The sequence below is a fragment of the Miscanthus floridulus genome, chromosome 11 (assembly GCF_019320115.1).
Source record: "Miscanthus floridulus cultivar M001 chromosome 11, ASM1932011v1, whole genome shotgun sequence".
Taxonomy (NCBI): domain Eukaryota; kingdom Viridiplantae; phylum Streptophyta; class Magnoliopsida; order Poales; family Poaceae; genus Miscanthus; species Miscanthus floridulus.
This window is the reverse complement of record NC_089590.1, coordinates 78,415,781-78,487,463: the sequence shown is the minus strand read 5'-3', so window position 1 is coordinate 78,487,463 and position 71,683 is coordinate 78,415,781. Positions and strand designations below refer to the sequence as shown.

The following is a 71,683-nucleotide window of genomic DNA, read 5'->3' as shown; positions in this document are numbered from 1 at the left end:
GTACAAGAGGAGTACATATCTTAGTAGTTAAGCATAGAAACGCCTAAGCTTGTCGATGTGCCATGAATTGGGTACGTCTGTACCGTCCAGGTGAGCTAACCTATAAGACGTTGGTCGTGTAACCTCCTTGATCATGAAGGGCCCTTCCCATGGAGTTGCGAGTTTGTGGACACCAGCCTGATTCGTCTTCCACTTCAGGACCAGGTCCCCAACCACGAAGAACCGCTCCTTAATGTTCTTGTTGTAGTACCTACGCAAAACAGCAAGGTATTTGGCTGTACGTACGCAAGAATCGAGCCGCTTCTCTTCTGCACTATTCACTTCTAGCTCCCGCACTTCATTGGCCTTGTCTTCGTCGAAGTTCTCTACCCGTGCTGATCTGAAGGCTATATCTGCTGGGAGCACTGCCTCAGCGCCGTAAACCATAAAGTATGGTGATACGCCGGTATTGCGACTGGGCTGGGTTCTGAGGCCCTAGACCACTGGCTGGTAACTCTTTGAGCCATCTTCTAGGAGCTTTGTCAGTTTTCTCTGTACATCCTCTTCTTAAGTGCGTCCAAGATCATACCATTTGCCCGCTCGACCTGTCCATTAGCTCTAGGGTGCGCCACCGAGACGTATTTTACTACTATGCTCCTTTCATCGCAGAAGTCCCAAAAAGCATTCCCGGTGAACTGAGTACCTAGATCAGTGATGATGCTGTTGGGTATGCCGAAGCGGTGGATGACCTGGTCGATGAACGTCATAGCCTTTTCTGAAGATGCCTGTACCAGAGGCATGTACTCTATCCACTTAGAAAATTTAGTCGATCAGCACAAAGACACATGTAAATTTCCCAGGAGCCGGCTTGAAGGGCCCGATCATATCCAGTCCCCTAGCATGCGAAGGGCCAAGAGGCTGGTATTGTCTGAATCTCGTGTGCTGGTACATGGATTCTCTTGGCGAAGAACTGACAACCCTCACAATGGCGGACTAGCTTCTCTGCATCGGCTACGGCGGACGGCCAATAGAACCCTGCTCGGAAAGCCTTACCAACCAGCGTTCTCGAGGCCACGTGGTTGCCGCAGGAGCCAGAGTGGATTTGGTCCTAGAAGATGTTCGCCATCCTCCTGGGTTATACACTTCATCAAGATTTCCTCCTTTGCGTTCTTGCGCCACAATTTGCCATCAACGAGCAGATACTGCTTACTGCGACGCATCAGGCGTTCGTTTTCTGTCCGATCAGTGTAACCGCTACCATCTGTCAGGTACTTGATGAAAGGTACTCTCTAGTCAGGCTCCTTAGTGGTCGGAGGTGGTTCGATGGTGTTTGACGCCGGAACCATAGCCACCAAAAGCTGGTCTGGAGGCTTGTCGAACCGTGGGATCTTCCTCTTCGATGGAAGGCGTGAGCAGGTCTTGAACGAATACGCCATGTGGGACTTTAGCTCGGGATGATCCTAACTTTGACAGCGCATCTGCTGCTTGATTTTTGTCCCAGACCACATGTGTGTACTCGATGCCATAGAACTTGCCTTCCAGCTTTCTGATCGATTTGCAGTATGCATCCATCTTTTCGCTAGTCGTATCCCAGTCCTTGTTGAGTTGGTTGATGACCAGAGCCGAGTCTCCATAGACATAGAGACGTTTGACACCGAGCTCGACCGCAATGCGCAGACCATGCAGGCATGCTTCGTACTCGGCGGCGTTATTAGACGCCGGGAAATAAATCCTGAGGACGTATCGGAGCTGCTCCTTGGATGGTGACACGAAAAGGACTCCTGCTCCTGCGCCATCAATGTTGAGAGAGCCGTCGAAGTACATCTTCCAATACTCATCGGGCCCCTGAGAGGCAGGTGTGCTTAAGTCTGTCCACTCGACGATGAAATCGACAAGTGCCTGAGACTTGATTGTAGTACGGCTTGCAAATTCCAAGGAGAAAGGGCATAGCTCCATTGCCCATTTGACTGATGCGCCCATTCGCATCCTTGTTGCGAATGATGTCTCCCAGAGGGTACTCGGTCATGACCACCACACGATATCCGTCGAAGTAATGTTTCAACTTTCGGGATGTTATCAATATGGCGTAGATCAGTTTCTGAATCTGTGGGTACCTGGTCTTGGATTCATTGAGTACCTCACTGATGAAATAGATTGGTCGCTGTACCTTGTAGACGTGGCCGGGCTCGTCGCGCTCGACCACCATGGCAGTGGAGACCACTCGATTAGTTGCCGCAATGTAAAGTAGGAGAGTTTCATCTTCTCTGGGAGCAGTGAGGACCGGAGGTGATGTAAGGTATTGTTTCAGCTATGTGAAGGCAGCGTCTGCTTCCTCCGACCACTCAAACTTCTCGAATGCTTTGAGCAGCTTAAAAAATGGTAAGTCCTTTTTCGCCTAATCTTGATATGAAACGACTGAGGGCAGCCATGCATCCGGTAAGCTTCTGAACATCCTTCACCTTTTTGGGTGGCTTCATGTCCAAGACTAGCTTTGACTTTCTCTGGGTTAGGGCGTATGCCATCGTGACTGACGATGTTGCCAAGTAGTATACCAGAAGGAACACCAAAGATGCACTTCTTTGGGTTTAATTTCCATTGGAATGTATTAAGGGCTGCAAAGGTGCGTTCGAGGTTGTCAACAAGGGTATATGCTTCCTTGGTTTTGACAACTACATCATCAACATAAGCCTCGACAAGGTCGTCTTTTATCTCGTCTTTGAGGCAGGCCTGTATGGCGCGTTGGTAGGTAGCCCCGGCGTTCTTGAGCCCGAACGACATGGTCGTGTAGCAGTAGGCGCCGAAAGGCGTGATGAAGGATGTCTTGATCTGGTCAGTCCTTTTTTGAGAGCGATCTGGTGATAACCAGAGTAGCAATCGAGAAAGGAAAGCAGCTCGCAACCGGCAGGTTGAATCTACGACCTCGTCTATGCGAGGTAAGCCGAAGGGGTCTTTAGGGCAGTGTTTGTTGAGATCAGTGTAATCAACGCACATTCTCCATTCATTATTCTTTTTGCGTACAAGAACCGGGTTGGCTAACCACTCCGGATGATACACTTCTTTGATAAATCCGGCTGCCAAAAGCCGTGTAACTTCTACCCTAATCGCCTCCTTTTTGTCGCGAGCGAACCGTCGTAGCTTCTGCTTGATAGGTTTGGCCTTGCCGTTGACATTCAAGGAGTGCTCGATCAAGTTCCGAGGTACACCGGGCATGTCAGCAGGTTTCCATGCGAACACACTCACGTTGCTCCTCAAGAACCTGACGAGCGCGTCTTCCTATTTAGGATCCAGGTTGGCCCCGATAAGGGCCGTTTTGCTGGGATCACCGTCGACCAGCTGGATCGCCTTGTGCTCCTTGGACTTGATGTTCTTGCATGGAGCCTCGAGCTCTGGGATCTCCTAGGTGGTCGGCTGAGGTCTTCTTGGCAGTCGAGCATGGTCTCAGCCATGCGAATAGAGAGGTCGTGAGCCTCTGCTATTTTGAAGCTGTCGTCCTCGCAGGTATAAGCTGCGTATACGTTGCCCCTGAGAGTTAGAACCCCTTTCTCGGTAGGCATCTTGAGCACCAAATACCTGTAGTGAGGTATGGCCATGAATTTGGTGAGCGATGGTCGACCAAGGATAGCATGGTAGGTGCCAGTCGAAGTCAGCGACCACGAAGTTGACGTAGTCGGTGCGGAAGTGGTCCGGGGTACCAAACTGCACAGGTAGCGTGATCTGCCCGAGAGGTGTAGAGCTCTGATCTAGGGAGGACACCCTAGAACTATGCCTCGTATGGTTTGAGATCCGCCTGGGTTATCTTCAGGGCTGGCAGACTAGTTCTTGAACAGTATATCGATGGAACTGCCGCCGTCAATCAGCACTCTGTCGAACTGAACCTTGTTGATACAAGGATCGAGGACCAGGGGAAAACAGTCCTGGCTCAGGTATTGCAGCCCATTGGTCCTTTCTGCTGAAGGAGATCTCACGGTGAGACCAAGGAGGGAGCCGCGGATCGGCGATGAGGTTGTCGGTGTTGGCCACGTTCAAGCAGGCGTGGGCGAGCAGCTTGCGTTCTCGTTTGGTCTCGATGGACACTTTGCCTCCAATGATGGTGTGGACGCGATCGGTTGGCTTGACGTACTTGTGACGGGGATCTGCGTCTTCATCATCGTTGTCTTCGTTGCGCTGTTCCCCTGCGTCGTTAGGCTTGTCGGACGTATCCGGAGCCTGTTGACGCGTGTAGATAGACTTGAGAATGCGGCAATTCTCCATGGTATGGTTTGACTTGGGGTGGAGCTGGCAGGGTCCTTTCAATGCTTTGGCGTAGTCTTCTTCGTAGTTGCGACGTCCGCCACCTTTCTTAACGGTGTTGACCTCGCCGTCGTCTTCCCGAGCACGCTTGCCCCTGTAATCGTCACGGCGATTACGCCGCTGATTACGCTGGTCGCGGTGGTCGCGGGGGTCGTTGCGCTGGTTGCGGCGATCAAAATTGTCGTTCCGACCACGGTTGCCGCGGTAGTCGTCGCGGTGTGGGGGGTGGTCGGAGCGTGGAACCCTTGCTGCTTCTTCGATGATTATCTTTTTAGCATCGTCGGCATCCGCATATTTCTTGGCAGTGGCCAGGAGCGCTGTGACTGATTCAGGTCTCTTGCGAAGGAGCTTGTCCCGTAGGGCATCGTGGAAGCGGAGACCAGTGATGAAAGCCTCGATTGCCTCATTGTCGGAGATTGATGGGACCTTGATGCGCATCTCTGAGAAACGCCGGACAGTACTCGCGTAGTGGCTCATCTTTCCGGTCTCGAATCCGCTGCAGATCATATTTGTTGCCGGGTTGCTCGCAAGTAGCAATGAAGTTGTCGATGAAAGCTTGCTTGAGCTCTTGCCAAGAATCAAAGTAGTTCAGCCGGCAAGCTGACCAGCCATTGGTGACCTGCATGGCCGACAGCGACTGGGAAGTAGTTAGACATGACGTGCTCGTCAGCCATGGCTGATCTGCACGCAGTTTCGTAGAGCATGACCCATAATTCGGGGTTCTCCTTGCCGTCGTACTTCTGAAGTTTTTCGAGCTTGAAGTTCTTGGGCCATATGACTTGGCGAAGGTGCGGAGTAAACTGCTTCAACCCTGGAGGGCCATGGGCAGTATCATATTCCATACGGCGATAGCTTTCGTGGGATGCACGATCGTTGGCTCTTTGGTTGATGCGATCGCGTAGATCGCGTTCTCCGAGGTAATGGCGGAGATCGTTATTGCCATCACGGCGATCTCGGTTGCCACCCTGATTAACCCTGCGACCGTGGTTATCGCGGTGATTATCGCGGTTGTCCTAGCGGTTGTCGTCCCAGAAGTCACGCGGTTGTCATCCCGACGGCGGTTGTCGTCCCGACCACCATCATGGCCACCGTTTCCGCCTTGACGGTTGTCTGATGGGTCGTTGTTGCGCGAGCCACGTTGGTTGGGTGGCTGTGAGCGACTTGAGTACTGGCGGCTGTGGCTTGATTCGACTGAGACGGATGGAGCCCGGGCTTGATTTACAATCTCTACGGTCTGGGCCATAGCAGCCGTCAGGTAAGCTTGTATATCATCACGAACTGCCTGTGTTTCCGGGGTGTTGGGTAGTCGTTGCATTGTCGCCATAGCAACAGCTACGTTGGCGCTTGGAGTCCTGAAGACCTGCTTGTCCCCCACCCTGTCAAAGGCATTGTTAAGGTCAGTGTGGCTGGACCCTTATGCGTCGGGCCTCCTCTTCTGCCTCGGCTTCGATTTGTCGGCGATTAAACCGGTCAATATTGCGTGCTTCGCGTGCTAGCCTTTCTTGTTCTGTTTCGCCGACTGCCGGTGGTTCGTCATTACTGACAACATTGATCAAGTCTCCTCGCCTTGGTGGGAAGGATGGGAATCACGGGAATCCCAGGGCGTGGTCTGGGATATCCAGATCGTATTCAACGCCTTCATCGTCATGATGCTGGAGCTTGGTGTGAACGGAGGCATTAGATGCGATGCCGGACGAGGAGCTTGAGCCACCCTCTTGAACTGTGTGGACCGATCCTTCTTGATAATCCTCAATTCAGACCATGTTGACGAAGTTGCGCAGGCCGTAGGGCTGGACCTGGTGGTTCTCCATCGAGGCTTCGTACTCGGAGAGCCAGAGACCCGTCGCAGGGGCTGGCCAGCAACGAACGGAGCGCCCTTCAGGAGTAGATGTGACCACGAGATCCGTACCGAGTCGTGCAGGACGACTGGCCCGAGCTAGGTCGGGTAGATCTATTGTGGGTCGTAGTTACCTGCTCATTAGGTTGACTTTGAATCGAACTTACCAGAGCCAGGGTTTCGGCAAGTTTGGTGCCGACCCGATCGATGGAGTCGAGCAAGTCGGTGTTGTCGATCTGCCTCCTTTTGTAGCGAGGAAGCGGACGACGGGTTGTCAGGCAGTGGCTAAAGACGATGCTGGCATGGTCGGAGCCAGATCCACCGTGGTTGGAGCCAGATCCACATGTGGTCGGAGCCGTAGCCGATGCAGGTGAAGCAGTGGTCGATGCAGATTGAACCCGCACCTCCTCCGGGGTCATGGCGATGAAGTCATCGGAGCTAGTGGTCCAGGTGATCTGGCCGATGGTGAACGTGAGGCCGTTCGGCGTAGCCATGGAACCGGGGATGATGACCATCTTGTTCGCCTAGAGAGCAGTACGCATACCCCCTACCTGACGCGCCACTGTCGACGAAATATGGTCGGCAGTCTACCTAGGGGTATGCCCAAGGTAGTAGATTATCGGCAGAACAGATGCGCAAGCTACAAACAAGATGGTGATGCAAGACAGACACAAGATTTTATCCAGGTTCGGCCGCCGTAAAGACATAATACCTACGTCCTGCGTCTGATTGTATTGCTGTATGTCAATGAGAGATGTTTTTTAGAGGGGTCCCTTGCCCGCCTTATATAGTCTGGGGGCAGGGTTACAGATCTGGAAACTAATCCTAGCCAGTTACAATTGCCATATGTGGCCAGATAAGGATTCCTATTCTAACCGACCAGGATCTCGTTTGACCTCCAAATCTACCTTGATTCCTTGCGCAGGATTCCGAACAGATTGGCCAGGCCGCGCGTCGTCTTCTAGTGGGCTAGACCTCCTGATCCGGGCCGGCCCAAGCCTAGCCGTAAGGGTATAGGGGTTAATACCCCCACAGGCACCTAGTTGAAATTTGCTTTCGTAAATGGCACTACCGTCCATTTACGACAGTAACAGTGTCAAGTGGCTAGCAAAATGACATGAATACCTTTGTTTGCAGCAGAAACCCATGGTACCAAATAGGAAAAGAATAAATAAACATGTTGTCAAATAAAGAAATCATAAAAGGTTATTTGAATCGGTGATATTACAATTTTTACGAATTGAAAATAACCCATTACTATTTAGGCCAATATAATTCCATTGATGTTTGAAATCTGTCTTTTTAAACTCTTTATAGACGTTATATAGAGCCCATCAGCAGGTTACTGTATTCTTGTATTGCGTAAACTGCCCTTCTACTATTATCTGATATGTGGGCCCACATGACATCTTCCTTTCTTCCCCCCACAGAGTCCCCTACGAAGTCGAAGCCCCACGCACAGATGCCCGCCGCCACGAGTCCGCGGCCATGCCGTCACTAGCGCCGTACGCACCCAAACCCACGCCCTTGGCCGCGCAGCAGCTTGCCGAGATACCGCCGGCGCTACCCTACTGCTCTCCCTCTCGCTCGTGGTTATACCTTTGCTCGCCGCGCCATGCGCTCGCCATTGCCGCGCTCAAGCTCTGCCACCGCGTTAACAGCTGCTCGCACGGCCACAACCATCTCCGACACCACCACCCCAGGCCGCGGCTCGTCGAGGAGCCTCGCTAGCCGGCTGCGGCGGCTCAGGCCCCTCCCCCCTCCCTAGGCCACGGCTTGTCGAGCAGAGGCCAGGGGTGGCTTCCCGTGGGGTGGCCTGCTCGCGCTCCGGCCGTGGAGCCACGGCAGCCTCGCACAGTGGCACAACAGAGCCGGGGAAGAAGGGGAAGAAGGTCGTGGGATCTGAGATTCTGGGGGCTCGGCCAAATTTCAGTCTTCTGTATCTAACAGAGGGGTACATTGGACATAGAGAGAAAAAACTGACATGGTCAAACCAGTCAACTAACAGATGACCAATGAAAATGGACAGCAGTGCCATTTAAGAAAGAAAATTTTAACTTGATGCCAAATATGAAAGTTCAAATTTTCGAGTGCCAAATACAAAACACTGATTTATTTCAGTGTCAAATAGATAAGAGAATGGTCCTCGGCTCTAGGTGATGGTATCCACAACTGAAGCTGTTCTTGCCCAGGACCTGACAAGGGCAGGTCTACCACCGAGTCAGCTTGGGCTCAAGCCCCGCTACCACCGCCGGATGTATGGAGCCCTCTTAAGCCCTCACTACAAGTTTGTAGCCACTGAAGCTTAGAAAAAGAGACTAAATATATAAATTAAAGAAGAGAAACCCCTTCTAGTATATGCTTCTAGATCCGTCATTGGGCCTGTCTAATGTAGACCCGGAGAGACGAGGCAGATCTGACCACCAGGGCAGGTTGGCCTGTGGAGTCTGTTAGAATTGGTCTCGGGCTTAACAGTCTTGATAGAGATTTTCATAAAAAAAATGAACTTGCTAGCATCCGGACATCCGATCCGGAGAGCTAGCGTCAGACCGTACCCGATTAGCGAGCACCCCAGCACATCGGGCATGTGAGCGAGCGCCCCGATAACGGGCCCACGCCACCTCGGACGTCACCCACGCCGCCTCGGACGTCGCCGCCAACTACTTCCCCACGTGCATCCCATGTGAACACCCGATGTACTTTTGAAACGTCCAGAATGCAACTCTTTCAACATACAAAAGAAGACAGATAAAACACTTAAACCATGCGTCTGAAACACTTGTAAAAATACCTGAAAAACACTCGAAAACCATTGCAAACATATGCAACATCCAGATGAAACTCTTGCAACAGAACGCATGAAACACTTGAAACATATGCTTGCAACATGCATGTATATGCAACATCCAGATCTATTTTTGCACCATCCAGATTAAAACACTTGCAACATACGTCTTATATAAATCAAACATTTGGAACATACACTTGAAATATACGTGCATAGCCATTGTAACATGTGTAATTTCTCGATCTACTTTTGCAGCCATTGCAACATCTGCAATTTCCCGATCTATTTTGCAACACCGATACGAAACACTTGCAACATACCTCTGAAACATATTACATATGTTTGCAACATGCGTTTTCAACGCGATATCTCTTTGCTGCATGGAAATGGAGGCTCGTCGGCGTGTGGAGTTCATCGGTGTAGAGCTCGCCGCTCTGGTGAAAAAGGCCGCGACAGATCCGGTGGAGAAGGTCGTGATGGATCTGGTACTGTTGTCATCGCTCCAGTGGAGAAAGCCGTCCGTGCGCTGGAGAAAGCTGCGGCGGACTGGAGGTGTGGTAGAGATGGAGGAATGCGGGTGGCCGCGGTGGGCTGGAGGCGCGATGGAGATGGAGGAAGGCGGGCGGCCACGCTCGGGCGCGGTGGAGATGCCGGCCGGCGGGTACTCGGATGTCGTGGAGAACGCCAAGGCGGCATGGCGGAGTGCGGTCACGACGCTGCAGAACGGAGGCGCCCGAGTGTTGGAAGCCTTCTGGAAAGCGGAAGCATCTGAAGTTGGAAATGATACGACCGTTGGCTGGTGTCGCGGCCCGAGAACGGAATGTCCGGACAATCAGACGCCCTCCGCACAGCATTTGCGAAAAAAAGGGGTCTTGGCAGAGAAAACAGGGTCTAACTCTCCAATCTCCATCTACTCGTGCATGATCGAAAGCACTCCAAGAGACTGATTCCTTGGCCTGGTCCCAGGCCCTCTCGAGCCATATAGTAGGGGGTTGTAACTTGTAACTAATCTGACCCACTAATGATTACTCCCAGAAATAATCCCACGGATCAGGGATCTCAGTCACGTACTGAAGACCATCAGCCGCCGTCGGCTAGCCATCCCAACGACCACTGATCCTGGCGCGCGACAGAAGGTAATCGCTGGTCATCTATACACCACTGACAGAGGCATCAACCAACATGTCAGGCATTATGAGTTAGTTAACCACTCAATTAGTATATTCATGTTGATTACGTTAGAAAGATTCTGTGGTTGTAGTCATGCTAAAAGACTAAAAGAGTCGACCTGTGAGTTTTTTTATTTTATTTACTAAGTCGACCTGTGAGTTAATCTGATGAAGCAGTGACAACCTTAGCGCTTGTGTGCTGCAAGTATAACAGTTCTCAGAGGTGTTTTTATTAAGTATGAGATGTAACTTGGGGCCTGTGTGCCAAAACCTGTTGAGAGCAGTGCTTGCTCTGGCAGAACCGGAATCCTTATGGTAATGAATTCGGAGTGAGGATTGCTCCCCCAACTTCTACAAAAAGTGGAGGTGGGCGTTGTTGGTTATGGTACTTGAGTGGCGAAGCTACATAGAATTGAGTTTAACTGGTCTCAAATGAAAATGAAACTTATTCGAATTGGCATATTCTCCTTTAGCACAAGTTCAGGTAATTGACATGCCCCATTGCCAAATTAGTGACCATGATTGATGGATAACTATTGGGTAACCAAGTTAAATCTTGACAGTGAATCATGATACTACTGAACCATGTACCTGATTGAGCAGACCGATTTTATACCAACAAAAACGCAGAGGATCACCAAAATAGATGACACTGGGCCTGTTCTGGTGGTGACCATTCTTCATCCACACAATCAGATTCTTCTTACAAAAGTGGCAGTAAACCTTTTTTTTCTTAAAAAAAAGGAAACCAGATGGATCCAGTGCTCAGACATCCAGGAAATAGCAAACCACAAAGGAAGGCATAAAAACCAACCTATTTCCTTCGGCTGCTTGAACAAACATGTAAAGCCAGTAAAAATATGAAGCATTACCTTGCACCACCATAGTCCGGTACAACACTAAGCTGCAGTGTAAGCTTGAAACTGTCCTTACGATCGTGAACCATAAGCTGAGTCCTGTTACAGGGCAACTCTCCTTTGGCAGAGGGCTGGACAGAACAGAGCTATGGCTTCTCTCATGCTTCCCTGCCAAGAAAGAGAAGCCCTGAAACTGGACAGCTTAGGCATTCCATTTCCTGACCATCTAAACAATGAGTTCTTTCCTCTTTCTTATCTTGACCTCATTGTTTTATGCTCACTGTGGGGCTGCGGCATTGCAATATTTATAGTGAACATATCCTTGACAAGACATGTACTTCATGATCTTTTCAAAGGGTTTTAAACCATGGATATCCTCTTGGCATCCAACATCTCCCTTTCCCTTTTGCCCTCATGGTTTTGTCCCTCTGAAGTTCTCACCCCACTATCGGATTCCCTTTCTCGTTCGAGATCGAGACCCTTCTTTGGCAATTGACACTAGCCACAAAACACTAACTGCTGGCGATTTTCATTTTACTAAGAGAAACTGACTGTTCAGTATAATATTTGACTACACGGTATATAAAATTAGTGATGCTGCCACACTTACTGCTGGTGATTTCCATTTTCCTAAGAGAAAACGATTGTCCAGTATAATATTTCACCACACAGTAAAATTAGTGATGCTGCCTCACTAATGTTCCTGTTCTGATCAAGAATACATGATCTGAAGCTTAGATGCAGATTTCACTCACTTTAGTACAGATAGTAATAGTAAGAAACAATATGATACAGTTCCGACAATATGTGCAAGCTATTAGTATCAGAATCACACCAACAATATTGAATCCAGCATTACATACTTCAGTTGAGATACTTAATACGCCTACTATCTTGGATTATAGGATCATTACAGTTTTGTTCCCTCTACTCCTTCGGCTGGTATTAAAGCCGGCTGATAAGCCGGCTGAAGCTGTTTCGTTGTGAGAGAAAAATATTGTAGATTTTAGTTGATAAGCCGGCTGATAAGTTCAAGCGAACAGGCCATTCTGACTCTCGTATACCTGCCAAGTTAGAGACACAATCATTCATTGGAAGATTGGTAGGATTCGACCTAAAAAGGCATCCTTGGAGACGGGAATCAGTACCACTAGGGCCTGCCTGGAGAAGTGCTCGAAGTGCGCCGATAAAATATCACAGGTGTAAGCACACTAGGGATTACCTGCCGAGCATCATGACGGTGGCCTGCGGGTTGGTTCCTGGCGAGGCGTTGAAAGTGGAGCCGTCGATGACGCGCAGCGCGTCGACGCCGAGCACTCGGTACTCAGCGTCGACGACCCTGCCGACCTGGCAGCCGCCGTGGTAGTTCCAGATGGTCATGACGGTGTCCTTGCAGAACATCTCAAGCGACGTGGAGTCGCTGTCGTGCCGGGGCAGCAGGTTGACCGGGAACCCGGTCGACATGTTGAGCAGCGTCTCCATGGAGAAGTCGGAGTACGTGAAGCTCTCGAAGGCCTTGGAGTGGATGACGCGCTCGATGACCGACAGGCCGGCCACGCAGCGGCGGAGGTCCTCGGGGTGCGAGAAGTAGTTTAACGTCACCGACGGGTTGTCGTCGGGGTCGCGGTTGCGCAGCTCGAGGTGGCCCGTGGACAGCGGGCCGAGGACCTTCTCCAGGATGAAGCCACCGCGGAAGGCCGAGTCGTCGAGCTGCCTCATCGCCTCCGCTGAGCGCGCGATGGCCTCCGGCGTGCGCTGCTTCGGGGGCACCGTGGCCAGCTGCCCCGTCTGCAAGAACAGCAGTACTCACAGAACAGCAATGAGCCAATGACAGAGCATCGCCGTGGCAAGAACCTTACCTGTGGAGAGAACATGCCGAAGTTGCGCGGCCGGTGGACACCGCCGGAGGCTGAGGGCCGGACGCCCCAGTTGGACCCGCTGGCGCCCTCGATGTAGCTCCCGACCTGGGTGATGCCGACGACCTGTATGAGCGAGATCTCGACCGGGGAAGGCGACGGCACGTAGATGGCGTTCATGGGGTTGTCGGACATCCCCTGCCCGACCCCGGGCTGGTCGTGCACGATGCTGATGCCGAACGAGCTGAGGTGGTCGGCTGGGCCGACGCCGCTGAGCATCAGTAGCTGGGGGCTGCCCATGGCGCCCGCCGAGAGGATGATCTCGTTCCGGCGTCCGGCGTTGAGATACGCCTTGTGCATCCGCCCCTCGGAGTCGTGGAACACCACGCCGCGTGCCACCGGCCGTCTCCCTGGCGCCGAAGTAACCACCAGTCAGTTCGCCTGGTACACTACTGTGGCCAGGCCAGGCAAATTCGGTGCCTGCGGGCTTGGCTGTGCCAGCCAGCATGCCGCGAAGCCGTAAAAGGTAAAAACATTTTACTCGAACAACGTTCTGACCTCTGAAAATGAACAAGATCTTGGCCACTCTAGCCCGTAGCAGCACGTCGAGCCCCTCGGCGCGCGCGTACCTGAGCAGGTCCGCGGCCGTGTGCCGCCGCCCGTTGGCGTCGAAAATGGACCCGCCGACGTAAACCCGTGGTCCGGCGCGACCCCGGCCTCGAGCAGCCCGCTCTGCAGCGCGGCCTGCCAGGGTCCCAGCTCCGGCTGGAACGCCACCACGTCCTCCACCCACCGGTACGCCGCCCCGGTGGCGCCCAGGTCCCACCCGGCGTCCCGCACGTAGTCGTCGCTGGCCCGCGTGTAGAAGCCGGCGTTGATGCAGCTGCCGCCGCCCAGCACCCGCGGGCGCGAGTTGATGACGCCGTCCTCCGACACGAACCGCTGCGCGGGCGTGTAGAAACCATTCTGATCATAGCCATAGATCTAGCCGTACATCATGTAAATATATAACATGTCTTAGTACATGCATTAGATAGAGATTAGAGAGAGGCAGTGCTAGGTTACCGACCATCATAGACTTTCGATCTGCTCGCGTCCGTCATGAAATCGGTGTCTGCGCTAGGACAGCGACGGTCGATGAAGACAGCGTCGGTGATGCGCGGTGGCGACCGACGGTGAAGGCAGTGGAGTCCGGTGACGCGGTCTAGAGGCGGCGCAGTGCTGTGATGGAGGTGCTTCCCGTCACTGACTGCGCCCCTCACTAGATCGGGTTTTGGGTTTGTCGGTGGGGAGCTCGGCTCAGGCGAACCTCGTGACTTGAGCCGCTGGCCCCACCTCTATTTATTACGCAGTGTGACAGGGGCTCTTCAGCCATAGTAGGCTGGGCGCCCCCAATCAGGACGCGGATCAAATGCCTAACTGGGTCGTTGGGCCCAGTTTGGGATTAAAGATCAACCTAACAATCTCTCCCTTAATCTCCTACTATCTTTCAATTTCATATCATTTACTTTTGTTCATTCCATTACAGATTAGCGCATATAGCATGTTTCATCGTCATGGTCAATTATCGATAGACTTAATAGCTACAGCACACCACTCTGTTCTGAAATAGATACTTATCTTTGGGCCTTCTTTTATGCAGGAATTATAGGCTTTCCCTTAAACTCATGTCGGCTACATGTTCTCTGAACACGTTGAGTGGTAAGCCTTTTGTAAGCGGATCCACGAGCATCTTTTTGGTACTTATATGCTCAAGACTTATGACATGATCCCGGATTTTATCTTTCACAACATAATACTTTATGTCAATGTGTTTGGCAGCACCACTTGACTTATTATTATGAGCATACTGTCATGCCGGATTATTATCGCAGTATAACTTAAGTGGTCTATAGATGTCGTCAAACACCTTCAAACCGGGTATGAACATCTTTAGCCAGTTCACCTGCCCCGTTGCCTCATAACACGCTACAAACTCGGCATACATTGTGGACGGTATAGTGACGGTTTGCTTTGAGCTTTTTCATGAAATAGCTCCCCCTACGAGAGTGAATACATATCTAGACGTGAATTTTCTATCATCTCCCGCATAATCAGAATCTGAATATCCCACTATATGGAGTGAATCAGATCTTCTATACGTCATCATGAGGCCTTTCGTTCCTTGGAAATAACGCAAGACTTTCTTTACTAATTTCCAGTGTTCTGTTCTAGGATTGCTCTAGAATCTGCCAAGTAACCCGATAACAAATGCCAAGTCAGGACGCGCACATACTTGAGCATATTGGAAGCTTCCGACGGCTGAAGCATATAGAACCGCTTTCATTTGATCGATCTCGTATTGGTTCCTAGGGCATTGAAAATCCCCATATCTGTCGTCCTTGACTATAGGAGCAGCTGATGGACTATATTTGTGCATATTGAATTTCTTTAAGATTTTTTCTATGTATGCCTTTTGTGACAGTCCTAATACCCCTTTACTTCTATCTCGGTGAATCTCGATCCCTAGAACGAACGAAGTTTCACCAAGATTTTTCATATCAAATTTTGAGGACAAAAACTTCTTTGTCTCTGGTAGTAGACTGACATCACTACTAGCAAGTAAGATATCATCCACATACAGGAAAAGGAAGATAAACTTCCTATTCTTAAACTTTGTATAGATATAATTGTCCTCTATATTTTCTTTAAACCCAAAATTCTTAAACTTCAAGTACCACTGTTTTGAAGCTTGTTGTAATCCATAAATGAATTTTTTTAGGCGGCATCCTATTTGTTCTTTTTCTTCCATGACAAAACCTTTCGGTTGTGCGGTTGTGCCATGTAAACATTTTCCTCCAAGTCCTCATTGAGAAATGTCGTCTTTACATCCATCTGATGTAATTCTAAATCGTAATGTGCCACTAATGCCATTATGATTCTGAAGGAATCCTTACATGAGACTAGAGAAAATGTCTCATTGTAATCAATCCCTTCTCTTTGCGTAAAGCCTTTTACCACAAGTCGAGCTTTATATCTCTCTATATTTTCTTGAGAGTCAAGTTTTGTTTTGTAGACGTATTTACAGCCAACTGTTTTGGCTCCTTTAGAAATTATTTCCAAGTCCCAAACTTTATTGGCATTCATTGATTTCACTTCATCTTCCATGACCTCAAGCCACTTTGATGAATGATCACTTCTCATAGCTTCTTCAAATGAGGTGGCGTCATTCTCCATTTAAAATTCCTCAGTGTTGTATACTTCATAGTCAGCAGGAATAGCTGATTTTCTAACTCTTTGAGACCTTCTAGAGGCCTCCATATTTGGCACATCTTCTGTTTGAGGCTGTTGTTGCTCCCCCTCATGTGTGGCAATAGGTTCTACAGGATCCTAAAGGACAGATTCCTCATCGTCATTCATTATTGCCACAGGTGGAATAATAACAGGTGCTGGCACCACAGTATCTTATACTATTGGTGCAGCGACAGTAGGTAGTGAGAAAAATAGCTCATGAATCATTAGAGTGGGTGCATACACCCGCTTCTCTTTAAAGTCAATTTCTCGAGCTACCATGCTCCCCCTTATCATTTCATCCTCTAGGAAGACAGCGTGTCTTGTTTCCACAAACTTTGTATGTCTATCTAGATAGTAGAAACGAAAACCTTTTGATTTTTCTGGGTAGCCAATGAAATGGCAACTTACTATTTTGGAATCTAGCTTCTCAATGTTTGGGTTAAATACTTTAGCCTCAGCAGGACTCCCCCACACACGTAAGTGGTTTAGTGGGGGTACTCATCCTGTCCACAACTCATACAGTGTTTTAAGCACCGACTTACTTGGTATTCTATTGAGAATACGAATGGCGATTTTTAACGCCTCCATCCACAGGCTCGACGGTAAGGTGGAGTAACTTATCATACTACGCACCATATCCATCAGGGTACGATTGCGTCTTTCAGCTACTCCATTCTGCTGAGGTTCGCCCGGTGTAGAATACTGTGCTACTATGTCATTCTCCTATAAGAACCTTGCAAAAGGTCCAGGAACTTGGCCATATGGGATATGCCGACCATAGTACTCTCCCCCACAGTCGGACCTGACTATCTTGATCTTTAAATTGTGTTGGTTTTTAACTTCTGCCTTAAATATCTTAAATATATCCAATGCTTCTGTTCTTTCTTTAATTGGATAAATATAGCCATAATGGGAGTAATCATCTGTGAATGTTATGAATGAATCATAACCATCCACACTCTTTATAGAAAACGGACCACAGATGTCTGTGTGAATAATCTGTAAAATTCCTGCGCTTTGTTTGGCATCCTTCTTAATTTTCTTTACATACTTTCCTTTTATGCATTCTCTGCATTGTTCTAAATCTGACAGCTCCAATGAAGGAAGAATATCATTCTTAACTAGTATTTCTATTCTCCCCCTTGAAATATGGCCTAAATGACAGCGCCATAATTTCGACAACGCATCGTGAGCTCTCTTTCGTTTTCTGTTTACATCTGCAGACGATGATACATTCTCATTGTCGCACGCAATGTTCCCATCATCGCATACAATATTCACATCATCACGTAGTGATAACAAATAAAGCTCATTTTGTAAGATAGCAAGACCAACACATGCATTATTAAATGTTATCTTACATTTATCATTTCTAAAATAGCAATCATATCCATCATTGTCCAAGCATGAAACACTAATCAAGTTTTTCTGTAAAGAGGAAACATAAAGAACATCTCTAAGTAAAAGTGTGAAACCATCAGCAAGCTCTAGATAAAGATCGCCAATGGCTTCAACATCTACTCGGACTCCATTTGCAACTTTAACGTGTCTTTCTCTTCTTTACGTAGTCCTCGTCGAACGGAATCCCTATAAAGAATTAGCAACATGAACAGTTGCACCTGAGTCAATCCACCAAGTAGATTTCGAATACTGTACATACAGGGATTCATTTATGAACATAATAATGTTCTCACCTTTTTTGCTATGATCATCTTTAAGTAATCGAGACAATCTTTCTTATAATGTCCCGTCTTCTTACAATAGAGACACTGGTCTTTCTCTACTGTGAACTTGTTCTACTGAGGCTGATGCAGCATGGGACCCTTTCCCTTTGGCTTTGAGGAGGAGTTAGCATTATTATTCTTTTTTTATTGTCTTTCACATAATTAATAGTGCCACCATTTGCAGCTTTCATTCTCTCCTCCTCTTGCACACATATAGCCATGAGCTTCTCTAAGTCCCATTTCTCGAGCTGTATGTTGTAATTGATAACAAAAGTGTCAAATTTCTTTGGTAAGGAAGCAAAAATAAGATGGATAAGTAACTCTTCCTTAAGAGCCAGATCTATTGGTTTTAGCTTTGATGCCAAATTGCTCATCCTTAGTATGTGCTCTCTTATGTCACCATTTTCAGAGTACCTCTCTGTCACCAGCTGTTTTATCGGCTGGGTAGCATATGTCTTTGAAGAGCCAGTGAACTGACTCTTTATTCTATCAAGGTACTCGGTGACCATGTCACACTCTAGGATTGAGCCCACAATTGCAGGCTCAATCGTGTTCTTTATCACAGCCAAACATTTTTTGTTGGCAGTGACCCACTTCCTATGCTCAAGATCATAAGACATCTTTTAGGATGCAAAATCCCTCTCTCTTGTTGTCTAAACGGCATCAGCCTTGTTTGTCTCCCTCATCGGTGCCACAAGCTCAGTGGGACACGGTGAGGTGACTACCCAGTCCACCTCAGCCAATATGAAGGCTAGGTCAATCTTTTTCTTTCACTCCGTGTAGTTATCTCCTTTGAGAGTGGGGATCTCTTTGATACAACCAATTAAGTTGTATTCGCCTGAAAACACAATTCATATAGAGTGAGAATATAAACATAATAATAACAAATGCATGCCTTAGTTCCAACGTTGGTCAAAATTAAAACATATAATTGCCCTCTACACTAATTCTACATCACTGTGGGACAGAAATAGAATTAATGTATGACAAAACATCATAATATTGCCATTAATCAACGTTGGTCAGAATAATAACAATATTATAATAAACTAAAAACATATCCATTTTTTAAAATTAAATTCTCCCATTTGTTCAAATTTAATAATGAAAATAACAACTTTAAATACGCAGCGGAAAAATGAACTCATTTTCTTGAAATTTTCCCACAGGAAAAATTCGTTTTTCTAATTTCTTTTGAGCCATTTTCCATTTTTCAATTTTACTAAAAAAGAAAAAAGAAAAATTGGGCTCCCTCTTTCCTGCCACTGGGCCCGAAGCCGGCAATTTGGCTCGGCCCACCACCTCTGCGCGGCGCTCGGCCGCACCTAGGCCACAACGTGGGCCTAGGCCAGCAAAGTGCCGCGGCCGCACGCGCCCACCTGGGCCGCGAAAACGGCCTGCTCAATCTGAGCCATCCGCGTCGATCCGACAGCCGAGCGGCGTTTTCACAGGATAAAAAAACCCCTCAGCCGTGATCGTCCTTGAAACCCTAGCCCATTCTTTTCTTTGCTCTCTCTCTCTCTTCGCTGGTCTCCTCACTCCTCCCCGCAGCGTAGCCGTAGCGAGGTGAGTCCGAGCGAACAGACGACGGAGGGCGAGCAGAGCCTTGGCACCGTCGCCGGCCCCCTTGCCGGCAAGCGCGCTCCCCAGCGGGTGAGCGCGCCGCCGTCGAGCGGTCTAGCTGCGCGCCCCCTTGGCCAGAGCCCGGCGAGTAGCGCCCCTGGCTCAGCCTTCTTCTCCCCGTGCGCCAGCGAGCCGCACTATGGTGGTGTCAGCAGCGGTCGAGGCAGGCCTCCCCTTCTCCTTCTTTTCCTTCTGATTTGTTCTTCTCGGATTCAACCGATTGGGGATCTAGGGTTAGGGTTTTAGGTTAGAGTTAGGGATTCACTCTGTTCTTTTTCTTCCCGAATTGATTTCGAGTTTAGGGTTCGGTTTCGAGTGGACTTGAAGCCGAGTCCTCCTTCTCTTCTTTCTTTTACCCAGTTAGGGTTAGGGTTAGGAAAACCCTCTTCTTTTCTCAGATCCGAACGGATCTACTCTATGTTTTATCGTTCACCCGTTCTAGATCTAAAACCCTAGAAAACACTGGCTCTGGTACCATTGTAAAACCTATGGAATCACTAGGAGCATAGATTTAGCCGGGTACTTGCTGTTGAATAGAATCATGAATCCTAGATCATCTACTAGCGCAGTAACAGTAGGTAGAACGAGAGAAAGAGAGGGGTAGAAGATGGACGTGTCAAACCTGACACCGCAGTGGAGGAGGATCTGCTCGCGTCCGCCATGGAGTCGGTGTCTACGCTTGGATAGCGACGGTCGGGGAAGACGGGTGGCGGCGCAGTACAGTGGTCGCGGTGATGTAGTCCGGTGGCGGCGTGGCTGGTGGCTTCCCGTCACTGGCTGCGCGCCCTCTAGATCGGGTTTAGAGTTTGTCGGTGGGGAGCTCGGCTCAGGCGAACCTCGTGACTTGAGCCGTCGGCCCCCATCTCTATTTATTGCGCAGTGTGACAGGGGCCCTCCAGCCATAGTGGGCTGGGCGCCCCCGATCAAGGCGCGGATCAAAGGCCCAACTGGGCCGTTGGGCCCAGTTTGGGATTAGAGATCAACCTAACAGGGCGAGCGCGGGGAGGTGTCGGACAGCGTGTCCGCGAAGCGAGCCATGTCCCCGATGCGCTCGTCGTCGTAGTGGGGGCAGCCGCGCTCCAGCAGGAGCACGCGGAAGTGCTCTGACAGCGTGGCCGCCACCGGGCACCCAGCCGTGCCGCCGCCCACAATGATGTAGTCGTAGTACGACACGCTGGGCGCCAGCGCTGCGTCCTTCATGAATGTGTAGTTCACGCCACGTACTATGTTTGATTTCTTCACGCATGCAATGCATGCATCATATATACGGTGAGTGAGCGATTAGCTACTATATGATATGAAACGGGGAAGGAACTAACGGAGAAGAAACTATCACCGTACCTTTGCCGAGTGTCTGAGTCAACGGCGCTCGGCAAAGCGGCGACTTTTGTCGAGTGCTTGACCTTGACACTCGGCAAAGCTGCCGTCACGGTGACGCTCGCCGTCACGACGACTTTTCTTTGCCGAGTGTCAGATTAGCACTCGGCAAAGGCTTTGTCGAGTGCCTGATAAAATACACTCGGTAAAGAGATCTTTGCCGATAAACTGTTTATCGAGCGCCTCACTCGGCAAAGGCTTTGTCGGGTGTATATCGGCCTTTGCCGAGTGTCTGAGGCACTCGGCAAAGAAGCTGAATCCGGTAGTGATAGGAGTACAAAGAAGAAGCTCGTAGCGAGAACGGTGGACAGTGTTCGTGTGAAAGTGAAATGCAGATCGTCGGCAGCCATTGTGGGCGCAAGCTGTGATCAGGCAACTTTGTGTGGACAACTGAGACGTGTTGCGTGCCTTTATATATCGACGAAGAGAGGAGAGACTACGTTAGTGGGTTACAAGGTTGTTGGTTGTAGCTCTGCTGATCCGCTGCACTAGGGGGGCCAGCATTGAAGATTTGCACTAATGAACGTTAAACTGTTAAATTCACGAGTAGATGGTGTTTAGAATGTAATTTCTCCTTGTAGATTATCTCTCTGAGCTAAGCTAAAGTTGCTGCAGACATTGGACGATTGATCTCTTCGTCAACAACTTAATCTTGTAACTAACCTAACATATTGCCTGCACACACCAAGGTTGTCCCTTGTCCCTGAGAGCCTTTCGCATTTGTTTAACAAGGGAGCAAATACTACCTCTGTTCGTAAAAGAATGTAATTATGAGGTACGTGCTGATCAAAGAAGTTTAAGTTTGACCATTAATATTTATGTCCTCAAATAAATTTATTATAAAATATATTTTATAACTAATCTAATAGTACTTACTTTGCATCATATATATTTGTATATTTTTATATAAATTTAATTAAATTTAAACTGTTTGACTTCTCGAGACTGGAGGGCAGTACACTCTACGTACGCTCCTCTTCATTCGTATTCAAACTAGGTTAAAAGATTCGCCTGGCAGTGGCCACCAGTGCAGCAACAGACGAGCCGGTGTGCGTGGTCGTACCGCACGTTACAGCGCCATCATTTTCTTTCTGCAGCAGGCCCAGGTCCAGGTCCATCGCCGAAGTCGTGTTCAGTTCAGCAGCTTCCACGTTTGACCACGCCCAAGATGGCCACCGTGGCCATGCATGCACGCCATGAGCGTGAGGAAAGAAAAGGGTAGGGCCTGTTTAGTTCCATTTCGTTTTGTCAAATTTTTTAAGATTCTTTATCACATCGAATCTTTGAACGCATGCATGAAGCATTAAATATAAATAAAAAATAAAACTAATTACACAGTTTAGAAGAAATCCACGAGACGAATCTTTTAAGCCTAATTAGACTATGATTGAACACTAATTGCCAAATAACAACGAAAATGCTATCGTACTTATTTTGCAAAAAAAAATCGCATCTAAACTGGGCCTAGGTCCAACTCCAAGGACCGAACCGCCGAAACAGCTGGTGACTTCACCTCGGATCGCACATTCGCACGTACGGTCACTGTGGCGCCCGACCGTTGCTGTGCCGGAGCGGAAGCTTTGCTTCAGACAAAATCTACCGCCATTTTATTATTTCTTCGCGCTGATCGGCTGGGAGCGGCTGGCTGGGCTGGCTGGTCATCCCTCTCACATAAACACTGTTCACGCGAACCAGTCAGCAGTACTTCTCTTTCACGTAAACGAACCAGCAACGATACGAACCAGCCAACCTCTTGTTCTGTTGCCACCTACTGCCACCGAGTCCTGGGCGGGCCAGGGCCAAGCGAGGCCCATCATCTATCTAACCATTTGAAGCATGCAGATCTCGCGTGCTCTGAATGGTTCGATTCCGTGGAATTCAGTTAACGCGCCTGCGCCACTGCATCCGGCTCTCGGGTGTCAATGAGTCTGCACAAGGACCCTTGGGACTGGGAGTTTCGGAAAATCAGTGCAGTCAGGCCTTGTTTGATATCCATGTATCATACTCCAATCCGTGTGTGTGAGAGTGATTTCCCGTTCCTCGCTTGCTATTGTGTTCGGGCCCATCACTGTATATAAAACTCTTTCCCCTTAATTGATAGTCAGAGCTCCTACTATTTGGTTAAAAAAACGATGTTATAAAAAATTTCAGTTATAGGTTGTCTTTAGCATCTCACGTCCAAAAAAGTTCTATTCAGTAATATGTCACTGACGTGCTTGTATTGGAAGATGGCCTTGATTAGACAAATTCAAATAACATAATGCTAAAAGACAAACATAAACGGACTAATACATAAGCCAGCAATGGAGGCTCATAGTTCATAATTCTTTACAAGATGAATCTTTACATAAAATGCACTAAATACAAGAAATTTTGCATACAAACTTGATTAAAATGTTTACAAACCATGCTTGAACAGATATACAAACCCATTGTGGGCAGGAACCGTTTTAGCTTAGGTAACATTGCTGTACACTTGTACAGCTACAAGAGCTTCAATAGAGATTGTTGTAAGTGTAGAGTGTTGCTGCGATGGAGACTATGCAGATCACAAGAGATGGGAGAAGAGTGACATTGAGGAGGAGGTCCGTGCCAAGATAACCAGCTGCAGTAATCGTCGCATCTGCAACTACACGGGCCAACGTCCCAGCCTCTGTCGAAAGGAGTCCACCATTGTAGGTCCCTTGGGAAAGCCTCGATGACATTACTCGTGAGAGCAAGGACAGATTCACTCCTGCATGACTCGACATTAGAATTTGCGTGACTGATAAATCAGCAGCGTATGATTGATTTAGGTTTGGCTGTCTCGTACTCCGAATGTATATAAACATACATACCTTCAAGCACCTCAGCAAATACAAATGTGATGAGAGCTGAAATGACATATTGTGGGAATGGAGTAGTGAGGTGTGAAACGAAAGCTCATGATTATACCGATGAGAACCATGACTTCAGATGCCAACAAAATTTGCCTGCAAATGAGAAGGTCCACATTAGCAGTTGTTCATTATGCTTTAGAGTACGTTTTAATTTCTAAAACAATTGGCAACATATCTGCAGAGCATTTCTCAGTTTAAGAGAAAAACAATGTCTAGAGAAGATAAAAGTTTCCTATGTTTTGTAAGAGTACAAAGCTTACCTATCCTCAAACAAATTTGTAATGTAGCTTCCAACAATGGCATTTACTGGAAGAACCGTTAATCCAAGAATCGCTAGGAAGATAGCCACAACACTAGTAGACCAGCTAAAATAGTATGTGGTGACAACGCTCGATTCCGAGAGTAGTATTTCCATTGCGTACTTGAGCATGAAGTATATCAATAGCTGGGCCTGATAAACAGCCAGTTTATAAAGATATGAATACATAAGAAGGTAGCTCCAACAAAGATCGAAAGATGACAAGGGTAGCTGAGCATGTACTGGTCCAAAGAAAAGGGTAGATGTGCATGCAACTTTTCATCTGGCTCAGTTTATTTGACACTGGTTTAAGGAAGCTGAGCTGGCTCACTTGGTCAAGGGTGTGGATGTAAACCCAGACCACCTAGGTTCAAGTCCTTGTCAAGGCGAATTGGGGTGCCTATTTTCTTTTAAATAAAATGCGCCCCAGTTCCTCCTAGGTTGGTCTAGTTTTTCTACATGGTGTGTCAACAGTAATACAGTTATGTTTGCTTGTATGACATGCAGACATACCTACTAGTAACTGGAATGTATTTATCCATTACTATTTAAAGATACAATTTTATTACATTATATATAGTTAATTTATCTAACTTTATTTATAAAAGAATCCTATGTAGACTGTGAGAGTCTTTCTTTCAAATGTTTGAACCAAGAACAAGATAGAAAAATCGATAATTGGGAAGGGAGGGGGAAGGAAACCTTCACAGATGGAGTTAGCAATCTGTATGCTGAAGCAATTGATGTTGCTGGTTCATGAGAGCTTTCTGAGGCTACTTCAGTATCATCATTATCTTCTGAGTTCTCCTCCTGCCTTTGTTCTATACCTAGAAGCAATGGTTGAGCTAGACCTTCCTCCAAGTTAGAATTTCCTTGGCGACCTATTTTCATAAGGAAATAAACATCTCAGAAAAGTTCCTGACAATGGTAAACATACACATCCTTATTGTACAATAAGGTTTGATTCAAGTATATTCATGAATTCAAACAAAACATGTTGCCATTTCAGTGTATTGTTAGCTTACCAGATTCTGATGGCTGTTCGTTGACCAGGGTTTTAGTGAAGTGTTCCGGCTCCTTGAATGTAAGCCACAGCCACAACAAGTAAATAAACCAAGCAATGCACATGACCCATCCAGGCAATGTGCTCTGATTAAAAGTGAGCGAGTATATCTTGAATTTAATCTGGAGAAAACCAGCAAGAGCAGGGCCGCATGCCATGCCAAGAGCGCTAGCACTAACGAACCCGGCAGAGGCTTGTAGCCTCATCTTGAGGGGCACACAGTCACTGATATAGCGACGGTTCACTGCTCTTGCAGAGCCTAACCTGCACATCACAATGTTGGCAGCTCGATCACAGATGCACCTTCAGAAAATCAAGAACCTTAAACAATATAGGCAAATTACTAGCCCAAAGGGAGGTAGGGATAACTAATTAAGTTCTATAAGGAAATGGAAAAGCAGATATTCTAATGTCAGTCTTGAGCTTTAAAATCCTTCATCTCCGTGTAAGCTAGACAGTTTCCATTTTGTTTTGTATTCAACAATATAAATATTCTAGAATATGCCCTCAGCTTAAGGATCCTCAACCTGCATTTGCCATCCTAATAAGTTTCACCCAGATCAATTCTAGCTTACAAAAGTGAAACATAAATGAAGTGAGATAGAGTGAATTGAGAAAATTGCATACCCACATAGCAGTCGTCCAATCAGGAGAACTATTAGTGAATTCAGATCATATGCCAATGCATACAACATGTTTCCAAGAAACAGCATAATGCTACTGAATACAAGAGGTTTGAAGTAGGACTTATTTGACCAGGCACTGAAGTAGACTGAGGAGAACACTTGAGCAACTGCCATCGATCCAATAATTACACCACAGACAGTTGCAGCAGCCCCAAGGCTTACAGCATAGTCATCTGCAGTTGGCACAATGATATATGTATTCACCATGTAAAGGAATGTGTTCACTAGATTAAGCATCAGGGACATGAAATGGTAGTTCTGATCATCAACAAGATCCTCCGACCCACTTTGTGCATCTTCCTGGACAATAAGCGAGTGCTGTCCCAAGAATTGCATAAAATTTGTGGCATGCTGTGAGCTTCTGTACTGCATGGTTTACTTGGTCTATAATAGGGTCCTGAATATATAACCAAAAAAAAAGTGTCACATCACACCCTAGTTCATGTGGAAATATAATTGATGCAGTTCTTTCCTTAAAAAAATGCAGTTCTGAGGTCAGAAAGAGCACCTTTCAAGGTTTTAATTTATAAATTCGTCAGCAAAAATTTGAACTGAGAATGGAATAGTGAAAATAGAATACCTTCAGGGTAACTGCTGGACGATCATAGATGGATACAAAGCTTCCTTCATGATGTTGCAGATATTCAAGGTTGCGTGATAATGCACCTACAACAGCTACAATTCCCTGCATCCGTAGGAGTGCATGGTATTGGTGAATTACTTTATACATCAAGAAATGAAAAGGCAATGGTCCCTAAAAATGCAATATGCATGAAAATTACCACTTGCTTAAAGACTTGCTGAAGCTGAGAATAAGGATGATTTGCACGAGTGGTGACATAATAATCAGTGAACTTGTAGCCAAAGCGTTTATCAAATTTCTTTAGTATCTTGCGTATACCAGTAGCATTCACATCAACAAAGCAGACAAGCTTTATGAGATCAAGCCCGACTTCTCTGTATGCATCATGTAGCTGATAAACTTGCGATATGTCATACTCTTCTAGAAGAACAGTGCGTTTTTCTCCCAATTCCTCAATCCTACTGGCAAGATGGCCTTGTTGTTGTAGCAGAAAAAGCACGATCCTTTCAATCTGGAACAAAGAAATAAATTTGTGTTTTAGCTCACAACTAAGGAAAATGATCCCAATTCACTAAGACTAAGTTTGTCGTATGACATTGTTCCAGTCCCTACAAGGCTACAAGTGACTACTGACAGAATAGACATGATGCTCAAAATCTTATATTATGATAATTTCAAGGGAAAGCATTCTTTGTATACCTGGCCATCAAGAATCCTTGAAAAGTCTTTAAGAACTTGTTCACGATCTTTCCCACCATGCTGGGTCTGTTGGACATACTGCTTTAACATTTTCTTCATCAGCTTGTAATTGATGTAGTATCTAGCAATGGAAAGACCAAAAAGCTGATAAGATTTTTGATAAACTGTTAAACAAAGTGACACTAGCTTGCATTAGTGGGAATTGACTTCATCATTGTAGCGCAACCCATCAATTTGATAACCGCTAGATTTTTTTAATTTAATTATAAAATTAACCAGATGACGATACTAAGGACTGCAATATGGTGATGACTACAGTATGGTGTATTAATGTATTGTATCCTAGTGGAGTGGGCATATATGAAAGTAGAGAACCTTTGCCCTGAAAAGATAAAGGAATAGATCATTTCATGACTACCAAAAGAAAAGACATACCCTTTCCATTCTTCCACTTGATGAGCCATCAATTTCTTTCCGAAATTAACCATCTTGACGTTTCAAATAACAGAATCTGAAACTGAAGATAAAGAATTAGATGTCCTGTTACAGAAAAAAAAAGATAGTACAGCCATATGATGGCACTAATAATTAATGCTATTTTGGCAATTATCACTTCTTCAGGAAAAAGAAAAAAATAATGCTATAATGCCATTACATAAGCAAACTTCTTGAAAGCTACGTTTTTTTGTAATTATTGATCTGTAAGCCTGCTTATATGCTTTTACCAAATTGGTGGTTGCCTCGCCGTACAGCGCAAGGAAAGACAGCGATGTAAGACTAAGGTTTAGCCAATCATTCGGTATGCCCTCGCACAATCAAAACACAAATAATGATTGCTGATGACAGACAATCCTTATACAGTGTTTTCTATTCACTAAACAACACAGGCATATGAGATATGTGACGGTAGAATATAAAAAGGAATTAAAATAATAGATACGGACAAATGTTTAAGGCCTTAGAATATAAAAAGGAATTAAAATAATAGATACGGACAAATGTTTAAGGCATTGTTTAGTTCCTCCCCTAAAGTTTATTTCCTATCCCATCGAATGTTTGGACACATGTATGGAGTATTAAATATAAACTAAAAAATAACTAATTGCATAGTTTGCGACTAATTTGCGAGACGAATCTTTTAAACCTAATTAGTTCATGATTTGATAATGTGGTACTACAGTAACACATGTGCTAATTATGGATTAATTAGTCTTAATAGATTCGTCTCCCGGGTTACCGACGGATTCTGTAATTTGTTTTTTTATTAGCATCCGAACATAGACACCCCCGTATGACACGCCCAAGACTTTAAGTCAATCAATTGATGGACGACAGTGTTCTGGGATCCTACTTCCCAGCTGCGTGCGGCCAACTCAAGTCTGGCGCTCCATCACTTCTCTCTTTAGCTAAACGCTTGTTGGTTTCAGCCAGCCCAAATCAGTCAGCCAACAGTGTTTTCCTCTCACAATAAACCAGCACCAGCCAGCCCAAACCAGCCCAGAAACCAACCAGCGAACAGGCCGAAAATTAGACAAATCTAAACTATTGAATCGAGAAATTCAACTCTAAACACGGAATTTCAAACCTTTAGTCGAAGATTAGTTGAAAAGCTTTAAGCTTAAAAACCTCAAAAGTCTAGCTTAAAATCAACATCTCAATTCCCAAACCTTCCATTTGGGGTTCTACCTTTCAACACTGGCCAGTGGGCAGGTCCGCAGGTGCCCGGGGTCAGCGGCCCTTCCCAGTCCCCACAAGCGGGCGGCGGCGTCGGGGACATCTGCCGGAAGCTGTGGTCCTCTCTGGAGCACGCTGATGCGGCGCCGGCCACGGCTGAAGGCACGGCGGCGCGCACAGAGGCGTCGCCTGATGCCGGAGGCGCGTGCGAGGGTAGGACCGAAGGCCCCATTCCTCGCGCCGAGGCACGGCGGCGATCAAGGGTCCGGCTCGGACTTGGGACCTGGGACCTGGGGCTGGGACTGGGAGGTAGGGCCGTAGTGGGGAGGGGAACGACGACGTACGGTGGAACGGGAAGCGCTGGTCGGTTGTCCTTGTCCGGATCGGACGGTTAGGCCCCACAGGCGCGCGAAGAATCAATGGTGGATGGATGAGAAAATGGAACACCTCACCTTGGAGTTGCTCAAGAGCGTTCTAAATCAATCCTCCAAAATCTATTATTATTAAGGTTTCGTGGAAAAAATCACTATCTAGAGATGCAGAAGTTTATACGTGCTGATGTCTGTTTTGAATATCCAAATGGTTCTAAAATCGACCCATATATCACAGCTGGTTGTGGAGAAAATGACATGGTGTTATATCTTCCGCGTGTCCTTAAAAAAAAAGACAGAGGGCAAAGGGAATACGAGTAATAAACTACTCGTAATACAGCGACTTTGTTCTTTTCCATTACAAAATTTCACGGTGTTTGTTTTTACAGCAGGATGGATATCCAACTGTGGTCAAAACGTACGGCTAGTTAGTCATCATGAGCAAAAGAAATATGGATTCTGTACTAATCAACTCTATCTACTATATAAGATAAGAGTGGCGGCGAATCAATCGGAGATACGGATTAGTAAGTAATACTAACAGTTCTTGCAAAGATATTTTATGAAGATGGATCAACATCAGCTATAATTGACTGGACACAGGGCCCAGGTGTGAGCAATAAGCTCCAAGTTGATAAGCCAGCTGGCAGCAAATGAGACGGAGCAACATCTGACGTGGCAACAAAATTATGGTCTTTTGCTAGAGAAGCTCATGTAGAACACGGAAGTGGTACGGAGGCTAGAGAACTTGAGCCACTTGTCTGTTTTGTAACGGTGTTATCTCGCTCGCAAGCTCTCTTATTGTCTTGAGCAATCGTTTTGAGTTGACGAAAAGAAAGGCAAGATGTGTTTTCTTCCTCCTTATATGTTAGGACCTTCCTCCTTATATTAGGACCTTTACATGTTTGCTGGGAGTTGGGACAAGAAAAGCTCAATGATGCCAAGAATTAAGGGATTGAGCCATGAGGATTAAGCGCTCGATACAAAAGAAGAATGTGGTGAAGGCATGCATAGGCACATAGCAGGTGCACACGCATTGTGCTCCTTCAGATTGAACCTTTGAATCATTTTGTTTTTTGCCTCTTAGTTTTCAGAAGCAACAGCCAGATGGCAGGCATGCGCGAAGCTGCAGCAGCTATAACTGGTCAACAACCCGCTCAAAAAACAACTGACCAACAAACAACCCGAGGCTGCCCTCGGAACGGGCGCTGGTTCAGAGTTCAGACAGAGGTCAGCATAATGCTCTCGTCCAGCGTTTCTCTGTAAATCTCGTCACCGTCTCATGTTTGATCGGATGACGGGGCCGTGCCGGCGGACATGCAAGCCGTGCGTTCGTACAGGGCCCCAAATTCAAGGAGACCTAAAAAATTATGGCGCATTAAGTCCTACTGACTTTGATGTTGCGTTTCTTCCTAGCCTGTTCGTTTGGTCGTAAACGATCGTAAATTTTCAGCCAGAACAGTATTTTTCTATCACACCAAACTAGCCAGCAGTAATAATCCACGATCGTATACGATCGTATCAGCATCAGCCGAACAGACTGTATATCGCTCTACTTGAATCGATCTAAGTCGATCTATCTCCCTGTCTCTCCCTTAGTCCCATCCTGGCTTCTCCTTGTCTCCCGTCTTCATGATCAAGCAAGCCGGCACATGGCATCCATCTACAACAATCCGTCTTCCCCGGCTCTCCTATCTTGGCTTCACTGTCTCTCCATCTCTGTGATCAAGCAAGCTGCAAGCCGGATGGAGGTCTAGAGGCCAGCGCCCAGGTGTAGGTCACAAGGGGTAAATTCCTGATTCCTAAAGACCTGAACTCGTGGAAGGTAATTATCTAATTGACTAATTATCTTATATTTATTGATACAAATATTTCTTTATGTTAATGAATAATTACTCGTTGCTATAAGTAGATGCAGAACTGTTGTATTGCGCAAAACGGTCCATGGTGCATACACTCACATCCGATAAAAAAACCCAAATTACTACTCTCTCTTTTTTTGCGAGGATCACAAATTACTACTCAACAAGTGAAAACAAGTCTTTTTATTTCAATTCTGTTAAATAATTTAAAGAACACTAAGAGAATGATATTGTGTTCAAATAAAAATTATGCAATCACAAAATAAATAGATATGATTTTTTATTTATCGTATTGCTATGTATGCATATATCATTTTATTTTTTAAGGTTAGTAGGGCCTTTTTTAGAGTATAGAACGAGGCCTCGAATTTTGACGCCACGGCCCTATCGGATGAGACGGGCAAGAAAAGAAGAGCACGCAGGCAGGCAGAAACAGGGAGCGCCATCCATGAACCATGAACAGCCAAGGAATTGGCCTGGGTCAAGCAACTCACCTTGAGTAGAAATCTCTCCCTTTGCCTCCCTCCGCGGACAATTGATCTTTCGGCCGGGGATATATAATTAGATGAACATCAGCAAACGCGAGCACAGGTGTGTACGGTACGGTGGCGCCAAACCTGCAACGAAGCACCTTCTGCACTGCACCATAGAGATTGACAATTTAGGACGCTGGGAGACCCACCATCCAATCCAGCAAGAAACTGGGAAAGAAACGCATATCCATGAAACATGATCCATGTCACCATGTGCACAACCATGCCTTGTGCTTGTGCGTGAGTGGTCAGGTGGCACATGCGGAGGGCCAGAGGCAACTCACAAGTGGAGGACGAGGCGCAGGCAGTGCGGGGACGAGGAGGACGGATCACGGATGTGCGGCGGCAGCAGCACAGCAGCGCCCGGCCGGAGGCGTGCAATGCCGTGCTGCTGGCCAGGACAGGAGGCGGGCGGGGGCGGGCCTTCCGCCCGCCGGGAGAGCGGCGGGTATTTATAGCACGCAGGCCCGCTGGGTCAGAGGGTCTCAGGGAGGCGAGAGCCCGAGGGAGGAAGAAGAGACAGATGGCTGGAGCATTTGCTCTGAGCTGGCTGTGGCGGAGACGGCACTTGCGGTCGCGGCTGCGGCCTGCGGAGGTGATGATGTGCTCGCGTGGCGGGCGTGGAAAATTCGGCCTGGACTAGTACGTCGTCAACAGGATCGTCCCTAGCGGCTAGTGGCCAGGGTTTTTACCGGTCTGGCTTCGTGCTCGTTTCCTCTAACTCGAATTTCTTTTCTTTTCTTTTCGCGTCAGGAGTCTTCCCTATCCCGAGCCCGGCGGGTCGTTGTAAAAAGAGAAGTTAAGCTATATGCATATGCCTATAACTGTTCTCCAAGACGGCTTTGGTTACACTTTAGTGTAAAATCTTTGTTAGCACCACATCAATCGTCGTGCCCTACCCACCTGAGCTCGTGAGCCTGTGGGTTGTGGGCTGTGGCGTCACGACTCGACGCGCGCACACCTTCTTTAACCTAGGCCTTGTTTACATGCCACCAAAATTCCAAGTTTTTTCACTCTCTCTCCATCACATCAATTTTTAGCCGCTTGCATGGAGTATTAAATGTAGGTAAAAAAAATAACTAATTATACAGTTTAGTTGGAAATCACGAGATGAATCTTTTGAGCCTAGTTGGTCCACGATTGGACAATATTTGTCAAATAAGACGAAAGTGGTACTATTCATCGGGTTGAAATTTTTTCAGCATCTAAACGAGGCCCTAACTAAATGTATACAGTTATACATAGTAACTACCCATTTAAATTTAGTCAAAACTCCAAACAATTTCACAAATGAGATTAATCTTTTATTGCACCTAACATTTATTATGGGTCAAACTCAATTAAATCTAACAAAGATAGATTATATGTCCAAGTGTCTGTGTATAAACCTGTACACTCTGTTGCAAATGCACGGACATGTTCGCTGGTAAAAAAAAGGATTTGTTCTATTTTAGGTGTCTAAAATATAACTTATTTTTCAGGCAACAGCTAGCCACCACTAGATTAACATCCAACGCACACATGTCATGTTCGCTTCTTTTATAATTCGTACTTTTCAGCTTGTTTTTTCAGTCGAAACAATGTTTTTCTTTCGTAATAAATTAGCCGAAATAATATTTCAACTTATTTTTTCAGCGAAACGAACGAGGCTACCGATACTGGTTTGTGTTCACAAGCAGTCAAAACGGGGAAAGCACGTCGCCTGAATAGACGCCATAATTGAGGCGATTGACACTTAGGAAACGTGAAAAATAAATCATAAGAAAAACCACATGAGCTGTGGGCCCCCGGCCTGCCTCCCGGGCCACCGGCAGTCACACATCCAGATCTGGAATCGGAAATCCAGGCTCCACTGGCCGGGCCCTGGCTAGCGGTAAGAGCCAAAATTTCTTCAAATCTTCTGCGCATTCTTTTTTGGCCAGTTAGCAGCGTCATGGTTGACAAGTACTAGTAACAGACAGAAACAAGACATGTCCCTCACTGCTAGAGCCTCGATCCACCTTCCCAGCTTGTAACCTAGGCCTTGTTTAGATACCACCCAAATTCCAAGTTTTTTCACTCTCTCTCCATCACATCAATTTTTAGCCGCTTGCATGGAGTATTAAATGTAGGTAAAAAAAATAACTAATTACACAATTTAGTTGGAAATCACGAGATGAATCTTTTAAGCCTAGTTGGTCCACGATTGGACAATATTTGTCAAATAAGACGAAAGTGGTACTATTCATCGGGTTGAAATTTTTTCGCAATCTAAACGAGGCCCTACATGAAAAATATCCATGGCACATCACTGAAATTGGAAAGGACATGAAATTAACTTCCGTTACGGTAAACAACGGAAACATTTTTTTTTGCACAGATCCACGTTCGATCGGCCTTTATTTTGCTAGTACACATTTTGTTATTCTTTTAGTAGATGTATGTATATGTTTTCCGCCTTCAGATTCAGATTATTTTTTTATACTCAAAATCCTAGTAAACATATATAGGAGTACACCTTTTCACAAACGGTGATGAGGCTGGAACGAAGAGAAGAGACGAGCCACCAAACCTAGTCAGCATTGATAGGGTGCCACCGTGCCAGAGACAAGGGTCGCTACCATTTCGATGGAAATTCCAACCAACGCACGTACGTATCATCATCGTGGCCGGAGTCTAAAAACCGAGAAGAAAACGGCTTGCGGCTGTGGGCACAGATCAGGGGTCCCGGGACCGGGAACCGCATGTTACCCACACGTTCATTGAAACCCGATGTACGACAAGACAAGAACTATTGGTGGGTGTGTACAGCCATGGCGCTGCCTCCCATCATGCCTCTGAGGCTTTGTTGGGCTGGGCCACCAACTCCGCCCTGCCCGTCCGAACACGCGGTTGACATGGCGAATTGGACTTGGAGAGCGATCGGCCTCGCCGTCGGATGCACTTCCCTTTCTTCGGTTCCATCCGATCCTACAGCAGGACTGCAGGAGCCATCCGCTACGGTTCTGTCTCTTTCCTACAGCTTGTACACATGCAACAGGCCATCAATGGATCGGAGCTTGGACCCTGGAGCACGATAACACCGGTGGTGCCCGCGGCCCGCGCCGTGCTCGTGCGTCTCTGGCAGAAAGCGGACATGCTTTGCCTGGCACTGCGCCATCCGCCACATGGAAGCGGTGAGGACCACGCGGCCCACGCTAAGGTTCTGCTGCTGCAGCTGCTAAAGGTTGGAAGCGTTTCAACAGGTCTGGCTGAAACTCATTCACGAACGAGCGCCTGGGCCGCTGTCGTAGTTACTTACACCCCACCTTAAAAAAGAGCATGCAGCCCAGGCCCGAGCCGTGCCCTGGCCTGTCCAACCTTGCATTTCAACAGGCCTCTCGCGATCGGACAAAATTGGGCCGTGGGCTGTAAACGGCCCGTCTCAAGGGTGAACGGCAAGTAGTGGTGATTCAACTTTGCTAAAAAAAAGTAGCGGTGATTCAACAAATATTCTTTTTTTTTTCTAAAATAAAACTCAGTATGACCACCCCAAGGTTTAGCTATAGGTAGACGACTTCAACCACGCAGGTTTGCCAGCGAGGGTTTTTTTTTTAACTAGCCTAAATTGGCTCAAAAGTGCCTGCAACCACTAGGCTACAAGCTCTTTTTTTGCCAATTTATCTCCCCGAGTAAGCATATATAAGCACTATTGCTTCGTAAATAGATGTATGTTTCGGCTTATATATTTAATTTCCTGTCTGAAATGCCAATTAAAACTGATTCGAGGGAGTACCACATATGCAACGTGCACTCCAAGTGCCGCTTGCTTTGGGGTTAGGCTCTCTTGTTGTGAGTGAGTAACCTAACAGAGTAGTAAGCCACTCTTGGTCAGCCAGAATTAAAAGGTATTCACCTTGTTCGCTTGAACTACTTTTACTTTTCAGTCAATAAACAGTGTTTTTTCCTCACAACAAATCAGCATAAGCTAAATTTTAGCGTAAGCGGATAGGGTGACTGATGTACTCTGTCTCCATCTATCCCTTTTTTCGCCCTGATGATAAAGGTGCACATACGATTTCCCCAAGATCGAAACTAACCAGGCAACTGTAGGAGTATCTTATTGGCCTCACTGCGTCAAAATATATAAATTCTAGCACGAACAACACTTCGTACATAAAGAGAATGCGTAAACTGCACAGCAAGAAGAATACGAAAGTATGCTTTCTTGATCTATTATACACAGCTTATCTTTTCCTCTCTCCAAGAAGGTTGTCAAGATCACAAGGATCAGTTCGGAGCAAACTAAACAGAAGGACCAATAAGAAGGCACCAAAGAACGCAGAACTCTTTTTAGTTCCTGTTCATCTCTGCCGTGTACACTCAAACCGGGCAATAGATAGAACAGAACGCGGCGGGGCGGCGCCACGGACGTCGTCGGCAGAAAGAGCAGAGCTAGGTGTTCTTGGTGGGGCAGAGCGCGATGACGAGGCCCGGGAAGACGTCGTCGGGGTCGTGTATGTGCGGGTTCCGCTCCACGATGAAGGGGTCCCCGCACTTATCGCTGATGCTGTGCAGCGTCTCGCCTTCCCCGACCACGTACACCTCCTCGCACGGCCGCGCCGCGGGGCCGCCCAGCGGCGGACCCCGGAACTGACGACGATACGCGCCGTCGCCCGCGGTCGTCGTCTCCGCGCGGAGCGCGCCGAGCAGCACGAGCGCCACCAGCGCCACCGCGCACCACCACGAGGCCGCGTCCGCGACCGACACGGCCGCCGCGCACAGCTCCGCGCGCCGGCTGCTCGCCTCTGCCTCGGCGGCGGCCATACGCAACGCAAGAACCGCCTGGCCGGCCTTGTCTGCGGTTTGGACTCTGGAGTGCAAGTTGCTTGGCTTTGGGGGCGAGGGATTTATTACTATCTTTATCGAGCACAGACAGCAGAACGGTGTGGCTTTTTGGCACGGACGTGGCGGTTTGGATTGGCGGACTTTTGGTGGCGGTTTGTTGAACGTGGGAGCCTAACGAGCGCAGAATGGTGTACTAGGACGGTTAGGTTCTAAGTACGGTGTGCTAATTGCGGTGGCAGAGACGGAATAGTCTTGTCATTCCAAGTACAAGACTCGGTGGTTACTAGGAACAAAACATGTTCCATGCCTAATTGCCTATGCGATGGTAGACAAAATAGTTGTGAAACTCAGCAACAATTGATTGGTTGCGAGTGATCTACTATGCTAGAGCATGTGATTCAGGGCAGGCTGCAGACATTCGCCACTGAAATGATAGGCAACGTGATGAAAGCCCACGCATGATTAGTGCTGGATTTTCCTTTGCTTGATACCGAAGTAAGTATACTTCAACAGTATTAAGTGGACGCCGCGGTGTCCGCTGGCCGTGCAACGTCGGAGTACTTAGATTTGGAGCAAGCGGCGGAGTAGGGGACCCAAACACTGACCCGTGCCATTCGGTAGGTTCTGTACGTGTTCTCTGAGTCTCACCCCCACGTGTGGCAGTTGCAAACAGTGCGAGTGCCGAGTGCCGAGTGCCGAGTGCCGAGCAAGAAATCTACCCAAATCACGGCCTGAATTGGCAAGACATCCCGGGCAGCCGTCGGGTTCGGGTGACGGGGGGGCAGGCGGGCATCAAGCCAACTCGCGTGCCCAAGCACGTTTCTTTCTGATGCGCCTCGCGCACACAGCAACAGTTGACCTTAATTTTTTCATCGTTTCCTCGCGTCACCTTTCAGTTGTTTTCGTCCCTTGGCGTGGCGTCGGTCGTGTCGCGTGTGTCCAACCCCACCCTGCGTCAATTAAGCGGTGGAGAACAAATCGCTGTTTGGTTCCCAAAAGCCTCCGAGACGGCATGGCAGAGAGCCAGAGAGACACTGGATGCGACGCGACATGATATGGAGGGCAGGGATCGGTGGTGGAAACGGCCGTGCCCGCCGTCCGCACTCTCGGCGTCCGTTTCGCTCGGTGAGGTCTGCGTGCGCTCCGGTCAGCGTCGAGAGTACTGATGCCGAGGCTTCGTTGACAGGAATGTGTGAGGTCAAGTGATGCGCTCACTGGAACAGCGTATACGTCACGGGTAGAGAGATGCACGTCAATTAATGGCCTAAGTGGCTCGCTCTGAACCTAAACCTGAACAAATCGCAACCTTTTCTTCTCAGGGGCTCAGAATTTCAGATGCCGGTAACCTGTGTGGCTGTATCAGGGCTGCGTCTGACCTAATTCTCAACAAGAAATAGTTTTTTTTTAGAAACAGAAATAGGTTGATTTGGGTCCCGTTCGGCTTACCTTATAATCCGCACTATTCAGCTTGTTTTTTTAGTCGGAATAGTATTTTTCTCTCACAACAATTCAGCCAGGACAGTGTTTTCCAGCCAATTCAGCCAAGTTTCAGCAAGCCGAACGGGACCTTTGAAGTTCAGTGGTTGTAGTGCACATTAAATGGGCCGACGAAAGGAGTCCCACAACAAAGAGGATGATCAGCTGCAACAGAGACTCTTCTGAATTGCATTGGCCGCAAGGTCACGACTTACTACTGATCACCGCGCCTTCTTTTTCTTCCTCCAAAAGCTAGGCTCGTTTCTCTCTTGAAAATGGGAGACACGCTTTCGACTGAACTGAGAATGTCCGGTTCGCGAGACAACGACGGGCCACCAACTTGACCGAGCTCTAGGGAAAACGACCGTGATTTTGTTTGAGCTTGTTTGGACCACCGATTAGCACAAGATTTGCGGCGAAATCTAGGCGCCGGCAGAAATATTCTCTGGTTCAGGTTGACAAGGAGAATGTCATTGTCGCAGCTCACAAACTGCTTTCTTACAAATGTTTTTTTTTTTGCGCATACTTACAAATGGTAAATTACGGTCACCAAACTAAACTACGTAGCAGAAATGGATCCAAGAAATTCTGAAAGAGTAAAAGGCAATCCCACCGAATAATTATGTTTTCATCCCATATCATGTTTCATTATTTTTGTTGTTGAATTTGAAATCGGTATAGATAGCGACGCAAGGTTTGATTGGTCGGACGGATGGAAATTATTCACTCTATTTGCATTGGCCACAATATTGCGGTGCAATTAGAGTGAGCACAATGAAAGTGATCGCAGAGATGTGAAGAATAACAGTATGCTATATTTTTTTACTATTCATATGCGATCATATGTAGTAGTATATTTATTGTCTTATTATTGTCACTTAATCAATAATATATCGGTAATGCTTTAATCCATCGAACGCATCTCCTCCACTCATTCGCTCGCTATTAAATTATCCTCCACTCATTCGCTGGCTCGCTCACCTCTCGCCCCCTCCATCGCGTGCGCCGCTTGCCCCCTCCATGGCCGGCAACGGCGCCCTCACCCACCCTGGCGCACGCACTTCCCTACCCCGACGCGTGGCCATAACTGCCTCCTTGGACGGCGGCGACACCCTCATCCACCCCGAACAACTCCTTCCCCTACCTCGGCGACGCCCCTCCCCCACCCCGGCGTCCTCCCCCACCGGGGCCCCCAAAGCTCGCAGATCCGGCGGCCCTCTGCCCCACACCAACGAGATCCATGGAGCACGAGCGAGATACTTTGGAGGTGGTGTGGCGGTATTGCAGGGGAATCGGCGGTGCTCCTCCACCTGGGCGAGACGCCCACCCCACCCCCGGTGGCGTCCTTTCTCACCCCGGCGACCATGCTTCCCCCACCCCGATGGCCATGGCGCTCCCTGCGCTAGGCTCTCTCTCTCTCCTTAAGTTGCATATTTATGTTTTAAGTGTTTCAGACGTTTCAGATGTATGTTGCATTTGTTTCATATGAATGTTGCAAAAGTAGATCGGGGGATGATGCACATGTTGCATATGTTGCAATTGTTTCAGATGCATGTTACAAGTGTATGTTTCGGGTGTTTCAGATGTTTCATCTGTGTTTTCCGGACGCATGTTGCAAGTGTGTTTATCTGGATGTTGCATATATTTCACACATACGTTGCATGTGTTTTATTTGAATGTTTGCGTATGGCTCCAATGGTTTTCAAGTGTTTTTAGAAGCACATTTCAAGTGTTTCAACTGCCTTCAGACGTATGTTGCAACTGTTGTATTTGGATGTTTCAAAAATAGATCGGGTGTTCCATCTCTCCTCCCTATATTCTGCGGCATCATCTCTCCCGGCGCCGGCAAGGCATCCATACGACGCCACTGCGAGGTCCTTTCGAATTGGTCCTCTTGTCGCTCGGGCAGCGCAGGACCCGCGTGGAGCTCGAAACAGAGTGTAGCGCGTGGGCATCCGGACGTTCGGGCACTAGCAGTTCGGATAATATATTGCCTCGTAACATCCAACATTCAGATACCATATTTGCTCCATACTATAGTCCGTATTATATTCCCGGATAGTATCAAATAGTCATCGCCTCGTCCTGTCCATTAGCCTTAGATCCTTAGATCGGTCGGAAAATATAGGTACCATTTGCACCCAAATAACACTGGCTTGTTCAGCGAACTGATCCAATAAAATGCATCTGTCACCAGACATCGGCAAAGTTGCGCGATGGTTAAGTAATAGAGATGGATAGAGTTGGCGACTGCGCCTGACTTCACGTGTCTGGATTTACCATCCCAGGTTACGCTTTTTTCCTAGTCATAGACCTCAAATTGCATTGCATCAACGGCTGCACAGCTCATCCAAAACGGCTTCACCGGTGAAGTCAGAAAAACTGACTTTTTCCGACTTCTAGTTCATTTTAACCCCGGCTTACAAAACAGCTTCACGCTACAGTATCTCGATTTGCGCAAAATAGATGAAGCCAGAGCCGGCATAAGCCATGCCAAAGAGGCCCTAAGTATTCAATGACCATTGGCTCATTGCAGTAGCATGCCTGAGGGGCAATTATACAACGACGATGGTAGCACCTATTGCATTTCGTGCCACCAACAGTTGGAAACAAATGAATGATTATTTCACGCCATCATATTCTGGTGTCAGAATATCTTCACAATAGAAAACACGCAGAAAAAAGAAAACACGCAGCCTAGTATACTACAGACTACAGAGATGGAGGCATGAAACCAGAGTCATGACTCTTTCAGACCCGCCTTCCACAGTCCCCATTGAGTTGAGTTGACATACACCCTAATCCCAAAGACCTTTTGAGCATCAGATCCTTTCAGTTTCAATACATGCTAGGGGGAGATAGGATCGGATCTTAGGCTGATTCATTCTCTGAGACCAAGGCTAATAATACAGCCGGCTGCTGGCCGTAAGGATCTCTGTAGCCCACCCATATAGTAGTTGCTCTTCACTATTAATACATGGCCCACTTATCTCTCTCATAAAGTTTCTTGATTTTTGTGTCTAAGCCGGCTGTAAACTTACAGCCCGCTTCTCTTCTCTCTCCTCTTCTCTCTCACCCATATCAGCATTCAGCCTGCTTACAGCCTCTTATTATACTTGCTCATCCATGCAATAAGCAATTTAAGTTCCTTCTAAGAAGTTGGTAATATGGTCTGATCAGGACAAGATATTGCCAGGAACACTGCGAAGTGCAACTAGTGTTGTATCTTATGCTCTATGATATAGTTTCTTCAAATAACTTCCGAGTTGAGGTGAGATAGAATTTGCAGCACCATGAGCACACTTGTGGTAAGAAAAGTCTTCAGTGGTATCATCGTTCCTCAGCAAAATGAAGCACCTTGTATCCGGGTGACTAGGATTCAACCCGATCTGCATGTAAGACAAATGGTCACACCATCAAAAAAATGACCGCAAATACCAGCCTCAATGCACTGCCTAATACTTTTCACATCAAGTTTACAGCATGCAATTTTGTAATAAACAGGGATATGCCAGGGTGTAATCAGGGGCGGAGCCAGGATTTAGACATCCGGGCTGTTCAAACTGAAAAGTCATGCATGATGAAATACATATACGGTAACAGTATACTCCCTCCATTCTAGAAAAATATCGTTCTCTCTATATAAGGAGTCAATCCATCTCAACTTAGACCAAATTATAAAAAAATATATTAATAACTAGGGTAAAGTACACTTTACAACCCTCAACTTGCACCAAAGTTCGATTTTCAACCTTCAACTATGAAACCAGTCAAGAAACACCCTCCAACTATCAAAACTGGACGAATTTGGTCCTCGGCCGGTTTCAAAAGCGGTTTTCTATTTTCGGGAGGCGCCGAAATTTTAAATTATTTTTTTGAGCATCTTAACGTCCTCAAATGAAAAAACTCAAAACTACAAAGTTGTAGATCTCATTGAGCTCTACAATTTACATATAAAAATTATCTTCATATGACATCGTATCGAAGGGTTTTCTATTTTTTGAAATTTGAGTCTCATCACGCGACAAAATATGGTGCTGAAATTTTATATTATTTTTTCGAGCATCTTACTATCCTCAAATGAAAAAAATTAAAACTATAAAGTTGTAGATCTCATCGAGGTCTACAATTTACATATAAAAATTATCTTCATCCGACATCGTATTGAAGGGTTTTCAATTTTTTAAAATTTGAGTCTCATCACGCGACAAAACTATTTTGTCGCGTGATGAGACTCAAATTTCAAAAAATAGAAAACCCTTCAATACGATGTCGGATGAAGATAATTTTAATATGTAAATTATAGACCTCGACGAGATCTACAACTTTATAGTTTTAATTTTTTTCATTTGAGGACAGTAAGATGCTCGAAAAAATAATATAAAATTTCAGCACCATATTTTGTCGCGTGATGAGACTCAAATTTCAAAAAATAGAAAACCCTTCGATACGATGTTATATGAAGATAATTTTTATATGTAAATTGTAGAGCTCAATGAGATCTACAACTTTGTAGTTTTGAGTTTTTTCGTTTGAGGACGTTAAGATGCTCAAAAAAATAATTTAAAATTTCGGCGCCTCCCGAAAATAGAAAACCGCTTTTAAAACCGGCCGAGTACCAAATTCGTCCGGTTTTGATAGTTGGAGGGTGTTTCTTGACCGGTTTTATAGTTGAAGGTTGAAAATCGAACTTTGGTGCAAGTTGAGGGTTGTAAAGTGTACTTTACCCTAATAACTATGATGCGTAATAAGTATTTGACGATTTGACAATGCTATTCTTCCTGTGATAGGCAACTGTGTCTATCCATAGCAAGGCACATGTGGTGACTCACGAATCTCAAAATTTTCAAAGGTGCTCATAGTGGGGTAGGATGTGTGTTTGTTTATAGGAGTGGGTGTGCATGCATATATGTGAGTGTCTGTGTCTATACTGCGATTCACACTAAAAAAATAATCGACATATAATATTGTGCCAATCAATAAGCTTGATGATAGCAAAGTATTGATGACCAATGAATTGTTATTACTAGTTAAGTACAGGTTCATTAAAATATAAAATATAAAATATAATGAAATGTAATTACACATTTAGTAATAAAATGTAAAATTTCATTAAATGTGTCCTAATATGGTAGGCAAACAAATTTAGATGAATCAAACTATTTTATTCTAATTGGGTTTTGTATGATTTTGTTGTATAGAAGACATCAATAAATATATATGACAAAAATATTTATCTATCTTTTTTATATTATTAATATAGAAGGGCGGGCCTGGTGCAAGCGGTAGAGTCTGGAGGTCCCGGGTTCGAGTCGCGGTCTCCTCGCATTGCACAGGAGAGAGTAAGGCTTGCCACTAACTGTTAGAATAGGCGCCTAAGGGGCCTGCTATGGGCCGGCACCAAGCCTGTTCGGCTGGTAGCCTAGGGGCTGTTAGAGTATTAGGAATAGTACCACATTGCCTAATCATGTGAGATGTTAGTCCCATGTACTCTATATAATCAGCCCATGAGACCCAATGCAATATATATTAATATTCCTCCAATTATATTCTCTTTCATGGTATCAGACTAGGTTAGGTCTTCCGCTGCCCAACCCACCCCACGCGCGTTGGCACCAGCCGCGCAGCGCCCTCGCGCGCCGGCAAACAGCCGCGCAGCCCGCCCATGGGGTCGTCCTCTCCACCAACCCCCAAGGGCGACGAAGATAGCTCCGCCACCTCGCTCCAGGGTGACGAGGTTGCTCGGCGCCTCACCAATGAGCAGGCCAGCGAAGCCGCCGCCACCGCGCAGCGCCTGGAGCGTAAGCGCGTGGCCAAGGAGGAGGCGCGTGATGCTGCTCTGGCACGCGCTCTCGAGGCCGAGCATCAGGCCGCAGCCGCGGCCAAGGAGCGAGACGACGCCGCCCTGCGCGCCAGCGAAGCCCTTGCGCGCGCGGCCATGGAACGCGCAGCCGCCGCTGCTGCACTCGCACCTGAGCCATCGGCGGCGCCTCTCCACCGCCTGGAGGCGCCTCTACGCCAGCCAATCTCCGAGCGGCCATGCTCCACCACGAGGCCGTGGCGCTGCTCCAGCTTCACTCCCAGGCTGTCGCCGTCAGCAACATCCGGAACCACGTCACCACCGTCCTCGACGTCGACTCCGGTAACTTCAACCGTTGGTGCGATCAATTCCTGCTCATCCTCGGCAAGTTTTCACTTCAGGGCCATGTCCGCGAAGAGCCTCCAGTCCCAATTTCCCCCGATTGGGCCCGGATGGACTGCGTCGTCAAGTCTTGGATCATCGCCACGCTCACGGACGATCTTGGCGAGATCATCCGTGCCCAGGGCTCCACAGCTCGTCGCGCCTGGCTCGCCGTCGAGTCGCAGTTCCTCGGAAATCGGGAGGCCCGCTCCATTCAGCTGGAGACGCAGTTCCGCAACTTCTTCCAAGGCGACCTCTCCGTCACCGATTTCTCCCGCAAGCTGAAGAAGATGGCCGATGATCTCACGGCCCTCGGCGAGGTCATCACCGACCGCACCCTCGTCCTCAACGTCATCCGCGGCCTCAACGAGCGCTTCGCCCACATCGGCACCCTGCTACGCCGCGCCAAGCCCTTCCCCACGTTCCTGGAGGCCCGTGAGGACCTCATCCTCGAGGAACTCACCATGGCAAACCGCAAGGAGACTCCAGCAGCTACCCTTGCTGCCACTACGACTCCTACAGCAGCTCCTCCTTCGTCCAGCACCAGTTCTGGAGGCGGTGGCGGGGGCTCCAAGCCTTCCAACAACCGCCGCAACAAGCGCGGCGGTGGCGGCAAAGGTCAGGGCAGCAACGGCTCTTCAGGACAGGGTTCCAAGGCTCCTACCGGCAACAACCAGCAGTAGCAAGCTGCTGGACAGCAGCAGCAGCAGGCCGGAGGGGGGCGCCCTTGGCCGGGCTTCTACAACCCCTGGTCCGGCTCCATCCAGATGTGGCCAGGGGGCCCTCGACCACCTCTGGCGCCCATCCCGGTGCCTCCTCACCTCCAGGCGCAGCAGCAGGCGCAACACCAGCAGCAGCAGCAGGAGGCGCTTGTTGCTGCCCACCAGCAGGCTGCCGGTCAGTGGGTCGCTCCGGGGTATTACAACCCTATGACCGGTCTCCCCTCCTGGGACCCGACGGACCTCGCGGCGTCATTCAGCACGACGTCGCTGACCCCTCCTTCGAACAATGAGTGGTACTTCGACTCAGGTGCTTCTTCACACATGACAGCTCAGTCTTCTTCTCTTTCACATACTCAACCTTCGCGGTACCCTAACCCTTCATCTATTATTGTCGGTAATGGCTCCCTTATTCCTGTCATTGCAACTGGCTCCACAGAGTTATCACCTTCTCTACGTCTTAATAATGTTCTTGTGTCGCCACAAATTATTAAGAATCTTATCTATGTTCGCCAATTCACTATTGACAATAATTGTTGTGTTGAGTTTGACCCCGCTGGTTGTTCTGTGAAGGTTCTTCCGTCTCGGAAAGAGATCGTCAGGTGTAATAGCTCCGGGCCACTGTACCCACTTCGCCTTCCACTAGCACTCTCCTTTGCCGCTCAGGGCTCCTCTCCACTGTGGCATCGGCGTCTTGGGCATCCCAGTCATGAGGCCTTGTCAAAGCTAGCGTCTAGTGTGTCTTTTTCTATTCAGGATTGTTCAGATTTATGTCATGCTTGTTAGCTAGGACGTCATGTTCGTCTACCTTTTCATGTGTCCACCTCTCGTGCGTCTAGCAAGTTTGATCTTATTCACTGTGATTTATGGACCTCTCCAGTTGTCAGCATCTCTGGTTATAAATACTATTTGGTCATACTTGATGATTGCACTCATTATCTGTGGACATTTCCTTTACGACTTAAATCTGACACTTTCAGCACGCTTGCTCACTTCATCGCCCACGCCTCCACTCAGTTTGGCGCCCGCGTCAAAGCCATCCAGTGCGACAACGGGAAAGAGTTTGACAACTCCAGCACCCGCCACTTCTTCCTCACCCAGGGCATCCACCTTCGCATGTCCTGCCCTTACACCTCACCTCAGAACGGTAAAGCTGAGCGCATTATTCGCTCTACAAATAATGTTGTTCGCTCCCTACTCTTTCAGGCGTCCATGCCTCCCTCCTACTGGGCAGAGGCTCTCTCCACGGCGACTGTTCTCCTCAACATATTGCCCACCAAGACTCTAGAGTTCTCCACACCTCATCTTGCCTTGTTTGGCAAGCCACCCACATATGATCATCTGCGAGTTTTCGGTTGCAAATGCTACCCCAACATGTCCACCACTGCTATTCACAAGCTTGCTCCTAGGTCTGTCCTGTGTGTCTTCCTCGGCTATTCAGCTCATCATAAAGGGTACCGCTGCCTTGACCTATCATCCAATAGAGTCATCATCTCCCGGCACGTCATCTTCGATGAAACGGCCTTCCCTTTCGCTGAGCGTCATGGTCCCAGTACTCCAGCAGACCTCAAGTTTCTTGCCGATGACAGTACTGATATTGTGCCCGCTCCTATTGGACCGTCGCACAAGTGTTTACCTGCAGGGACTCCCTCCAGCACCTTCGACGCCACCCGCGCCCCTGCCGGTCCCCGTGCGGCCGTGCCTGGGGCGCCCCTAGAGCCTCCCGAGGATGCTGAGGATCCTCGGACGCCCGCACTCTACGTTCCCCCCCGCCCTGCGGGTGTCAGGGACGTCCACCGCGCCACGCGCGGCCACCAGGAGTCTCTCTTCCGCGCCACACGCGGCCCTGGAGCTGCCCGACGCGCTGCGTGCAGGCTCGTCTTCCTCGGGTTCTCTGGTGTCTCTTCAGGCACCCCGTGGGCCACCACCAGGTTTCACACCCCTCCGGCCACCCTAGCCGCCCAGCGACTTCACGTACGTCTACAGTCGTTGACAACGGGAGCTGTCGGCTGCCCCGACTGCGGCCCCAGCCGGCCCGGCTGCTGCACCGGCCGCCCCCACTGCTACTGCCGCTGCCCCGCTGCCCAAAGGGGCGGTTCCTGCTCCTCCGGCAGCCAACCAGCACTCCATGGGCACACGATCGAAGAGCGGCTTCAGGATGCCTTCTATCTACCACGCCGTGCCTCTCTCACCGGTGCCGAAGACCTTCCGTAGTGCTTTTGCCGACCCCAATTGGCGAGCAGCTATGGAAGAAGAACACAGTGCTCTCCTACAGAACTGCACTTGGGACCTTGTGCCTCGTCCGCCTCGGGCCAATGTTGTCACTAGGAAGTGGATCTTCAAGCACAAGTTTCAGTCTGATGGCTCCCTCGAGCGGTATAAGGCGCGTTGGGTTCTTCGTGGTTTTACCCAACGGCCTGGTGTGGATTTTGATGAAACCTTCAGCCCTGTCGTGAAGCCTGCCACTGTTCGCACGGTGCTCTCCTTGGCGCTCTATCGCCGCTGGCCCATTCACCAGCTGGATGTGAAGAACACCTTCCTTCATGGCAACTTGACTGAGACAGTGTATTGTCAGCAGCCGTCCGGATTTGAAGATGCAGCTCATCCTGACTTTGTCTGTCTTCTGAAGAAGTCGCTCTATGGCTTGAAGCAGGCTCCTCGTGCTTGGTACAGTCGGATGGCTTCTTACTTGATGTCCATTGGGTTTGTTGAAGCCAAGTCAGACACTTCTCTCTTCATCTATCAGCGCGGATCAGACACAGCCTACCTGTTGCTTTACGTTGATGATATTGTCCTCACAGCTTCGTCTTCAGATTCTCTTCGGCGGATCATCTCAGCTCTTCAGCGGGAGTTCGCCATGAAAGATCTTGGTGAACTACATCACTTCCTCGGGATGCATGTTCAACGATGCGGCGATGGACTTCTGCTCTCACAGCGACAGTACATGCTGGATATCTTAGATCGCGCCGGGATGGCTGAGTGCAAGCCGTGCTCTACTCCAGTTGACACCAACTCCAAGGTTGCTGCAGCTGAGGGGGGGCCAGTGTCTGATGCTACAGACTTTCGCAGTCTTGCAGGAGCTCTTCAGTACTTGACATTCACTCGCCCAGATATTGCATATGCTGTTCAGCAGGTTTGCCTTCACATGCATGACCCTCGAAAGCCTCACCTTGCTGCCCTAAAGCGGATTCTTCGCTATGTTCGGGGCACACTCCACCTCGGTCTTCTGCTGCGACCGTCTACTCCGACTGGTTGTCTACACCGACGCTGACTGGGCTGGTTGTCCGGACACTCGCAGGTCCACCTCGGGCTATGCAGTGTTCCTCGGCGACAATCTTGTTTCCTGGTCATCCAAGCGCCAGAATACAGTGTCAAGATCAAGTGCTGAAGCCGAGTATCGCGCAGTGGCTAACGGAGTTGCAGAGGCGACTTGGCTGCAACAGCTTCTCTTGGAGCTACGTGCCCCTCTTCGGCGCGCCACACTGGTGTACTGCGACAACATCAGTGCCGTCTACATGTCCTCCAATCCGGTGCAACATCAGCGCACCAAGCACATTGAGATCGATCTTCACTTCGTCCGGGAGCGAGTTGCTATTGGTGATCTTCGTGTTCTGCATGTTCCTACTGCTTCGCAATATGCAGACATCTTCACCAAGGGGCTGCCTACTTCAGTGTTCACGGAGTTCAGGTCCAGTCTAAACGTGCAGAGTGGCTGACGTTTCGACTGAGGGGGTGTGTTAGAATAGGCGCCTAAGGGGCCTGCTATGGGCCGGCACCAAGCCTGTTCGGCTGGTAGCCTAGGGGCTGTTAGAGTATTAGGAATAGTACCACATTGCCTAATCATGTGAGATGTTAGTCCCATGTACTCTATATAATTAGCCCATGAGGCCCAATGCAATATATATTAATATTCCTCCAATTATATTCTCTTTCACTGACAATGACATTTCAGGGCCTCAATTTCAAAAGAACAAGTATCACTTATAATCACCTTAATTTCTCTTACTCCAACACCGATCTTTTCAGCCCCTCTGGGATGAAATTTCAGGGCCTCAATTAACTTTGATTTATCTGACTCCATCACATATCCATTTAACGGGTACCTTCATGCAAGTAAAAGAAATTACATAAATGATAATCAACATATAACTAAAAAAACAAAGCATTATGCATAAGTCGTGCAAAAATAAACCAGTAAAATAGCTCCATCGAGGGTGATATTGTCTTCTTACTCTCTTAGCATGTTCTGTAAGGAAGTGCGCATATCAATAATGTTATCCCATATACTGACTTTAGCATGAAGAAAGTCCTGGTCGATAGTTATGGCAACACCATTGACAGTCGCACTGCCTTTAGACTTGCATGCTAACCTGACGGAAGCATTTTCAGTACTTTGTCTACGGGTATCCAAATGATTCTTTTCAACATTCTGAACTTTAGGGCTGCGTAGGAAATCATAGATGCTCTCGTTTTGTTCTGGTTCATGTGGCTGCAAAATACGGGAACTGTTAGCATCAAATTGAATAACTGAATATCCTGCAGGTATATTTAAGATGGTGGTTTATTTTCTTCATCGACTACATAACAAAATACAGCAGCCTAATTGATGGTCAAATTCAATGTAGAAAACTACATCAGTCAAGAGATCAGCTTAATTGATCGAAACATCAAGCAGAGCTAACACTGACACTCTAAAAAATAGAAATCAAACACTCTTTGTTGAATTTTATCCATATACAATCTGACAATCATCAAGCATGGGCACGGAATTGAGAAGAAATTTATTAAATATAGTGCATCAATCTTTCTGCAAAAACTAAACTCCACACATTATAAAGCAGTATGGTAAATACTGGTATGGATGGATGTGCATCAAGGCCCTCAAAATTGTCATTATCACTTTCTGGGAGTGCATTGAAGTGTATCTTGGGAAATATTGTGCATCTGTCACTATGGCAGCATGTTTTGAATGCATACACACCTTTCCCGAATGCATAATTTCAAAAGGCCCTGACGTCCCATTGAAAGGCTCTTTGCCCCAAGCAATTGCATCTAGACTTCCACACAGATTGTCCACTGAACATTGCTTTGCAGCATTTATAAAACTTTGTGCAGGCCTCTGAAGAAAGCACGGAAAAATCACAATGGGCCTGGAGGCCTTAAACAGGCAATTCATGTAAACATACCAGTACAAAAATCACATGGTACTTACAGAAAAACATGCTTCAGAAAATGGAGACGAGATTGATAAACGAGTGCGCTGCTGCTTTAAACCTTGACTGCTTATTGCATGGAACTGACCAGTTACAGACATGCTATCTGCAATAACCAGCAAGTGCTCCCGACGAATATTCCTCCCAATATCAGTAGTTGCTGATTTCAAAGACTGCAAATATAACAATTAAAATCAATTCTAAAGATGAAACGATAACGGGCAATCAGGCTTGTAAATCTTCATCAAGTGAAAACGAAAACCAATGGCAACGAATACGGGGGCACATACTTCAACAAAGTATTTCCACGCTGAGTCTATGCCATATGAACAGAAAATATCAGCTACGTTGCTTGGTCGACTCAGCTCCCAGTCAATCAACTCCATTACTGGAATGCAAGCATTTTGTAGAGTAGTCCAGAACCTCCCACCTTTGCAATGGTCAGACATACAAACTTTCACAAGAAGTTCACCATCATGTTGACACTGGATCTCAACATCCTTAAATTCCAAAAAACCTGCACAGAAAGAGAGGATAAGCAGCCAAACATCAAGTACTATCAGATTTTTCCCCAAAAAGGACAGCAAAGCTTTGCCGTTGTTTTATTAGAAGAGATTGGCCCGTTTTTAAGGGGAATCTGGGCCAGATTAATAGATGTAGAAACAAGTGCAAATCTTTAAAAATGATGCTTTCTAGGGAAAAACTTTAATACGATAGCATTTCTGGATGGTGACAGCTTCAGTCCAGAGTGTGAACTCCCAGATCATCCAAATGAGAGCATCTGATGAGATTCCTTCTTCCCCAATTCTGTAAAGCATCGCTCGATGATCTGCCGCACTATAGTTACAAGAATAAATCTTTTGAAGGAAGCTAAGACTTCTCAGAACTATCCATAGAATCAGTATAGTTTACTATGTGTCAGGTGCTTAACACATTTTATTCCTTGCCAAGTCAGTTAGTTTATTGGTGACTGACTTATTTAAGTCTGTCATGGGTGATAACAGAACAACTCTTGAACCTTTGGCATGGGCATTATTTGTAACTTCATATATAACACTCTCATAAAGAACTTAAGAACATACTCCCTCTGTCCCTTTTTAAGTGCCGCTATGGTATTTGTGCTGGTCAAACTTTTTTAAGTTTGACTAGGTTTATAGAAAATAGTAGCAACATTTGTATCTCCAAAGAAATTTATTATGAAAAAATATTCAATGATCCATCTAATGATGCTAATTATGTACCATAAATATTAATATTTTCTTGTATATTTGGTCAAAGTTGAGTACTTTTGACTTCTCGGGAAGTGAGAACAACAGTTAAAAAGGGATGGAGGGAGTACCCACTATCTAGTGCAAACAACATATTAGTTTTATAACCTACCAGTTTAATTCATTTGGACATCAAACAACATCAGAAGTTCCTAAAAGATATAGATCTGTAATGTCATCAACCACCAGCAGATATTTCCATCATCGACTCAACTGGATAAAAAATGGAAGTTACTAGTTGAAGTAACATTGCTTTATGTCCTTCTATTAAAACAAAATCCTACCTTATTTTCCCAAGCCGAAAGTAAGCCTGAATCTATAAAACAGGGTGGAATACAACTCCAAGGATTTGTTAAGTTATTTTCCATTCCTAAATCTAGTGACTTAGCATTGTAGTAGCAAACAGCTGGTTTGCACTTGATGATACATTCCTAAGATCTCTATATGGGCATGTGCTGTGTGCTGTGCATTGTTTGGATTCTCTCTTCTTTAATGCAATTACACACAACCCTCCTGTGTATTTGTGAGAAAAAAATCACAAATATATTATGGACTCCTATGACAGCTAAATTTTGTGGTTAATGTCTGCTTAAGAGAATACAATTTTTTTCTACAAAATCATGTGTGATATTAGAATGATAAAAAGCCATACAAGCTACACCTCGAAATATTTTATCTCTATGTACTACAGCTTAGAAAGGAGTCCTATAGGCTATAGCTCAGATCATAATTCCTAAGTGGCTAAGTTCTACAGGAAATTCACAGTAAATATATGGGGTATATTATGTAAACTGTATCAAAACATAACAACCTTTCAGCAGTGTATCCAGTATGATTGGAATCACCCTTTTCTTGATAGTGTCCAACTGAGACATGGAGTTAGGTTCAGCTAGTGCTACGACAGTGATGCAGCATGCTGAAGTTTTAACACCCTCATCACCTACCACACATTTTCTGCAGAGTAGAAGTTTTACATGTGAAAAGATAGTGTAGGAGATGCAAAGAAAGAAGCAGAATGTGAATAGCAATGACTGTAGAATTATAAATTTATAATAAGTATAGATGTGCCATATATGACATCTATTGCCAAATCAAAATTTAAGCATGTTACCGATTTTGATGCAATAATTCAGTGAGTATAACTATTTTAATAAGACATTTTCCATAACAAATTCTCAAAAAAACTATAAAGTATTTTTATATAATGAGAACCACATTGAATTCTAATAATTCAACAAGCTAGGTTCAGATGGATATATTGTATAAAATATGAGCAAAAAGAACCTACAACCACCAGCTTTTTTTTCAATCTTCTGGGCCAATGATTACTATTATAAACTAATAATGTTGCTTAAATATAATCATTTTGTAATCTGAAGTTAGCAAATGCCAAACATTTCCCGTCTTCTTGGTACACATCAATAAACATAACATATATGCCCATAAGAAATGGCAAGACCCACATATAATTGCTCATTGTGTACTGGACAGTGAAACATTTGTTCTTGCACTGCCCTTTTGCCACTGACTGCTAGCTTTCAAAGATGGCCTTGCAGTCCCTTACTTTATGGAATTTTAATTATCCTCCTAGCCCGGAGCATCTGGATGGTGACAAATGATTGGATATTCAAACAAGTCCCACCCTGTGTAGAAGCTTGTAAAGCTAAGTTTAAACATGAATTCGCAATGCTTTTGCAAACTGCGAAGAAAAGTTACTTTCCTAGCATCAGTCGCTGGCTAGACAGCTTCTTGTAAATTTCGTTTTTTCTCTTCTTGGGACAGGCTGTTTTTTGTAATTGTTTAATATATTTCCAGTAGGGGCAAGCCCCTCCTATTTTGTCCAAAAAAGAAGTGGATGTGAAATAAGCTACATGTGTATCAACATGCAGTGAAAAGCAAAGGACGCCGCTAAAAAGAGGCAAATAAATAGGTATAGAGACTCATTGAAACACAAATCGGTTTGGTGCTTTTTTCTAACAAACAAATAGGTTTGGTGCTTACCTCCTTGAGATACGAATTGATGGGATTGCATTGTTTAGCTGATCTCTGGTGGCGTTATACTCTTTTGTAAGTTCTTCTATAACAAATCTCAATCCTAATCTTTTTTTCTTCATCATTTCCTGTAAAACAGATAATTATATATACCAATTTCAAAACCCAAATAAAAGAAAGAAATCATTGTTCATTTACATAAGAAAAAAAAAAGAATAAGACCTTGCTTATATGAAAATGGGTGGTCCAAGTTCCTTCTTTTCTTATTTTGTCGTGTCCATCATATCTAATAACAAAATGCAACATTAAATAATCAAATCATAGTATTAAAAGATTAAATGACAGGAAAAACAATGTTTAAGTGAACTAACATAATCATGATTGTTTCAACCAAATCAGAGAAGTTCACTCGCTCAAGATGGTTTTTAACTTCTAGGGATGCATATTCCAGACCATATCTATACTTCTTCAAATGTCTCGACAGGAAAAGCAAACCATTATGGTCCCCCGAATTTGTAGCCTTGTGACACTTAAATACTTCCTGCATGGCAAATTTAAATATATCATGACATGGGCAAAAAATAGACAGCGGTGTCCACATAATAAGTATAAACATTAATGGAAACAGAAATAGAATATTACTTGTAGATTCATGAGAGGGGAGTCCTCTAAACCATTAACTGGCTGTTCCAAAGCTCCATATGCAGCTTCTGAAATGGAACAAGCTGCCCAACAACCTACTGGGGCGCCGAGTTTATCTACCGGATCATCACCACTATCATAAGAGAATTGAACTATTTGCTGCCCGTAAGAACTTCTAACAGTTCCATCATAAGCAACGTGTATATCTCTCAAGTGATACATTAATTTTCTTGTCAATGTCCCTGGCACATCAGCATTTTCGCTAAAGAAGTTCGCCCTGCCAGATATAGCATGCAGAAGACATTCCAATGGATTTAAACCCTCAATGAAGGAATTCCTGATCACAGCATAAAGGCTTTGACCTCCCACACGTTCATTAGTACCCTCAGCTTCATAGTTCAATGATTTATGTCTATTCCAGCTAATACATGAGAGTTGAGAAGGAATTCTGAAGGGAAATTTGCTTGCTGGAAGTTGAAGACCAACACATGCAGTTTGTTGAGCATATTTCAATATGCTACCCTTGCTTCCTGCATTAATCATCACCATCATTGAATTATCATTACTAACATGTTGTTGCACCATTTTTAATAGATCACTGAAGACATCTTTAAATGCCATGATTGAAGATCTGATAACTGATGGATTGCTCTGGATACAATCAGATTGTCTGTAAGTTACATCTTCAGTTTCATCGTGACACTTTAGAACTGGTATGTTAATTGGATCTAGCAATATTTGCTTGATTCGGAAAGCTTCCTCCGCTTCATCCAGTGCCATCTTAACTCCCTCGGTTAGTTTTCTCCTTGAGTAATGGTCTGAGAACATGTAGAGATCTGAAAGAGAGACACTCAAGCCCCTCATGGTTAAGAACTCACATAATACTTCTTGTGCAGAAGAAAGGAAGTCAAGTGCCTTGCAACCATACTGTTTGAACATGACAGAGAAAAGACCAGATGTGTTATTTTGCAGCCAAGAAGACCCCAGTGAGCAGGTAAGCACTTCACCGTTTAAGATGTGTAACTTCCTATCACAACTGAACTTCATGCCTGAAGGAAGAAGCATGCTGAAAAGTTGTTTACCAGTCCACCGAGAACCTTGAAAATTCATAGATTTAATAACTGCTGGTACTGATGTTAATACTGAAAGGCATAGCATTTGAAGCTGCTGAAATTCACATTTCTTCAGAAAAACATCTGTACTTGTTAACAGATGTGCAGCAGCTAGAGAGTCATGTGTTAGTGACACCAAACTTCGACCATCTTGCATATTCAACAGCTGGTGGTGTAAGCTTACCAGCTCTCCAAGCTCAATTCTTGATCGTACAGATTGTGGGATATATCCATGCAAACAATCACCATCAAAATCTCCCAGAAAAGGTGTACAACATAGTGGATTGATTGATACGACAGAGTGAATTGGTAGAATTTTTGCAGAGAATGCAATCAGTGAATGTTGATGGACTGAAGGAGGCCTGTTGATGAGAATAAGATCACCATCCTGCAATGGTCTATAGGCAATGTCACCAATTTCTAGCTGATCTGCCTTCCGAACAAACATTAACTTTCCATTTCGCCGAATAAATAGTTCTTCCTTGGCTAGAAGGTGCAGGTTGCACTTCAAATTTATATTTTCAAAATTATACGAACTAACGTGCTCAGAAACAACCAAGCTTGAGGCTAAATCTTCAGGAATGCCAATTTCCCATAACTTAATTTTTGGGTCCCCGACCATAGTACTCCTAAAAGCATTATCTGATCTTTTGCTGAGAACAGCATCCTTAAGCCATTTCATTCCAGATGTATCTGTGGATGTCTCCCCATCTGTCTTTTTAGAGTACAACTGAAAGAGATAAAAATGTCAATGAATAATGTTAAAGAATTACTAGCACCACAATTGTAATATTAGAATCTTAACTTATTGTTACTAGCGCTTAACAAAGTTTTTTCTTCCTTATTCCAAAGTAACTTCCATAGATAATTACTCCATCCGTCCAAACAATGCTTGTTGTTTTAGCCTCTTCTACTACAGTCAAAATACTTGTTCTACAATGTTGAGGTAACTTGACCTACCTTTCCCAATCCTACCCCTCAATTCCTTCATTAACTAGTAATGGAAGAGAGCAAGTGTGTGCTTTTGACATCATAAATGCAGTAATGCACGCTTTATGGAGGATTAGCCACGGGTTGGATAGTCATTTTATCTACCTCAATTCTTCTGGCCAGGCTAAAATAACAACTAACAGGTATTGTGAAACAGAGGGAGTAGGTAGCTAAAGCTCTGAAGACAATTAAGACTTTCAACAAATTGAAGGTTTAAGTTCCTTCAGTGCAATTGAATTGGATTTGAGTGGAAACTTATGAACGCACACATGTCAGATACAGATATTCTTTTGATACTAATCGACACAAATACTCCTCAAATACTCATCGGACAAGTATTGAATGTTTTCATGGTAGAATGTTTTCATGATTTCATGGTAACAGTTCCGAAACATGCATTTGATCACTTTCAAGAAGGCTACCGTTCTCTTTTGCAGTCAGGTTAAGTTCTAGGGAAAAGGCTTAGTTGCATAGGTCATATTAGAGTGTAGAACACAATAAACCAGATATTCTCAAATAGAGCAACATAGTTTTGTCTGATGAGTGATAACCCAACCAATTAGAAGTGTTAAACATAATGGTTCATCAACAACATCTAGGTTAGAGTGATATAATTGGGTATGGACAAAATAGAAACCTTGATTAATCATTTGCATTCAAACACTTGATTTTAACTAAGAACCCGGATCCGACAGATCAGAATGACTTATATCATCCTATATAGATATTGCAATATAGAAAAGAAGATAGTAGCTTTCTTGCCTTGGATGACTTTAAGCATTCTGAAACTCTGCTCGAGACAAGTGAACTTGCAAGAACACTGAACTGTGGATGTTGGCGGTAGTCATCAATTCTCCTACTGACATCAACCATCCTCCTGTAAGCCTTTGTTCTGTCATCCTACTTCAAGCATGCAATGAACAAAATCATGTGTTTACATTTGAGATGCCACGTGGTTCAAATATGTACTGTAGCATGTACATGAGTGGATGAGACCGCCACAACATGTTGTTTTGATGAACAAAACTATAAAGAAAATGAACCAGTACTAGCTCCATTTCAAAATTGAAATGACAAATAAAGATTGTGCATCTGGCAGTGCGATGAAGAAATTGTTTCACACCATATTGCATAAGTACCCCCTAAGTTTGCTAATAATTTTTTTCTCAGACATGCACAAGAACTGCATGCTGTTTCAGTACAGGAGGGGAAATAGGGTTAGAAGGGTGGATCATCCTCCTTGGAAACAAAAAACAAAAGAGATGAAAAAAGAAAATCAAACACGCCACGCAACTAAGGTCATACTGCAGGCTAGGTTGGGGCCAATGTTGAGTTAACCCCTAGCTCAAGCACGCGCTCCACAGATCAACGTCTACAAAAAATGCACATACGACCGTCTGGACCTCCAGAAACACTCCCTCAAAGATGCATGAATCATTATGCTTTCAGATAGTCCAAGCACTCAAGAATCCAAGATGATCAAGGAAGTTCTCCCATTAATTAAAGAGGTAATGGATTATTTGACATCAGAGAACTTCTGGTTTTATGATTTGCCATCGATTAAACCGGATTTCACTCCAAGCCATTCAGATTTCAGTTTTCTCACTATTTTTTTCGAATGCGCAGGAAAACTACATGTCATTTCATTAAAGGAATAAAAAGGTAACAAAGATAAACATTCAAAGACAATGAACACACATCACACACCCACACATGGAAGAAAATTAGAACAGTGATACCATGGACAGTACAGTATGTTGACACAACTATAACCGGGGAGCGAGACTTACACTAGCCCCATGAGATCCCTGGCATTGGTGGCACACCAGACGGCTCCTTCGGACACAGTCCTAACCACTATTTCTTCACTAATGGAGTGAAAAAAAGAACAACTTAAAATCCTAATTTCAAACGTTTTCACTCCACGCAATCTGGCAATGGCATGGAATGAAGAAATTTGAAATCTTGGTGGCATGGAGTGAAGTGGACTTAATCGATGGCAAATCAGGTGAGGAAGTTCTCCAAAGATATACAGTGGATTTGCTCTTAATTAAATGACTTCCCAAAAAATTATTGAAAGATTTACTCTAAACTATACAGAAGGCTAGCATTCAATAGGGTTGACTAAATGAAAAGAAGGTTACTAATCATGAATGGCTGGAAAAAACGATGAATGGATAAAAGATTTAACAAAAAAATAGTACTTACAAATGTTAGACGTCCATCTGAAAGCCCATATCCGATTTCTACAACACGATGGCAATTAGGAGTTACTGGTAAACATGATAGAAATAATAGCTCCCGCCTTGAAACAAATTGTTTGATAAGTTCAGGGTCACTTTTCTTCAACATGTGGAAGACCTGAAAATATGGAAAATGAAACAAGGACAGGTATTACTGTTTGAAACATGATATATATGTGAATACAAGGAGCTGAGGTGCAGATTGCCCTTGTTTCGTAATCACAATTATATTTTATGTATGTTGTGAATAATAAAAAAAAATCAATAACAAATACTCCAAACAGTATGAGTAACTCCAAATCCCCTTTTTTGTATCCAACATTGTACATTTTAAATCACCTATTTCTGCTACTATTACTCAGTTAAAAATAATATAAGAAAGTCTTTTCTCAGGGGGAAACAGAGAATCAGTATATCTATGCTGGAAGCCAACATGGAACAGCCTTTACCAAAGATGAATGGCTGAAAAAAAATTACTTGGTAGGGCGACAATATTATCTTGGTCATATTTGACTGGACTTGCTTATTCTCAGAAGGTACAAAATCCCAATAATCCTGGGGCAGGCCTTCAAGCAAACCTTTACCCTTTGATCTATTAGACACTCTTTCAGCAGCTTCTGCAACAATTGAAATTCTTTCCATCACGCTAGGGTTTCTGTGAAGTTTACTCTTGGATAATAATACTCTTGGACTTGACAGCGTCTTAAAGATTACGCTAGGGTAAAGTTTGGAGCCATCCTTCTGTCCAGCAAAAACACAAGATTTAATACAAGGTGGAAGAAATATGCACCGATAGAACTAAAGATGCACTTACCGAGCAATACTGGCATGTTGATGTTGCTTGAACCGTTTCTCTCCCCAATCTCTTCAATAAAGCAAAGAGTGATTTATAAGAGAAAGGCGTAGTTTTTACTTAACAGTGGGTCATTGCCTCATTGGGTCATTATGGATGTGTAAACATTAGTGCCATAACAAGAGCACCTCTAATAGTTTTAGGAATTGATAAAACCATGATAAGAAAATGTAATAGGCATAATACCATATATAAATACTAGTCTGTCCCTACTTTCCCTGAAAGGAGCAACCCTTGGAATACCAGAAGCAGGGTTACACAAGAGGAAACATAAACAATGAAGAAACATAGGTACCCTACTATGCCACATACAAATATGGCCTATTTCTGAAGCTCATTTAACACAAACATATCCTGCCCAAACATGAAGAGCAACCTGTGGAACTAAACATACCATTACCTACCAAAACATAAGTAAACTGAGCCAGGACGTTACTTTTAGCCATGTGCTTCCATGTTAAAAACTGAATAGAACATTTTGGGTAAAATCACTTATAAGCAGTTGAACAACATCAATTAGTCCATAAGTGGAACTAGGCAATTATACAAATATAAATTTATCAAGCCTAAGAGTTCTATTTAAAAAAATTCAGCTAAGTTAGTTCAACTGTATGATTAGCTATTTGTACAATTCACAAAGTAATCAAATGTATTGCGAAATAAACTTTGACGCAAACAATAAATTATTATATTATATTATATTTATTTTCAGGAAAAGGTGACTAACATAAGAAACAATACAGAGAATAATAACTTACTGCGCTAGCTAGTAAGCATCAAACTGATATACAGAATTTTTTTGAAAAGCATTATACTGTTTTCGTGTGTATCAATACCTACTGAAATAAATAGGTAAAGGATTACATGAGAGGTAACATGAAGCAAACAAACTCATCAATGAATAGCATAATTGAATGTAGTAATACTGATATTTGTTTTACAGTCTTTTATTCTGTGTCTAGGACTCTCTAGCCCTACTTTAGTTCATCAGATGAACAAGGAGAGCTCTTGACAAAATGGCCAGATAATCTGAAAGTGATTTTATCACTAAATTATGGTATAAATGAACTTTGGCAAAGAGAAAAAAGATGTAGTGCTTAATGAGGATAAAAATAGGTCAGTCAGGAAGGTACAAACCTTCATATTTATGCCTTCCCTTGGACTGAGACAGCTAGGACATATTTGGTTTAGAAAGTGAACAACGTCATCGATAAAATATGGATTGTGCACTGTTGCCGCCAGTTTAGTCACACCGAAATGCCCTAAAAATTTTGACAAGTTGATTCTCTTTGCACAAAAAATGCACACAAAGTACATGCTTCAACGTGGCATGCTTAATATCACTTTTTTAGGCAAGTGTGCTTAATAGTACTCACCATCACAGTCGCGTGTACTTTTCGATCCACAGGTCTCACACTGCGGTGAACTATTTGGTAGTCCTAACTTGGGACTTGTGACATCACTCACTTCGATTACACTCATGCTGCTCAATTTTTCCTGAAATGGTAAAATAATTGCATAAAATTATCTCTGACAACACAATGCAATGAATAGAATAATCAAATTACTCTATGTGCTGACTTGATAAGAAAATAAGCATTTGCATAGATGACCAGAAGCATATAGAGTATAAGTTGTAGAAACTTGCTCTTCCCAAAAAAGAGAAAGTAAAAGTTATGCAAAATTAACAAAACATACCATATCTGTACTGGTCATGAGATCAAATTTTATGGAATTCAGAGTAGCTTCAGGAAGTTCATCATGTAGCTCCATCCTGCACAGGAGTCGCATGGAAAATAATTCATGCTGAGAGAAGTAGAAACCAAACAGAAGGAATAACAGACCACAAATATTAGTGTAAATAGCAAGAAGTACAACATAACTCTGAATATGACATTGAAGTACAGTTATTTTAGTCCATAGTAATTAGTCTTAATGAAAAAGTAAACACAAAAGAAGACTCCATAATGATGATAGGACAGGACCTTAAATGAGAAATCTCACTCTAACAATGCAAGCATGTAGAGTATCCTAGTTTGTTTTACTGTTTGCTGACTATACTACACAGCATTTCAAATACTTCTTTTTCTTGAACACACAAGAGAGCTGCATATCTTTTATATTAAGAAGGAAAAAGGGGGTACAAGAAACCCCAAAACAACAAAGATAACACTTCAACACACCCCGACACACACGGCCACAACAAGCCCACACAAACTTACAAACAAACACTCCCAGACACACAGACACAACAAATCCACACACACACACACACACACTCACAAACAAGGGATGAACGACCAAGGAGCCAAGCAATTAGGCAACACCAAGTATCCGTTCAGTCAACAAGGCTATGCCCCTGGCACCCGCTAGACCCCATAACTTTGCTTCTTCGTGAGCTGAAGCATTTCAAATATTTAAAGCATCACAAGATCCCTCCATGAAATAATTTGGAGGGAAATTACTGAAGAGCACCACTTTAAAATGGAAATTTGATAACATCAAATGCCCTTTGGTTTGGCAGTTTCATTTCTTCGCAGTCTGTTTTAGTTGGGTCAGCTTATGTCTTGTAACTGACACCCGCCCCTGTTTTTTCTTCTTGTCGGGGCGCTTTACGCACTGGAGTGTATCTTAAGTGTAATGTACTGTATTCTTTTCAGGTCACTTCCTCTCCTCTTGATGAAACAGACGTTTTTGAAGAAAAAAAATACTAAATGCCCTTCTTAGATCGCAGGACCTAAAACTAACGTAATACATGCTATATGCAAGAAATAATATCAGGGATACACCCCAATATCACAAGCATCCATATATTCCATTTAAAACATCACTGTACTCCTCGTTGTTTAAACGACATCGCCAATGACTCACGAGAAAAGAAAATCACCATGACAAACTGCGGCAGTAATAAAACCACCAGTTTTACCAATGGTAAAGAAAGTTTGGTGGACCCAGCGCCCGGCGACCCTGGGCCTCAGCCTTTGGTTCCTCGTCGTTCACGGCCGTTAGGCCTAATGATTAAGTAGCCCACATATAAAGGAGACAAAGTCTAATTCGTTGATTAGCCAATTAAATCGTCCGGGCTTCTAAAAATTCTTGGGTTCACCATTCTATGAACTGCTCCATCAACTAATCCACATATGAAAACCTCCAATTGAAATAGCAAAGTTAACAAATTAGCAAAGAAAAATACAATAGCAAGCATTTCAAATCACTCGCCCTGAGAGGCTGCTACATGTGACAAGTTCTGACAACACTGTGCTCCGTTCTGACAGCACTGTGCTCCTATTACCTATGGTACGCTCACTTTCTTACAACCACAGAAGGGTTATTCCTTTCCCACAACATCAAACAAGGCTTCTGAACGCTGAAGACAATGAAGGTTTAGGGCTACATTCTGACCTTGAAGCACTTCTCCACGAATGTACTAACTTCGAATGAGCATTTCAATTTCAAGTAACGACCAGAAATCACCAGATTAGAGAATCGCTGACTCTGCCACGGCAAAGAGCTTGTCAGGCCACCAGCTCAGGCCTCAGAAGCAGTGCATGCCCTCTCAGCAGGCCACAGACCTTTTAAAGTGCCATTCTCTAACAGCGGGGGCCACGGAGATGACTAGGACTATTGCATCGCAGTAAAATTGGTGATGCCTGGGGATTTGAGGAAGCCCTTCAGAAATCAAAAATATATATATATTCGACTGTTGAAGCATGGAAGCCTCGATCATCCTCTGCAATGGACATGGCGTTGGCGATTGGTGGAAAACAGCACCCAAAATCTTACCCTCGGGATCCAAAGCCACCAGCCGACCCCATTCGCGAACTCTCGCAAGTCATTACTCGGTCCCCGATCACGTGCGCCATAAAGCTTCAATTCATCACGTACGCTAAACCTGCAACCTCGTAGAGAGCACGTGCTAAAACCCTGCTTTGGGGGAACTTCAGTTCACCATCCCCAACCTCGCACCGCCGCAAACGCCGGCCCGGCAAAACAGGGCAATCAGCACGGCGAGACGGAGCAAAAGCCAAAAGGCAAAAAAAACCGCCCCGCGATCAGAGCAAAAAAGACAGGAATCAAGCGAATAAACCCCGCGACCAGAGGAAAAAACAGAAATCAAAAGAATAAGCGATGCGCACAAGCATTGCACCACACGGGGATCAGGAACCATGTGAATGCGAGGAACTACTCACCTCGATCACGCCGGCGGTCGGCGGAGGGGCGGCGGGCGCAGAGAAGCCGAGGGGGCGCAAGTCCTCAGAGCCGCCTTCCGACGGCACAGTGGCGGCTGGCGCAGCCACCGGAGCCGCTCGTGCGAGGCTGTGGTACAGGACCAGCAGGAGGCGGCGGCTGCTCCGGCGGTGGTCAGTCGCCGACGAGCTCGCCGCCTCGGGCCGTCCGCTGCTCTAGTGGAAGGGGCGAGGAGAATCTCCTTTTGGGGTTTTCTCGCCCCCCGGCTCGGAGTTCGTGTATTTGCAGGGCGTGCGCTGCGCACTCCCCGAATTGTTGTTTTTCATTTTTTTTTTAAGATTTTAACAAATACGCCCAGGCACGCCTGGCAGTATCTTTCAAAAAAAAATAGACTCTGACTTTGGCGTCAAGACAATTGACGCCGAGCTTATGCTTTAGCGCCAAGTTATTTTCTGCGTGTTGTTGATGTGGCTACTTGCATGGCGCAGATGTGGCATGAGCTCGACGACAATTACTATGGCGTCGATCTATGAAATTGATAAATTTTAATTTTTACCATGACTTGGATATTAAGAAATGTGACTAACTCTAGATTTTTTATAGTGACTTATTGTTTGATCACTTAAAACAGTCTAGAAATAATTAAGATAAAAAATGATCTAGGGTTTATATTCATGAACTAGCCTAAAAATGCTTCTAAGCGTTGGATCGATAGTTAACTCCTTTTTTCATGATGCTGTTTTGACCAGGGTAAAACTATAGTTTCTTTTCTACATATGAAGTTCGACCTTTAATAGAAATTGTAGTTTGAATTGAGTACAACAAACATTGCTTTTGGACCTAAACCTAAATCAGTCTTTAACATGACCGAATTGTGACTCTATTTTGGCCGCTCTAAATCTTTCTAATTCCCTTATCGCCGGTAGTGAATTGACATGTTTACGATATTTTTATCTTTCAAATTTGTATATTTCCAATAGTTGCCTATAAGTTTGTGGTGCAAACAATTTCAAGGACCTCAAGTCGTAACCCAGCGAACTTCCGCTCATCATTAATGCCTACACGGAGCGCATCATCTTGAACTAGCTTGATACAAAGACGTTTCATGGGCCCATTGGTACGATGTACTAAATGATCCAGGATGACCTGCATGTCATGCTGTTCCTGTAAGGTTACCTCAAGGTCCAAGTTTTGGACGTCAACAAAACCCTTGATCTATGTTGGATATTGAGAAATATGGCTAACACTAGAGTTTTTAAAGTGACTTGCTATTTAATCACTTAAAATAATTTAGAAATACTTAAGATAAAAAATTTGCCTGACCAAAATTTGCCTGACCAAATGAAACTACAGTACGTCCGGGGCGACACAGTACAGAGCTTGGCTCCTGCAGTACGGCGGGGTGATGCAGGGCTCGACTCTATGCGTCTATTGCATTGCTAACCGGAGATGCATCGGTGCATGCATTGAACTATGCGTGCATGTGTAGGCATGCAAGCATGGACGCAACACACCTCACCTCTAAGCACGTCATGCCCTGTAAGCACGTGAAAATATGGCTAAATCTAGAATTTATGACCGTGGCTAAGTCTGATTTTTTACCCTGGCTAAGTTCAAACTTGACGAGACTTGTTTTGTTGTCATCTCCTCAGAGAGTATTCAAACTCGTAATACGGTATCAAATTGAGTTGCTATACAAATTTGAAAGATAAAATGTCGCAAACATGTCAATTCACTACCGACGATAAGAGAATTAGAAAGATTTAGAGGGGCCAAAACAGCGTCACAATTCAGCCATGTTAAAGACTGATTTAGGTTTAAGTCCAAAAGCAAAGTTTATTGTACTCAACTCAAACTATAACTTCTATTAAAGGTCAAACTTCATATCTAGAAAAGAAACTATAGTTTTACCCTAGTCAAAATAGCATCATGAAAAAATGAGTTAACTATGATCCAACACTTAGAAGCATTTTTAGGCTAGTTCATGAACATAAACCCTAGATTATTTTTTATCTTAAGTATTTCTAGACTGTTTTAAGTGATCAAACAATAAGTCACTATAAAAAATCTAGAGTTAGCCACATTTCTCAATATCCAAGTCATGGTAAAAATTAAAATTTATTAATTTTCATAGCCCAGCGCCATAGTAATTGACGCCGAGCTCATGCCACGTCCGCGCCATGCAAGCAGCCACGTCAACGACCCGAAGAAAAATGACCATAGATCTCGGCATCAAAGTAATTGGCGACGAGACGTATAAGCTCAGCGTCAATGGTTACGGCGCCGATATCAGAATCTATTTTTTAAAAAGATACCACCATAGACGTATTTATAAAAATCTTTAAAAAAAAGACTAAAAAATAAAAAATTCGGTGCGCACTACTGTGCGCAGCCTGGAATTTCTCCCTCCTCTGTCGTGTCTGACCCACCCGACTCGACCAGCATGACCCGAGTACCCAACTCGACGACTCCCGCCGCTCCAGCAGCCGCTCGGTTGCCTACCGTAACCCCTGGATCGCCGGCTCGCCGCACGCCACAGGCCACACGCCAGTGCGGGACCGCAGGAGAGAGAACCGTTGGGCTGGCCTACCCTGTTATATTGAATTGAATTGGTTGAATTTGGCTCATAGTTGTACTGGTTTTTTACTTCCCAAAAATGTTTCTATTTGAGAAAAAAAATCTCTTTATATGTTAAGTCCATCATCATTATTACTATTATCTAAAATCTTCATAATGTACTCCTACCGTGCATCTTACATGTGGCGTACATGTGTGTATATAGGGTGGAACAGAAAAATAAAGAAGAGGTTGAGGGCAGTGTGGGAAGTAAAAAGGTAGGACAAAAGAATGATACTTTAGAAAGTTAAAATGAAGTTAAAAAAATACTTTCCTTTGTAATATCGAAAAAGCTTGTTTCCGAACATGCACACCCTAGAGTTGCGGCACACACACACCGAGTCCACCGTTGGATGTGCGTCCATCGTTCACTGCCGTCTAATGCGCCTGCGCCCTAGAAGAAGGCCGCCACTGGAGAATAAGGTTGCGCTCGCGGCTGTGCGACCCCGCTCCTTCTCTCTCCCTTCCTTCTTTCTCGACTTTGGCGGGCTTAGAAGAGAAGGGGCTCGGGAGAGTCAGGCGGCCAGGCGATGGGGGCGACGGCAGGGAGGCGTTAGGGTTCTGGCGGCGAAGGAGGCAGCCGGGCCATTCGAGACGGGGCCGTCGTGGCTGGAGCTCACCGCGGAAGAAGGAAGTCATGGCCGAAGCTCACAACGGCATGCGGGAAAGGGGGGAGAAATGGGGCCACCGCAGGCGCTAGGGTTTCGTCGGAGCTCTAGCGAAACCCTAGCACGCCGCGGAAGGGCGTGGGGTAGCGGTGGGGGCGAGGATGAGGAGGACAGGGTCCAGGGGTGGGGCCATGAGGCGAGCGGCGCGACTAGCTGCGAGGGAGCCGCTGGCCTAGGGTGGTGGGGGAGGAGGCGGGGAAGGAAGAAGAAGTCGCAGGCGGCGCATCAGGAAGGAGGTGAGCGGGCGAATAAATCCTGTGCCTACATAAGCAGGCGGTAGAAACGCCCTTTTAATACTACTAAGACAATTACGAAATTCTTCATAATAGTTGACATCAAAAAGATTGTATACTGTGAGAGCAACTTTATAGCAGTTTAAATGAAAAGGTAAAAAAAGGACAATTGTCTGTTGGACATCTAAAGTGATGGTCCTTCGCTGACGGACATCCACTTTGAAGCATTTTACCAGAAGAACCTCTGGTTCGGTGAAATTAGTCCACAGGACACCGTGGACCGGTTGCAGCCGGTTGAGGAGAGAGAACAGCAGCGAAATAACATTCTTGCCCTACCGCTTTCTTCTTCCTCTCTCCCTTTCTCTTTTTTCTGTTTCCTACTCCGCGGCAAGCAGCTCGCCGCGCGTGCCCATGGTCGGGGAGGCTGCTGCTGGTGTGCTCGTGCTCCTCTAGCGCCGCCATGCCGGGCTCCCCCGTGCTCGTAGCCTCGCACGAAAAAAGGACGAGAGGTCGCGGCGAGCACGTGGTTGGGCGGCGCAAACGATGCGGCTGCGCGGCGAGCAGTCGAGCACGTACGCACGCATGACCGTACGGTGTGGACAGACGCGGGCTTCGTGATGAGCACGTGGCCGGGCGTCGCAGCGGCACGGCAAGCATGGGCGCATGCCCAGGAGGCAAGAACAGGAGCGGGCCTCGAGGCAAGCACGTGGCCGGGCACCTTGGCGTCCATCACCAGGAACGCCACAGCGGGTTCCTCTTCCTCCTTCCCGCGGCGCACCGATGGGATGCGGGGATGGGCCGCCGGGGCACGGGGAACCGCTGCAGCCGGGGCGCGCACGAGCACGACCGCCAGGGCGCGGGCCGCCGCGGCCACCGTGGCTCCGGGCGGCGCCCTGTTTCATCCCGAGCACCCAGTCCAACGGCACGTCTGGGACGCCGACCTCTCGCGCCGCTACGACCGCGAACGACATCGGGGTGTCGGCCACGACGTAGCTGACCGACGGCACGCCGGGCCTGCTGAGCAGGTCACGCAGCATCGCCTTGAACGGCTCGAGGCAGTTGCGCTCCATCGCCTCGTGGTGCGCCCACAGCGTGTGCGGTGGGTCATCGAGGGACAGCTCGTCCTTGGTGCCAGAGGCGCTCTGCATCGCGCGGGGTTGGCCGGGGAGCGATCGGCAGGAATTCTGGCTTCACGTCCTCGGTTCCCGTGGCCGCCAGCGCGTGGTGCGCTCGGCGAGACACCGAAGCGAGAGGCACTAGTTGCGGTGCTTGCCGCGGAGTAGGAAATAGAAAAAAAGAGAAAGGGAGAGGAAGAAGAAAACGGTAGGGGCAAGAATGTCATTTCACCGCTATTCTCTCTCTTCAACCGGCTGCAACCGGTCCGCGGTATCCTGTGGCCTAATTTCACTGAACCAGAGTGTCGTCTGGCAAAATGCTCCAAAGTGGGTGTCCATCAGCAAAGGACCATCATTTTAAATGTCCAAATGATAATTGTCAAAAAAAATAAGTAGGAGACTCCCTGCTGACCGGTTCAAAAAACTTTATAGCAATTTATATAGCATGGCTGACCTTAGGGCACCCCACAACATTTTGTCGAGGCCCTCTATAGGATGCCCACGCATGGGAGAGAAAGATGGAGAGAGAAAGAGTTGTCACTATGCTTGGTGAGAGTCGCATCACAGATTTGAAGCGAGATGGGTCCCACATGTGTCTTAACTTTAGATCGGTAGCTAGGCCTTGTTTAGATTGCTTCAAAGTTCTAAGTTTTTTCACTTTTTCCCATCACATTAATTTTTGGACACATGCATGGAGCATTAAATGTAGGTAAAAAAAATAACTAATTGCACAGTTTAGTTGTAAATCACGAGACGAATCTTTTGACCCTAGTTAGTCCATAATCGGACAAAGTTTGTCAAATACAAACGAAACGTGCTACAGTGTCCAGATTGCAAAAATTTACGGTCTAAACAAAGCCCTAGGCTCTGAAAAACCACGCGGACAGCGCGCGTGAAGAAACCAATCACTGCCGTTAACGGAGATGGGAGGATCATGGACGTCGGCTCCGGGTGAGGAAGGGCGCAACTGTCGCAATCGCTACCGCCTGGCGAGGCCGCCGGTGCGGGCCCCCGCGCAGGTGAGGCTGAGGCTGGCCGCCGGCGTCGAGCAAGGCTAAGCGTGGGCGTCGCGTGCACATCCCCCACGTGAGCGAAGTCAGCCGCGTCCACCACGCGAGATCATGCGCGGTTGCTAGGTGCAACTTCCGCGCGAGCGAGGCTGGACCAGCCCCCATGCAGGGGGTCTGGTCATGGCAGACGGGCGAGCGCATCCCCCATGCGGGCAAGGTCGGGAGTCGGCGCAACCCCAACTATGTTGTGTGTTGTCTATGCGGCGGGCTGGAGAGGAGGAGTGGCGCCACCGACCAGGGTGGGAGTCAGATCTTGGCGGCACCAACAGTAAGGGAAAAGAATAAATAAATAAATGACAGGTAGGGTCAACATTAATTTTGGAATGTCTATAGTTATACATGGGCATGCGGCCTGAGCCTATCAGCCCGGCACGAGGCCTGTTTTTTTTTTGCCCGGCCCAAGCACGACCTGGCCCGGTGGCCAGCTGGCACGACCCGATACACAGGGCCATGCCTGGGCCGCTTCTCAGGCACGTCGGGCGGCACGGCCTGGCCCGATAAATGACAAAAGGCACATATAGGCACGGTGAGGAAGGCCCGAGCAGCAGCCCAACAGCCCACATGCCACAGCCCAGCACCCAGGCACTGAGGCACTGAGGCCTGCTCCTGCAAAAGGCCATAGGCCATAGGCCACAGCGCCTCCTCCCTAGACCCCCCCTTCCCTTACGCCGCGCACTCGGCTCCTCGCCTCCTCCCCGCTCTCGCTTCCCCCGCGTGGCTGCGCCACACCCGCACTCATGGGGGAGTCGCACACTCGCTCCTCCATCGTCCTTCCCTTCCCTTATCTCAGCTCTCGTCATGGCCCGTGGGATGCACCGCCGGCTGCCGCGGCTGGCTTGGACCGGCCCATGGGAGCGAGCGCGCCAGCCTCAGGTGCGCCTGGTCGCTACCTCGTTAGGCTCCTCACCTACTCCACTTCGTCGGTCAGGTGCGCCGCCACAGGCTCGGGGCCCCTCACGACCACTCGTCGGTCAGGAGGCAGGGCGCGCGCGACTCTCCTCCCCTTCTCTGCTCTGTTCCTCGCCGCTTCCTCTCTCTATCTTCAGATCTACTGCGCAGTGGGCCGCGGGCTGGCACGCGCCTGCTATTTTTTGCTGTGCTTCATGGGCCGGGCCGGCCCGAAAAACGGCACATAGTGCCATGCCTGGGCCGTTGACCAGGACCGTGGACCTATAAGGCACGGCCCGGGGGGCACGGCGTGCCGTGCCGGCCCGACCTCAATCAGGTCGTGCCTGGCACGGGCCCATGCCGGGCCGAGCCGGACCAGCCCGTTGCCGATCTATATCTATAGTGAACTTTTAAATGAGTGGTCGTTTGTGATCTTTATAATAAGTTGGTAGAGTTGGCAGTGACATAACAAGTTATAAAGAGCTTACTGTGGTAGGTGTTTCAGCGCTATGCGGCCTGTCCGGTTGGCTGGTTCATACCGTTGTTGGTTCGTTTATGTGAGAGAAAAAGTACTGCTGGTTGGTTCATGTGAATAGTATCCATGTGAGGGGGCTGGCCAGTCAGCCCAGCCAGCCAGCCCCAGCCGATCGGGCTGATGGACCGTCCATAAAAACTAAAGAAAAAATATATTTTTTAATCTCAACTTCACTCCTCCCAACAGTTTTTTTCTCTCTCCTTGGTCTTCTCTGTCGCAACTAAAATTTATATCACATCGAATATTTAGATACTAATAAGTAGCATTAAATATAGATTAATTACAAAATCAATTATATAGATGGATGCTAATTTGCAAGACGAATTTTTAAGCCTCATTTATCCATCATTAGCATATGTTTACTGTAGCATCACGTTATCAAATCGTAGACTAATTAGACTTAAAAGATTCGTCTCGTAAATTAGTCACAAGTTATGCAATTAATTTTATAATTAGTCTATATTTAATACTCTATATATATATATATATATATATATATATATATATATATATATATATATATATATATATATATATATATATATGTCCAAATATTCGATGCGTTAGAAATTTTAGAAACTCCCGTAGAAACCAAACAAGCCAGTAGTCCCATGACTGCTCCTCTCGTGATGAAGGCAAGACCGCGGATGCCACTGTCCCAACACAACCACCGCTGGATCGACCCATCGCGGCCGCCACCTGATCGAAGCTATGGTGGCTGTGCCACGAAAGAAGCCGATGTGCTCCGACATCGACGCCACCGCCGCATCTGCACCACAACGCCGATGGTAAGCCCCGCATCTGCCCCACCATGGTCAGAAGCTACCCAAGACATGTTCGGGCACCCTGAGGTTTATTTGGTTTGGGTGAAGTCGATCTGGGCAGATGAGGCTCGATTTGGAGTGCAAACGGGACGGAGGAGGTAACGTACGAACACGAGGAGAGACTAACGGAGGGCTCGTGAAGAGAGACGGACATGAGGGAGGTGGTGGATTGTTGTGTGAGCTGGATTTTTTTTGTTTGCTAGTTAAACCTAACCAGTCTTAGGCTATGTTTAGTTTCTATGGGCTCTTCTAAAATTCCTGTCACATCGAATATTTAGACACATGTATGGAGTATTAAATATAGACTAATTACGAAACTAATTACACAACTTGCGACTAATTTGCGAGACGAATCTTTTAAACCTAATTAGTTTATGATTTGACAGCGTGGTGCTACAGTAAACATGTGCTAATGACAGATTAATTAGGCTTAAAAATCGTCTCGTACATTAGCCTCCATCTATGTAATTGGTTTTATAATTAATCTATATTTAATGCTCTTTATTAGTATTTAAATATTCGATGTGATATGAATTTTAGGAGCGACCAAAAACCAAACATCCTCTTAACGTTTGTGCACAGGAAATAAAAACCTACAACCTACTTATATGGGACCCATTTATAAAGACT

At 46.1% G+C, this 71,683-nt stretch overlaps 3 protein-coding genes and 1 pseudogene across 5 annotated transcripts; all 4 read right to left on the bottom strand.

The window, feature by feature from the left end:
• Positions 1-11,728: 11,728 nt before the first annotated feature.
• On the bottom strand, positions 11,729-18,282 carry LOC136492256 (protein HOTHEAD-like; annotated as a pseudogene).
• Positions 18,283-23,043: 4,761 nt separating this feature from the next.
• Positions 23,044-32,101, bottom strand: LOC136491298 (SPX domain-containing membrane protein OsI_17046-like). Its single transcript, XM_066487567.1, is given in 14 exon segments — positions 23,044-23,507; positions 23,611-23,665; positions 23,667-23,745; positions 23,913-24,103; positions 24,653-24,831; positions 24,976-25,277; positions 25,641-26,050; positions 26,052-26,096; positions 26,280-26,384; positions 26,482-26,793; positions 26,982-27,102; positions 27,417-27,492; positions 31,383-31,527; positions 31,706-32,101. Coding segments are annotated over 12 exon segments (2,091 nt in total). The 5' UTR covers positions 27,470-27,492; positions 31,383-31,527; positions 31,706-32,101; the 3' UTR covers positions 23,044-23,268.
• A 3,383-nt stretch (positions 32,102-35,484) lies between these two features.
• Positions 35,485-36,286, bottom strand: LOC136494470 (uncharacterized). The gene has a single exon (XM_066490625.1). The coding sequence runs from the start codon at positions 36,204-36,206 to the stop codon at positions 35,835-35,837; it is 372 nt and encodes a 123-aa protein (XP_066346722.1). The 5' UTR covers positions 36,207-36,286; the 3' UTR covers positions 35,485-35,834.
• A 3,926-nt stretch (positions 36,287-40,212) lies between these two features.
• On the bottom strand, positions 40,213-63,341 carry LOC136491296 (DNA-directed RNA polymerase IV subunit 1). 3 transcript variants are annotated; one of them, XM_066487565.1, is made up of 19 exons: positions 63,107-63,341; positions 60,615-60,690; positions 60,293-60,413; positions 60,054-60,178; positions 58,878-58,928; positions 58,541-58,804; positions 58,029-58,181; positions 56,583-56,720; positions 53,719-55,560; positions 53,448-53,617; positions 53,299-53,362; positions 53,086-53,204; positions 51,896-52,038; positions 50,107-50,333; positions 49,816-49,989; positions 49,585-49,722; positions 48,836-49,092; positions 48,595-48,706; positions 40,213-41,092 (listed from the first exon to the last, which is right to left on the bottom strand). In XM_066487565.1, exons 2-19 carry the CDS (start codon positions 60,687-60,689, stop codon positions 40,931-40,933), a joined length of 4,335 nt encoding a protein of 1,444 aa, XP_066343662.1. In that variant the 5' UTR covers position 60,690; positions 63,107-63,341; the 3' UTR covers positions 40,213-40,930. The 3 variants fall into 3 exon arrangements, with proteins under 3 accessions (XP_066343662.1, XP_066343661.1, XP_066343663.1); XM_066487564.1 differs by lacking the exon at positions 63,107-63,341 and having other exon boundaries at positions 60,615-60,707; XM_066487566.1 differs by lacking the exons at positions 58,541-58,804; positions 58,878-58,928; positions 60,054-60,178; ... (1 more) ...; positions 60,615-60,690; positions 63,107-63,341 and having other exon boundaries at positions 56,583-56,723; positions 58,029-58,163.
• Between the last annotated feature and the right edge of the window lie 8,342 nt (positions 63,342-71,683).

Bases quoted from the DNA above. Each gene is read 5' to 3' on its own strand.
- LOC136491296 (XM_066487564.1), bottom strand. From the start codon at position 60,707: ATGCGACTCCTGTGCAGGATGGAGCTACATGATGAACTTCCTGAAGCT. The intron at 58,182-58,540 runs GTAATTTTTTTT...CCATATTTTCAG, and splicing joins TAATATTGTCGCCCTACCAA to GTCTTCCACATGTTGAAGAA. The intron at 49,723-49,815 runs GTAAGTACCATG...TGCTTTCTTCAG, and splicing joins TTTCTGAAGCATGTTTTTCT to AGGCCTGCACAAAGTTTTAT.
- LOC136494470 (XM_066490625.1), bottom strand. From the start codon at position 36,206: ATGGCCGCCGCCGAGGCAGAGGCGAGCAGCCGGCGCGCGGAGCTGTGC.